The sequence below is a fragment of the Myiozetetes cayanensis genome, unplaced genomic scaffold (assembly GCF_022539395.1).
Source record: "Myiozetetes cayanensis isolate MyiCay16 unplaced genomic scaffold, myiCay2020 scf24, whole genome shotgun sequence".
Classification (NCBI taxonomy): domain Eukaryota; kingdom Metazoa; phylum Chordata; class Aves; order Passeriformes; family Tyrannidae; genus Myiozetetes; species Myiozetetes cayanensis.
Window position 1 is genome coordinate 7,585,315 of NW_026087456.1, and position 72,089 is coordinate 7,657,403.

The window sequence follows — 72,089 nt, forward strand, 5'->3', positions numbered from 1 at the left end:
TTTAAATTACAGTCGCAGTGCCAGTGCTGAAGCCAAAGCTCACAGGAGCTGCTTTCAGGTCAGGGGCACAAGAAGAGATCTGGTCTTGGGCCTGGAGATGGGTTGAGGCTCGGTGGTGGTCAAAACCACCTGCAAGTAGCTAAAGTTAAGAATTGCAGCAGTTTGCATCGGTAAGGTGAAAAGGGAAGGTTTTCTGAAGGCAGTGAGCTGAAGTGCTGAATGGAAATGAGAAGGTTCCCCAGAAGGGAAGGTGTAAAGCAGGAACATGATGGTACATGTGGTGACAGTAAAAAATCTGGGTTGCAGTGAAGATGAGCAGAGCTGAAGCAGAATCTCTGTACTGATAAAGGTTGAAGAGATGCCAAGGAATAAAACCTGGATTTTGACAAAATATAATGAGCCTTATAAGGCAATGAGCCCTATATAATGTCAATTAATTTTATTTTCTTTGCTGCATTCTTTGAAGCCTTATGTAGAATGAAGGTACCTTCTACCATGGATCTCTCAAATCCCTGTTTCTTGGAAGGTGGTGAGTAAATCTGATTAGTTACATCAGTGTAACTTGAGTTTATACTACAGTGATATGCTATGGGAACCTCTGGGCTGAATTTGTACAAATTGACCCTACCTGGGTAAGAGGAAAGAAGCTAGAAATGACCTAATTCAGCTGTATCCTCTGCAGACCAAAAGCAATCAGGAACATACCTAAACAGAGTCATTAGCTCCTGAACATTCTCTGTCCGTCTCACGTGGTCATTGGGTTCAGGGCAATTGTTATCTCCAGCCATAACTTGGTAAGGAATGAACAAGATGAATTGCTGTTGTGCTTTAACAGTTTCAACTGTGCTCACAATTCTGTCTCTTGGCAGAAGGGAAATGTCTTGTTTTCAAGTGGTTTTTGAGATGCATCTATACTTGTTACCAAACGATCCTCACAGCATAAGGGCTTTTTTCCCCCCACTTCTACTGCTTCTTAGTTTTAAAATGCACGTAGCTCTCAGTGTACATACAGATTCCTTTGGTAAAGAACCTGAGTGATTTATCGAATCTCTACCGCCTGAGCTGCTTGTCTTTTCTAATTCCATGAGATGGAAGTCCTACTCTTAACAAAACAGCAGGACATTTTTCTGGACAGACTCAAACAGCAGTTTATTTTGCTTATTTTTTTTGTGCAAACAATGGACAATATTTTTGTCCTAAGGGTAGGTTTTTATGTTTTATTTCTTCTGCCTCTAGTTGCGAAATACTCCAGAGAACCATTTACATAAGACAAAAATTGATTCTCAGAAAATATATCAGAAACGCCAGTGTAAGGAGAATGCATAATCTAGTGTATGAAAAGGATAAAATACATTAGCTACTTTGTTTCAAGTACTGGCATTAAAACTATTGTATCTACAGTAACCATCTGTATCTGTCAATTTAGAAGGAGTCAGTGACCTCTGCATTAAAAGCCTTGTTTAGCAAGATCATCAATATTTACTGAAAAGTTCAACTAAAAAAATACAGAAAAAAATTATAAGCCTGCTATAATGATAATCCTGTTAGAATTCTGAGTGCTGTTAAACAGCTTTACTTGTTTAATTTAGTTGTTGATGTGGGACTGAGAGGGGGAGTAAAAATGCTCTAAAATATTAACCATAAAGGGTTTATCTATCATATATTTCCACCCCTCAGATTTTTCATACCTGAAATGGTAAAATTATTGAAATTTGGATGTTAAAATGATCAGATTATCTGCTTTAGGGAATTCAGAGATGACTATGAGTTGTGAGAAGCCTCTGGGCAGATCTCTCCCAGCTGAGATGGAATCTTTTACTTTGTCTTGAACTCTCACCATGAATACAGATGTTACTGTCTGAGATTAAACACAAGAAGAAACACTTCAATACTCCAAACTCTTTTGAGTACAAAGGTGTCAATCAATAAGTTGTTGATTCTCAATTAAAAAGTGAAAGAAAGCACTTAAAGAAATTAAGAGGTAGCTCAGGAACCCAGAGGTTTAAATGTAAATGTATATTATTACTAAATTCTGTGCCATAAATTGGCCCTGGAAAATGAGCTTTACAAAATGCATGAGATCCACCAGGAGAGTACACAGATGGTACAGAGATACATTCCCAGGAAGAAAACAAATTGTGTATCTTGCAATTACAGAATGTAAATAGTGTTTTTATCCTGTACTGCAAAATAATCTGCAGGTATAAAAGGTGTTTCGAAACTGTGTTTAACAGCAGAAAATGATAAACCCGTCATATCTCTGTCCCTCCAGAAATATTTACTTTAAATGAAAATGCCAGCAGTCTTAGCAGGTGACTGTAGGATGGTGGCACCTCAAATTGGTGTCCTCACTGCACAGCAGCACCCCTGCCTTGCTTCTCCCTGCTTTTTCCTGCTGGTTTTAATAAAATCTCACGTGTGGTGGAGCTCAAGGCTTCCCTAAAGAGCCCCTGGCAGTCAACACCTACGTTAAGTGAAGGTGGTTTGTGTGCCCAGAGCGGCTGTGCATGCCCTGGTCACAGGGTTCCTCAACACAGGGGTGTGTGAGGGGCTTCAGGACTTGCAGACCATTTTCAGAGTTCAGGAACAGCATTTTCAAACTCACTCTCTTAGTAAGAGTCAGATATAGGAGAATAATAGAAGGAAGGCACAGTAAAGGAAGTGATGTGCACAATCCTTTTTCTCATATACTTAGAGCTTAGACAGCAATTTTATGATCATTTTGAAGGTGTGAGGTCCTGGTTGTAGGACAAATGAAATCACTGTCTTTTCAGGAAATTCTCTCCTTCTGTGTGTGGTGTGGCCCCTTTTGAAGAAATGTAGCTTAAAAATACACTTTACTTTTTTAATGTTTGGACTTGTTGTTAAGGCATACGGTTGCACATCAAAAATTCTTTAATTAAACATTTCTGTGCTGATGCACAAGCACTATTATTGCCAGAAGAGTAGAGAAGTTTCAACTAGATCAAACATTGCAGAAATTAGGAAGACACCCAAAACCTGTTTCTTTTAAACATAACACTCTCCATCATTCCCACATAACCAGAAAATCAGGTCAGTGTTTCATTTACCCCACAGAGTTACTGTCTAAGGGTAGGAAGGAAATCTTGCAAGGCTGAACTTGGTACTCAGGAATCATGTTCCCAGCCTGCCTTCTGCTCCAAGCCAAGCTTTTACACCAGCCACTTCTGGGATACCCTTCAAAAGTAAGGTCAAGGTAATTAATTTGGAGCATTTTATGACAACCAAATTAATATTAAATGAGTTAATCATGATTAATGTAATAACTGAACAATTAAACATGATAGGATCATTATTTTAAGACTTGGTTCAGTTTAGAGTTACCTCATTGTATGAGAAGATGTGTTTCTGAGCTAAAAATACATTTCACCAGTAGAAGCAATGAGTTCTATAAGAAGTGGTACTTAAACCTTCAGATATTTATAAGTAGCAAAAAGTTTCTGGAGCTCAATAAGTTTTCTGCTCTTTGTAGTAATCCCTTTTTAACAGATAAACTTGGAAATCCTAATCCCAGTCTCTTCTTGCCCAGGTTTCTTACAGCTGAAATGTATTTATTGATTTTGGTTGAGATGTTTCTCACCTAACTGGGGATAGAACAAACTTCGTGGTTGTCATTTAAAGTCAGAATACATTAGAGTTTTGATGTTTTAAAAGAATTTTTCCTTTCTAAAGAATTAAACTTCCAAAATCTGTGAGAAAAGTTATACACCTAGTTGTGATACTTTATGCCTTACATTTTTAAATTAGACTTAGCCAAATTTGTGATGTGTAAAAACATTTACTAGAAATCTGTCTGCAAGGTGTTGGAATGGGTGTCAAGACCAATGCACAAATCTGAAAACATATGTTTTCCTGTTTCTACCACAAGCTATTTCTCATACGAAATTCCATTTTTTGGGTCCCATAAAGCATAATAGAATTTTATAAGAAATTTAGAATGGGTAATAAAAAAGTGTTCCTACAGAGAGTGCAGATAATTTCCAGCATTTTGTTTTACTACTGAGTCAGCAAAATATCATTCCTAGGGTACATTGTAGGTAAGTTATTAGTTTTTACTTCACAGCTTTTTCTTGGCCTCATGTAATGGATTTCTCTTAAATGTAACATAACAAAGTCATTCTAAGTTGTCCTGTAGCCATTATTGCTGCAACTTTTGACAACTGCATTTTTCCAGCAGCTCCAAGGAGTATTTTGAAATCCAGTTCTGATGTCTTTTTCCAAAGAGCACCTTTGTTCTGTCGGGCAGGTAAAAGGTTAGTACAGCTGCTCGAAGAGCAGATGGCAGCAGCAAAGCTTTTCACTGCTGCCACGATGCTGCTACAAAATTGCTGTATCAGAAACTACTGATTGATCTGTAAAGCTCCACCTGAATATTTTTAGAATTCTGCATCAGAGATAATTTTTATTTCCCATGTGCATATGAGAGATAGTCTAAAAAAGGCATGATCCTGCAGCATACACCTTCCAAAAGGTCTAAAGTGAAATTCCAAATGATCCTATTTTCAAACACTGCCAATTCTCATTTTGCAGTAACACCTACCACAAAACTGCCACTAGTTCTGAGACTGATTTTCACGGTGTTTTAAATAAAACTGAAACACTGTCCTTTAATTTCGCCTCTCTCAAGTAGCAGGAGTAAAAAGCAATATGATTTGACAAGTAAAAATATTACATTCAGACACACATCATTCTTTCTCAAGTTGCTGGTTTGTTATTTTATGTTGTATTATCATAGAATATCTCAAATTCTAAGGGACCCATAAGGATCAAGTTCAACTTTGTGCTCCTCACAGGACCATCTAAATTCAAACAGTATGAATATATACATAATATATATAGTATGAATATATTATATTCTATTATTTTTAATGTAAGTTGCAGCCATGCGTACTAAAAGCTGAGTCTGGGGTGTTTGTCAGATATGGTGTTAACAACCTTGCAATTTATTATAAGCAATATTTTGCAGATGTTTTCCACAAAAATGTAAATGCAAAGTTACAAATTTCAATAAAGTTGATTCTTAGCAGTTATATCTATTATTTAATATTTTTCTAAAGCACCAAGTGCCCTGACCTATTCTGATTTTTAAGGAATGTATTTTCTTCAACAGAAGTCACCTATGTGTTCTCTTCATACCACAGAAATAAGGATTTCAGTGGGGACATGCTATAAACCCCTGAAAAAAACCCAGACCCACAGTGATTTTCTTTTCCTAAAAAGTCAACCAAGATTTCCTTATCGGTCAGGTTTGTAACAGACCATGAAAATAAGAATTTCCAGCTGAGTTTCGCAGCATTTAGTGCAACAGTCAGTGTTTCAGCTCTGTGAGTGAGAGTTTCAATTCTGCTAAAATATTTCTGCTTTCCACCATTCCTTCTGAATAAAACAGGTGACTCCAATTTTGTTTCTCTAGTTACTTATTGAAGTTTTTGATTAATAGCCATTTTACACACAGAACGTTAAGAAGATGTGCATTCTTTCTCCAAAAATTGCATCACCAAACGCCTTTACAAACCCCTGGTAGAATTTGTATACCTCCAGTTGCTGAACTATTTCTTAAGTTAAAATGGAAACCAGTGTTAAGTTGTCAAATAAAAATGAAAACCCTACTGAAAAGCCAAAGAGCTAAAAGGAGCCTATTTTTAGTTTAAAGGAAGTACATATGTATCATGCTCTACACCACACTTTAATCATTACCCCTCATCAGGATGACAGGTGATGCCAGGATAATAAATAAAGTCTATGGTAAGAAATTAAACTGCTATGACAGAACTTAAAGGCCATAAAGCCTTCCAATGCCCCTCCTCTCTGTCCTCTACATACACTCTTCCTCTTCCTCCACAATAAACTGTTCATTCAAACTCAGGGATACACTGTAGGGAAGAATCAGTGAAGATCAACATCAGAAACCAAACCAAACCAAAATAAGATCAGCCGTCAATGTAAAATTCTCTAGCCACAAATTGAGCCTAAGGAAAAGAAGAAATCAACTGTACTATCAAGAGCATACAGAGAAATGCCTTTTGTCAGCAGTTGCTTCTGTTTTACCAAAATAATGAAGTAATAAGATGCCCACTCTGGGTCACAGATCTAGATTCTAAATCAGGAAATACAATAATACCTTAAACCACACACTGCAGATTTCTTTCTTGGCTGTAAAGGAAAACACTCTTGCTACTACATTGGTACTACAGCCACAAAATAACTACCCACATCCGTTCTGTTTCCAGGAATATTCCAGCACCAGCAAGTCCAAACAAACGTGTCTCAAATTATGCTTCCATGACTGTGTTGTTTAGGACTTAACTCCACCACAAATATAAGTAAGTGCACTTTGAACAATCATGTGGCATTTAATTAACAAACAACAATCATTGTTTACATGCAAATTAAATACTTATTGGAGAAATAATTTCATGTGAAGTGTAGTTGTGTTATCTTTATCGATCTGACTGACAAAATTTTATCTGCATTAGTCCTCCCCATCTAAATTAACATCAGTTGATTTAGTTGGATTTGATAAAACCACAATACCTAGACTGCTGGAAAAGCTGAATGCAAAGCCCACCTTCTTCTTTAAACTTCAGGTACTGAAAAATACTTCTTCAGTTTCTCAGATTGTCTTCAGGTAGCACAGATCTGAGAGTCCCAATGGGTTAGACAAGACTGAAAGTGTATTTGGCATCTTTGACCTGAGGTGTGGGCTTTTCCACCTATGCTGCAGAGCTGCCTTTAGTTGCCTAAACTGCATTTACAACCCTTTGTGATGTGTTTAAACATTACTTTTATCTCCAGTTTAGGGATGGAGAAATGAAATTACAATAAATTGAAATTATGTGCCCTGTATATACTCCCCTTCTACAGTTCTCATAGGCATAAAAATCAGTGGTATTTATCAGCTCACCTAGAGCTCCATGACTTTTTCTGGTTTTGTTGCTGTGGCACTTTATATTTAAAGTGTTTTCTTTGACTTGAGTGCAGAGGTTGTACCTTTCCTGGCAACAGTATTCTACAGTCAGATGTACAGCTATAATGGTATTTTCAGTAGTTAGCCTATTTTTTCCTATTTCTTAATATCACTCTGCTATTAAACTTTTATAGCTTAAACTCTTCAGTTAGTATCTTCAGCATTTCATGCCTCAGAAAAATGGCACTTGTGACTGTATACCCAATACTGTCATCTATCAGAACACAGCATAATTATTCAGTATTGTTCCCTTTTTTGTTGTTCTTTCTCTGTACATTTACTTATTCTACAAATACAGAGCAAAATATTATTGCTGTCGTCTCTCATGACGTCTTGAATCCAGGCACACAGTCCAAAATTGTATCATGTTTGCTCTTTTCGTGCCATGCTCATTCCAATGTAAAGTGCTGCCCACTGCGTGGAAGAACATTAGCAGTTAATAACTTGTCCAGTCATTTTTAGCAGGTTAGAACTATGGGAGATACAGATGTTATTTATGTGAATTTGTGGACTGCTGAGAAAAAAGGAATTATTGCCTTTAATACATAAGACCTGCAGCTGGAATGGAATTAAAGGAAGGAATCAAAGCTGGACCTAATGCCACTGCCCTTTGTGTTGTTACTTGGTTTAATTTTAGACTGGATGCCTGGAGTCAGGAACCGAACACGGCTGCAGGTGATTCAGTGGCTTTTTGTAAACTGATTGGGTTACTGAGCATCTCTTTTTTCTTTATTTCAATAAATGAGGTTAAGAGCAATTCCATTTTCTAGCCAAGAAGACTTTGTCAAATAGCAGCAGAGATTTCAAGGCAACTAATTAAGAGGCAGTGCCTTTCCACGAAGGTGTTCTTGGCCACAGATGTGTCATTTTGTGCACTGGTGACTGCGTTTATTTGCTATGACTTTGCAGCCTCTTATTAGAAAGACATTTTACTTTTCAAATGCCATCCACTCTAAATTAGTGGAGAGCAGGTCACCGAAATTTGGAGTGTTTCCCAGACAAAACACAATGCACAAAGCTCTAAGTTGTTCAAGAAATGATACCAGAAATTAGAATATGTTCTTGATGAAGCTGTAAACTTCAACTGGTAGACTTCTCACAGTAAGGCTGCAAGCAATCCCCCTGCTTAGTGGGGTGAATGCCACTTCCATCTGCTGTATTGTACAGAAATGAAATAAACTTCAAAGAGAAAGCTCTTATCCTGTTTGTTTTTGTTGAAATGAAAATACCAATTCAGCAAGTCATATTTTGGAAACAAGTCTCCAGTAATCATAATATTTTTTTGGATGCCAGATGGCCTGCTCTCCTGGTCTGCACGTCAGAATAACTAAATGCTTGTCTTTCTTAATGTAGCATTTTAGGGTAGCAAATGAATATGTAAAATCATTAAAATTAGAAGCTCTGAGATGGAACCTCAGTCCTGCTGAAATCAGGGACATTTCTGCCACTGACTTCAGCAGCGTTATGCTTTTGCCACTGCTGTATCCCAGAGCTAAAACTATGCCTGTTTTATTTTGACAATGGCCTTTCAAGGCAAGTAGGTTGTTATATGTTTCCTCACATTATTGCTTTCCCCGTATTTGCAGGTTGGTACCCATACAACATACAACTGATAACCTGCTAGGATGTTTCCCTAACAACTTCTCGAAACTGAGTTATCATGACCCGCTCACCTGGCAAAATGTGGTGTTTTGGATGAGGTTACAAATGTACACAGATTTCACCCAAACTTTAAGGTCCCTAAAGAATGGTGCAATGAAAATAAATGTGCAAGTTTCACAGTCAGCAGAGTGAGACAGAGATGCCTCTGAAAACTTCTTGGAGTGATTGCTGAGTGCCTGCCTTGGGAACCTGAATTTAAAGGTGCAGCCTTCCTTTCTATAGGATATCAAAACCATATCCATGGACTATAAGGATACTAGATGTGTTTACTATCGAAAACTCACAAAAATCCCTGAGTTTAAGAATGAAACAGTATCTCCATTAGTTAAATAGGATCTTTCTTCAGGATTGTACCTTTGGAAAAATGGCCCATCTTTGCTCTGCTGAAAATTGACAGTAACCACCACATGGGTAAGAATTCAAGATGGTAAATTGCTGATGGGTCTAACTAGAGCCAAGCCCAGCTTTCTGCAATGTTGTTTCATTGACTGAAGTGGATACAGCTTTCCCCCACAGTGTATGTGGCGCAAAGGATGTTGTACAAGCATTGCTAGATCGGAATGGTCTTTCCAATTATCCCTGTGGGTAAGTCAATGGGACACATCTGCACAGGACATGCACCAAAACACCAAGGCCTCCCCCAGATGAGTGGTTCTAGTACAGCATGAATCCTTACACAGGGCATACCTCTGAAAAACACCTGCTTTTGACACTCGACAGCATTTTAATGCTGACTCCAAAAGGCCCAGAATGGGGACTGATGAATTATCCAATGAACCCCTGTCATTTTAGCCTGTTCTTTCAGCTAATAATAAAGCACTAGACAACTATTGTGCACCTTTTATTGTCGTGCTACACTGCTGCCATCTGGGCTGTCATGCATTGGAGCGTTGAAGAGGAGCTGAAGAGTGACTGTTGGATATTTATAAAGGATTCTGTGGTTAACTTTGCTCAAAATTGGGCATGTAATGAATGCATTACTGCAAAGCAGGGAAATAAAACCTATTAGAGGCTAGAAATGAATCATCCCAATGGCAAATCATTTTCTAAGCTGCAGTATTTTCTCTGTTATTGCTTTGCTTTAAACTTTGGTGAAAAGCAATTACTTTATACTTTCTCTTTATTTTTATTGTTGGTGATTCTTATGCTAATTTTCCCCCTTTATGTTTGATTTGATTTTGAAGAGCTTTTTGGAATTTAAGATTAAATTGAATTGGTGATACTGCCCTGCCATCCTACCTTTCTTATCCCCACTGCCCACTCTGGGTTCTGAAGAATTCTTAACTGGAGCAAACTCCAAACTATCACATCCTAAACTGTTTCTTGTTCTAAATAAATGAGACAAATCAGCATCCTCAAAACACCTGAATAATAAAAGTTTGGGGTTTTTTTAGTAGTTCTTTCTTTCCTTAATGTTAAGCTTATTTTTGATTTAACAGTTTAAAAGAAGCTAAAGTTCCCTGCATTCGAAAATTGTTCCTATATGAATTTTTCCCCTTAAAGAATGACACATGTCAGTGAAATGTGGAACCTTTGTTGTCCTATGCCAGTGGCTTAAGTGGGTATAAAATATGCAAATTATTTTCTTGCAGTGAAATTAGTAATTTATAATTTTCAGATTAATCAAGAATCCTTTCAGTTAAAACATAAAAATCTACAAACAAATAACTTAAAATTCTACCCACAAACCTAGAGGTGATTTTTCACTCTTTTTTTTTTTTTTTCGTGGACAAAACCATTTTAAAAAAAAAAGGTATTTATTTATTTATTATCAGAAGTCACTAAGAAGGCACAGGACTAATGAAGATTTACTTTGCTCAGTACTTCTACCATGAGATACAGTGTGAGGATTCATATGGATTAGCACTTTTAGATGAAAGTCTTATTAGTTAAATGTTGAGATTTTGTGTATTTTTTAATGAATTTTAATTAGATTTCAAGACTAAACCCTTATGATTTTGATCAGCACATCCTTTTAAAGTCTACTGCTAGAACGCATTTGGATGAATAAAATCCTATGACCAATAACATGCTATTGCTTACAGCTTTAAAAACAATATGCCTGAAAGTACCCATTTTAATTTTAAATCTTACAGCTAATAAGATTGTTCTAGGTATCCCATGACTGAAATATTTCATCTCCTGAAAGTCCAAGTTAAAAAAGGCCATTATGAACTCTCCTCTTAGATTTGGGTTCCTTGCTTTGACCCGGCTGAAGAGCAGAAATTACAGGCAGAGTCGTCCAAGGTCCCCTCTGTTGTCAAAATGGAAAAAAAGTCTAAGTGCAGATCTAGCAAATTACCTGCATTGTGCTCTTTGTATTAGTTATAGTTGGGTGAGATTAAATCTCAGCTTGCTTTAAAGCAAATTAATTCAGCAGTTGCTTTCCTGGCAGAAATCTGCATAATATACCTACAGTGGCTGCAAGGAAGCTCCCAATTTCCTTCCCTCAGGAAGATCAAATGGTGCAGAACCAAAAATGGAAATGATACTTTTCCTAATGTTGAGTTCAACATAGGGGCAATAAACCATAAAATGTTACAAGGCAGTAACGAAATACTTTCCTGTAAGCTTGAAAACCAAAAATGTGCTAATAGAGTGCTTAAAAAAGGCTCCTTGTTCTTCTACCCTTCCCTGAACTCTGGCCTGGGACATCATGTACTGTTGATGGCTGTAATGTCAGTGAACACTGAGCTTGCATTCGATTTATTTTGGAAAATTTAGGGCAAAAGGCAAAATCAGGCCTCTTGCATAGGCCTCAGGCAATTTGTGCACTTTATTTCAGGGCAGGCACTGCAGGTTGGCTGAAAAGTTACAGGAACAACGATTGTCTCATAGTCACAAAGGTGGCAGTGCAACATCTTTTCATGTTTTCTGATGGAGCTTCGGTGAATTACAAATATTAAAGAAAAAATTAAAATTATTTATCTAAAAAAGTCTGGGGACGTAGGTAAGGCTTTCATTTTTTTATGTCTTTGATAACTCAGAGAATACAGCTGTAGCTAGGAAATCACCATGGTGAAAAAGAGAAACATGCCCTTAAAATTTCAAGAACTACGGTCCATTAAAAATCAGAGAGTAGTTTTTCATTCATATTAACAGAAATTTCTTTAAATCCTCACTGCTTGCTTAAAGATCAAATAAAAGACATTGTGACTGCCAATGAGCCACGAGATGAATGATTTAAGATAGATTTCCATTCTGACCACTGATTTCATAAAAAGGTAAGTTAACACCTAGCAATCCTAGTAACAGCTTATTTTCAAAAAACCTCAGCAGCACTAATGATTATGTTCTAATAAAAGGCTACCTTTTTCCATAATCCATCTAATGAAACGTAGTTTTCCATAAAACAGGTTTTTTTTAAATATATAAATTCATCTCTGAGTAATGTTGGAAACTTGTTTAAATACTGAGAGAACTGCACCACAGCAAAAGTATTCTTCAATATCCTTAATTTAGCTTTGTTTTTGTGATTTGCAAGAATAAGATTAGTTTTTTCTGTCAATTTTTCTGAATGTTAAACCACCGCTTTCAGGCTGTTTCTCAAGAGTTTGACTAGGAGTAGTGCTGTAATACCTATCTGCAGTTTCACCACAGGTTAAATGCGTGCACTGAACACTTGTAATCAGAATCTTGATTAATGTTTGTCACTGTGCTGTTCACAGGCCTTTTTTTGAGTTTTACCTACCTCTTAATATTTTTATTAGATTTAATTAATTTTATCAGCTTTATTTTAACTTGGTGTGATTAAAATCAGAAGCATTTCAACTGCAGCCAACTTTCTGAGATTATCCCATCGTCACATATGGTTTAGACCCTCCTCGTGCCATAAAACCAGAGACTTCAATTTGAGTTGTTCCAAGCAGCTGAATTAATAGAATGCTGCGACTGAAGGGGTTTATTTTGTGTGTAACATTTTAGTTGCATTCCAGGTCTAAAGGGCCATTATTAACATTTCATTCTGAAGAAGCAATTACTTCACCAGAGATGGGGGAACAGATAGGAGAACAAGGTCCTTTCTAATTTGATTGCACATGATGTACTCTGTGATTACATTTTGTTCAGCAAGGCATTCAACCAGGCATTCATAAGAATTCCTACTTGTTTTTAGAGCCTAACTAGGAGTCTTTCTTGCCTTCTAAATTTTAGACTGCACAAAATGAGAAGCACCCCGTGTCATTTCCAGTGGTGTGGAATTACATTTAGACTCAGAATTTGTATTTTATTGCCAGCTGTGCCCTTATTAGGATATCCAGGATTAAGGGTGAACCTCTTATTACAGGTATCTCCAGAACAGAATCCTTTCTCTTCTCTCTACTCCCCCTCTGTCTCTCTCCTTCTCCTTATCCCATAAGTCAAGATATCCCACTCAGTTAAGAGTCAGAGGTGAACAAGCTTTGTTTTGCTGCATCCAGTGAACACTCACTGTGCTGTACTTCACTTTAGCTATTAAAATAAACAAAACCATTTCCTGGAAAAAGCTTTCTCAAAGGACTCAGTACTTTTTTTTGGGTTATTTGAGCAGATTTTCAGAACACTAGAAGAATACTTAGAATCTTGGGGAAATAATTGTTAACTACTGGCCAGTAAAATAGATTCTTAAAAGGGACGTAATACATACCTATGCATTTAAATATATGACATTTAATCTTGAACATTTGAGCATGGTGCACGGAATAACTATTATCCAGCTTGTCTGGCCTTATAATTGAGTCACAGTTTTAGAAAAGAGTGAAATCATTTAGATTTGTGATTCTGAGTTGGTGTTATGTTTCTGAAGATGATTTATCACTGAGAATTAAGTGGTGCTACAGTCCTTCAAGGACAAATCTATTGAACCCACGCAGACCTGTTGAAACCTTTAAAGTCACACAAAAGCAGGCATTGTAGCAGGTAATGAGTTAATGAGTAAAATATTAATAGCCCTAAAGTTCCTTTCTGTCAACAACATATAGGCTATCCCTTTGAAAGCTTCCAGTTGCAAATATTAGTTCTGACAGGAAGGGTAATGGAGACCGGGCATCATGTGCTGTCTCTTCTTTGGGCTGGAAGCCTTTGAACGCCAGAGGCTGCACAAAGAGAGCGGGGAGAGATTACAGGAGAGATTTTCAAAGGCAGAAAGAGTTCTGAAGGACCCAGCTCCTATTCAAAATCAATGAGAGCTGGACACCTAATTAGCATGGCTACTTTGAAAATCTCCCACTCCTTCTCTTTTATGCAAGTTCCTTGCTATAGAAACAGTACTGAAATAGAAATCTAATTGGGAAATGCTGGGACTGGGAAACAGAGGTGAGGAACTGGATTAACTGCATATTTCAAGACAAAATTTTTTTCTCGGACGTGTTTATTGCACTTGCTGTTGAAACCAAAATCAAAATCTTCTCCAGTATTCAAACTCTCACCTTTTCCTCCTTGAATTTCGATATTTGGACCCTGAAGATGTCTTGTCTTTAGAAAAGAGTGTGTTGTTTTCAGCAATATTGTTTTGCTTTATGTTATGTTGACATTATTGTTGCCTGCATAAAATAATATAAAGGCACATACCTGTTTTTAGAGGGATATATGTGCTCAGCCTGTCTGTGCTGTGCCTTTGAGAGGCAAAGGTCGTGTCTGCTTTCCTGTTACAAGGCAGCAGTTACAAGAAAGTGGATGATCACTGCCTTCCTGCCACCCTCCCTGTCCTCTCAGGTTTGAACCAAGACCAAGGAATGACTGGCAAGCCAGAACATTGCATCTTCATTAGCCTCCAAAATGTAAAGTCAAGTGCCAGATAAAACCATTACGCCTTGGAAGTCAGGAATATGAGAATGGAGAGCCCAAAGATGCTTTGGTGGGGCCTGTTGTGTATCTGCATTATTGTATCATCTACATCCATAAACCAATTTTCTTCAGTTTTAGATATGACTGCCCTTGGAGGCAGTAAGAGCAGAGATCAGGATTTATATCTCCTTGGCAATAGGTGTTTTTATGGCAGAAACAATTTTGATCTTTCAGCCAAAAGAAGCTTTACTTCTTTGCTTTAAATATAATTCTGGGTTTTGTCACTGTGCCAGCTGACTCAGAGTCTCTGGCTTCGTGCCTCGTTGTGACAAGTTTTCAACTTGCTAATAAAAAAAAATCTGATATTGAGCCATTTTGGCAAATGTCTATTATCATCAAGGAAGAAAATTAGGGTCCCACTTGACATATGCCTCTAGTTTTAATCAAACTATTAAGACTCTGATATTGATAAATCAGTCAGAAATTGCTCAAACAGTGAGTACTGCTACACTACCACTGTAATAATTAGTTCAGTGACAAGAATTACTGTGATGCAACAGGACAATTTTCCCTTTGTCTTTGCAAAGAGAAAACGAAGCAGGTAATACCAAAATTTTTGTAAAATAACTGTATGCTTTAAAATACATTTGGTGAAAGCAATCCTTTCTCTCATCATTCCAAAATGAAACAATATTTCATTAAGATGTCTTGCACAGGGAGAGTCATCCTGGAACTTATTCCCTCCATCCAGCTAATGATCTCCCTTGGTTTAAGTTAACATTTTAAATATTTCTAGTTAATTGGTTTCTGTAACCCTTCTTACTCTTACTTCCATTCAGACATGCAGACAGATAAACAACAGAGAGAAAACGGACATTAGGACAGAATTAATCCTCTAAGACCCAATTGTTCCTGTGCTGGTTGATGATTCACATACATTTCACAAAACTTCCTCTTACCTGCTGCCTCATAGAAAAAAAGTAAAAAGATAAAACTATCAGGACCCCGATCCAGCATGGTTTTACCGATGTTTTTCACTTAGAATGTATTTTCACTCCGTGAGTCATAGCACTGATGATAATCTTGCATCTTTCAATGCACACAACTCACTGTACACTGTGGAACTGGCAAGTATGTCAAAGTTCTCTTACCTTTGAGATATAATAAAAGTGTTTTAAAGAACAATTGAAGGGAAGACAGTACTGGTTGCCAATAAACAGTTTTTCTTTTTAACAGCAGGATTTAATATGTGGAGTTAGGAGGGAAACAGATGTCAGAATTTGCACCACAAGCATGGCTTTGATTCATGTAAGTCTCACACTTCAGAAGGTCCCTACTCCTGAGTGAAATTCTACCACCAGTGCATTGTCAACACAGAGCCTTCAGGGCAGCTTCAATGCCTTGTTTGTCTTCCAAAGGACAGCAGAGTTTGAATCAGGGAATTCAGTTAGGAATTACTTGTCATGGTGATATGCAGCTTGATTTCAATTATCATCCTTTTATTACAGCCTTCTGCAGCCAGATTCCTTTTATTATAGTTTTGTACACTTATATTTTGCTTTGTAAGCTGGGGAGTAGTTGAGGATATTTCCCACTTCACATTAGTGGGGAAAAAGAATTCTAGCATGTGCACTCTCAGCAATACATTAGATTTTTAATGGGTCTAATTTAAGAATATTTCACACCAGGAAGAAGAAGAAAGAAAAAAAAAAGAACTAATCTGTAAAAATTCTGTTCATTAAAAATTCTCTGCAAGGACTGAATAATTAAAACAGCAAATACATGACAAGTACATCCAAAAGAACAGAAGATCAGATCTGGATCCATTCTTACCTAAATAAACACTGATGGTTTATTTAGCCAAGGCACTTTAGCAGCTGCCATTAGGGATAAACACAAATCAGACTAACCCAGGAAAGTTCTCTGTTTCACACAGTGCTTGCCATGAGATGTTTGGTGTTAGAGGGAGGGAAGAGGTAGTATCTGTCACAACTTTCTACTGAGATGGTTTGAGGATTTGCACCATGCTATTGTATGACCCGATCTTTCAGAATGTGCCAGCTGAAAAATCTGAATCTCCTTGAATTTACTAATTTCGGAGATCAATCCTTAACTCTAAAACTGCTCAGATCATCAAAAGCTAAGTTTTGTCAGTAGAGGTAAATAAAGAGAATTAGAATGCTTTCCTCTTTTACACTTGCATGTGGATTTTGATGTTCCAAGGAAAGAAAACATTGTTCTCTAATATGTCATCCACACAGACAACCATCTGTGACATGAATGCTAATAAATAGCTTTTCTTGTAACTCTTCCAGTTTCACCTGTCTCCCTACTCTTACTAAAAACATTATTTACAGGAGTTGAACCAGGAGTGTTTTCATTGTCCATTTCAATGAAGTCACTGATAGCTTATAGGAATGCTCTGAGTGCTTTCTTGTATGCTGGTAAGAAGACAACTGTGCATTTATCAAGAGGAGAATGCTTTTTCAGTAATAAACTCTATTTCAGTAAATACTTTAATTTTTTTTTCCCGAGTAAAACTCATTCTTTCATTAAATACTTTATTCATTTAAGAGCATGAGAATAAGGTATTTTCAAATATCCTGCAAAATAGCTACACCTACTTGCATCCCAGTCTTTTGGATCTCAGTGCTACAACTCAGGAACAGTTAAAAGCGTGATTACTTAGGAATGCTCACATGTCAATTGTGAAGGCTACATCAAACTGACATGATTTTTCCTTGCAGTTTGCTTGCAGAAGGAACCTCTGTTATAGGTCATGTTTTTCATTCCTGTCTTCTAAATGATAGATGTTACAGCTTTTTACATTACCTTATATTTAACTTAGAAATATTAATTTAAATTAAAAATAGGAATGAACATTTCCAAATTCATCACATTATGTGCCTTTATCTAAAGCCAAAGTGGATTCAATTGCTCAAAATATTCTGAATCTGTACAAGCCCACATCCTATCTGTCTCCAGAAGCACTGCCAAGCAAACATTAAACTCCATCTTTATAAGTGGTTTAGTGAGAAAAAAAAAAAAAACACAGATCAATGCACATTCTTTTAAGACTGTAAGGAAGAGACATAACGCACTTTCAAGGCATTAATTTACCTTTGTGATGGGAGGCAGTGGTCTGGCTCCAACACAGCAGGTAGGTGTGGTGCTTAAGGAAATAGGAGAGAAATACAGTGAGAAGAAAGATTCTCTGCAAATGGCAACCCTTGTAGAGAAGACAACGCTCCATTTGTGAAGTAATAAACAAATCAATGGATATAATGCATGGGGAAATGTGCAGAGCAGTTTGAAGGAACAAGGGAATTGCAGAGCAAACACACGACCCCTTTCATGAGGACCATATCAGAGATAAACTGTTTAGAGTGTGCTCTGCACTCCCTCCAAAAAAAGAAAGATAAATTCAGGCACCCTGCACTTTTCAGATCTTGATACCAAACCTACCGAAATGCATCAGTCCCTGACTTTAATGTGCTTTGATTCAGATCCTTAAGGGAAAAAACGTATCCATGAGAATATTCACTGCCATTCAAGCCCTTTCAACACTTCCCTTGACAGACAGTGTAACCCAAGCAATTATCCTGCCACATTGTATGTAAATAATTATCAGTTTATGCTGTCCCTCCTCTGACCTCTTGTAATCAGGCTGATGAGGCGTCAGCAAGCAGACCTCACCAGTCACTTGCCAACCCTATCTGCAGATTGGTGAAGAAGAGTTTTGTTTACTACTCCTTGAGTTCCCAGAGAACTACAGAGCACACTCACAGCATCATTTAGAGTGAAACCTGTAGTTCCCAAACCCTGGTGTGAAGCAATATTACTAATTTTAAGAGTTGAACAGAGGGTATCTTTCTGAATATTTCTCCTTCAAGTGTTTTTGTCATTCTCAATTATTAACACAGAAGTACCTCTAAGGCAATAATATATTTAAATACTTTTAGATGTTACGTGCTGTAGTTCTTTTTCTGTTTGGTTCTGGTAATGTTGGAAAGGACAGGAATGTGGCTGGAGAACCTTGATCTCTCCAAACACTACAGAGTTGAAACACCACCTGAGCCTTCTGATACATTGGTTTCAGGTAAGATTGTCTCCTCTGCCTGTTTACTTGACAGAATATTGTATTCAGCTTTACCTTTTATACTTCACACTGTAATATCAGAGAATAATCTTTTATTTGTGCTTGTGTTGTAAAAGTATATAGAGATCATATTATTTGATATCATTTTCTCCTCATCTTTCATTGAAATCTCAGCTGCCAGCTTCCCAGCACTGAGTACATTACCTTTGAAGCTCAGTGTATCTGCCAACAACCTCCTTATTTCAAAGCTTAAATTTCCAGCCATAACTCTAATCTGCATTTTTTTTTCCTATGGTGCTACTTCACCTGCAGATTATGAAAGTTGAGTTCTGAGAGAGGATTAAAGCATTAATAGTACTTACTTATATCTGCATCGATATAATTTTTGGGCAGCTTTACTGAGAATACCAGCAAAGTTCCTTTTATTGGTAAGGAAAGCTCAAAGAGTGAACTTTGAAGGGCTGTAGAGTTATTTAGCACTCCTATCCCTAATCTGTGTGATGCAGAAAGGTTTCCTCTTTCATCTTTCTAACAGAAAAATGGCTTAAAAATATTATTTGCCATTTGGGGATTTTAGGACCGGTAACAAGTACAGATCTGAGAAAATGTCAAGGTAAATCACAACACACAAAGAAGTGGCAACTTCCCACAGGTAAGAATTTAAGATCACAATTCTCCTGTGAATCCTAGAACTCATTATTCTCCTAGAAAATACTACTGGTTGGTTTCCCTTGTATTCACTTTTCCTTACAACAAATTCCCAGCAAACCACTCACTGATAGGTCAGATTTGATACACCGAGTCTGCCAGCACTCCTCACATGACAGACCTCATACCATTCAATGGTATAAGAAAATAGTTTTAAAATTCTCTATATTTCTCTTTAAAGATTTGCAGGAAAAAATGGTTATTCATTTGATATTGCTTAACAAAGTAACACAGAAATTTATGAGAAGCATTCACTTGTTAACTTTTAGAATAAAAGGAAAACCTGCAGTTTAACCCCCCCTGATCTTTTCTGGCTTTGCTGTTTTTCTTGAACCTTAGAGAACTCTCAAAACAACACAGGGTATTGCTGATAGGCCATAGGAACTTCTATAGAAAATGAACTACAAAGTTCAGTTAAAATCACTTTATTAGTTTGGTAAGTCTCAATATTCTCTTGATTTTATTTAATATTACTACACTGTATCCTTTTTTTTTTTTTTTGCCTCCTTAGTCTGTTTGCAAGTTTGACTGACTAAAAACTGGTATTAAAGAAACTAATAAATTTCCAGAAATTGCTCTCAGGGTTCAAAAAGGAAGCATAGACAGGATTTTTATCTCCAGCACAAGCTGTATCTGTCTTCCTATCCAAGATGCTATCCAGAATGAAGGGGTGTGATCAGAAAGCAAAAGTACAGCAACTCCATACTAAAGGAAAATTATAATGTAAAATGAGGAAAATACAACAGATGGAGACAGCTGCAGTTACAGACCCATTATATTGCCTCCTCAATTCTAAAAGAATATTTATTGCTTACCTGCTGGCTGGAGAAGTAAGTATTTCCTTCAAGGGCTGAAAGGAAGGGGGAAAAAAGGCAAAATTAAAATTTTAAATGGATTTTCCCCCAGTGCTCAGAAACCAAAATGAAGCATAAACTTAAATTTATTTTTTTCCTCCATTCCTTCTATTTCTACTTTTGCAATGAGAAACTAAAATGGAAGTACATTACTCTCCTCATTAGATTATCACATACCCATCATTTTAAGGGAAATAGTTTTTTCAGTCATTGAATGAGTAAAGGGATGAATGAATCAACTAAACTTTTTTCAAAGCAATGTTAACCAATGTTTTGTTGACTTGCACCTTGTTTTCAGTATAAAATTCAGTCTGAAGAAACTTAGTCTATAAGGATAAACTACTAATGAAACACAAATCCATTATTTGAATCTTCTCAACTGCTCATCCTGCCTTTCAGATATAAAACATGAAAGAACATAAAACCAATTCCAGCATAACATTAAAGAACAGAATTCTTCAAACATTTTTGTATCTATAAAATGTTTTTGTGTAAAGTGGCATAATAACATCTAGAGAAAAATAAAACCAGTTGCTCATGTTAATCAGATTGGAGTGACAGAAAACCCAACAAGATTGGTTTTTTCCCTTCTAAATTCACCAACAGGTCTCCTGTAGCATAGAAGAAATTATAGAGGGGAACAGCAAATATTTCAAATGATTAGTCTGTTATTACAGTTGAAAGGGCAATAATCTGTGCTAGATCATTTTTAAGACACCAGTGAAGCTGCATTGGGAATATTTCAAAATCCAATATTGGTACACTGTCAGAGATTTTAATTTTATAACAAGCATTTTTTACATTTGCATCATTAGCATCATTTGCAATTGCTAACGCTGCCTGTTCACAAATTAATACAAAATTGACTATTTGCTTCCAGCCAACTTCCCAGATAATATGATGAACATGAATTATTATGGGGTGTAAAAGACAGTTAAAAATATTATTTTTAATTTCTATTCATCTGCAAAACTGGATTAACAACTCTAGAATGTATTCCATTGTATCAGGTTCAGAAATCATGGAAACACTGATATCCCTGTAAAATTATTCTAAGTTATTGAATGATAATTTAAAAATGCCTCCAAACTGTTAGTAGCCTCTTATGTAATGTTGAGAATACCTTGATATGCAACTGAGTTGTGATGTTTGGAAGCATATCAGAATAAGCAAGGTAAAATTAAAAAGAAATTTTCAGGCTGAATATTACTTAGGCTTTTTTCCCACTATTTGAAAAATAATGAAAATCAATTGATTGTGTATGTCCTTAAGTTCATGACACAGCACATTAACTGGAGAATAGACTCCAGTAAGGAATCAAACAAAAGTTATCTGCATGAAAATTCAGAGCTAAAAAGTTAGCCCAGCAGAAAGAAGAAATAGAGGTTACATTAAGTGGTAAATATTATTTTGCAACTAACTGATTTCATATTCTGATTTCAAGAAATGAAATGATCCCATTCCCAATCCAGCTGCTTTCTCTGGAATAAGTATCGATTTTTTAGAAAACTGTAACTGTTGAAGAGCTCTGAATGTGGCAAGAGATTTATCTTCGTGAGGAACATTGAAAATAAATTCAGGTGAGCGTGTGCATGCTCACATAAGGAAATATTTTAATGTTCTTTTCTTAAAGCCAAGCTGTAATATTTCAGCATTTAACACACTGTATTATTTTTAAGACATAAAATCTATGCCTGATTGTCTTCTTAGTTATAGAGGAAAGGGTGGATTTGCTAATATATGTCAGCCAACTGGTCCATCTTGGCAAAGTCTGCTCTCAGGGGAACAGAACTGTAACGTGCAGAGCATTGGACACCACAGGAAATAGTGCAAACCAAAGCTCCATTACTCACCAATAGCTCCAGTAAACTTTTTATAGTTTAGGTACCACATAGCATGAATTCTTGTCTGTCAAGCCCTTATTGAGGAGAATGGGAAGTAAGAATAGGCTGCTCACTTATTCAAGTGATGGATTCTCCTGTGTTGGCTACAATACTTGCTACCAAATCCACAGCTTTGCTTCCATCTGTCTTGAAGAGCTATAAATGTCCCTGCTAAGTCCTGTGATCCACTATCAAGGTCTACAGAGGGCATAAAGAAAGAAGGATGATGATTTCCTTGATGGAAGCTCATCATCTACCTCCAAGCAACCTGTGAAATGTTAGTAGTGAAGGAATTTCTTCTTGCTCCCTGACCCTTAATAGGCAATTACCTCTTACTTTTAAAAATTAGAGCATGTTCCTTATTTCAGTTTATCTAACTTCAAGTGTTAATTATTAGTCATGAAATCACCCTTTTGAAAATTGCACATAAGAATTTCATACTATAAACTACTGCATCTTTGATTTTAACAGATGGATTCTGAGCTATTGAGCATCCTGCTTATTTTTAAATGTTATAGCTTTAATTATTAAAATATCAGTCTTATATTTAAGGATAAGATGTGTGTATCTATGTCTACACCAGTGTCAATGGCACAGGATCAGAGCAGGTTAGCATTCAGCTAACAGAGGCATTTTGTCTCGGATCCCACCGTAGCCAAGCGTGATGCACACAAATTACAAATATGCTGCTGCTCTGAATGGCCTCTGATAGTGCTCCCAACTCACAGAGCATTACCTGAGCGCTATCAGACTGCTCTGCAGCTCTTTCAAGTCCTGCCTACATACAGATATTTTCTTTTCAACTGCAGCTGCCACGCTGAGCAGAGCATGGAGCCTCACAGTGTGATCTGAGCTGATGGGGCTCTTTGCTTGCCACTGCGCCTGGATTTTCATATGGACGGGGATGGCAGGAACCTCCCATCTGAAGTCAGCAAATCCATACTAATTTACAGCAGACCAGGAACTGGCTCTTAACATACTCAGCTGCTTCTTACATGGTTTATTTGCTGAAGGCTCAATAACTCTACTATCTGCTGAAAAGGAAAATGCACATCTAAGCATAACAGAGCAACTTGAACATTGTTATTACAGCTGAGGTGCCGCATTCAGCGAGATCAATGCTCATATTAAGATGTTTGTTAATGAAACACCCTGGCATATGGCTAATTTATGCTCCCCAAGCAGCTCCTGTAGGCTGGTTACTGTGACTGTCATAAAATATATAGGTGTGCAATTCATCTGGCTAGATTAAAATCATGAGCTCATAGCACATCAAAGACAGCTTTATACCTACTCTGTGGGCCTGCACAGCAAAGATAGAAAATGCAATTTCACTAACTCTCTTATTTAATTAAAGAAAGGAAAAAGAAAAACAAGTGGAGCTGTTAGAAGAGTATCAATCCCACTTAACTTACAGAACTTTGATGATAAGTCAAACTCAGTACTAAGCACATCAGAACTTGATAAGGCACTGAAAGAATCAAATTGGCTGACTGGCATTCCAGTGGGCAGATTAATCCATGTGAATTCTCCTGCTGAGTGTATACTGCCCAACCCTCTAAAATATTATTTTTTTGTAGTGCAAGAAACCTAAGTGATTTTTATAATTAAAAGTACTTTAATAATCTATTTCTCAACCAGAAGGACCTACAGTCAAAATGTGAATTTTAATCTTATTTTGGTAACAGGCTTCTTCTTAAAAAAGATTCTCCCTACACTGAAGCAGCACTAAATTTGTTTCTGTTAAGAGGTGGGGAGACTGATTGCAAAAATGACTAGGCTATTTTTTGCTACAGGTCTTACAGTTTTTCTCTGAAATCTAATTCAGCAAACAGGTACCTGCCAGTAAGGAACACAGAGCAACCACAACCCACAGAACGCTAGAGAAGATGAATATTTAAAATATGGTTAGATGAGGTGGCCTCTGTGGACTGAGGCAGAGTTGGGGCATGGATATGAGCAAATGACATTAACAGGCTGGTGGCTGTTTTCAGGTGGCACTCAGCCACCACCTTTGCTCTTTCTCTCACTGGAGACAAAGGGTTCACTGCAGAGGATAAAAATAAATGAAAATTTGCATGTTCTGATACAAGAATCTCCAAATCCTGAGCAGTGCTTGTATATTTTGCATTATAATGACTTGGAGTTCAGAAACCAGGGGAGCCTTAAGCAAAGGCAATTCACTCCATCAGTGACACCGATAAAATCTGTTGATGTCAGGAAGGGTTCTAAACAACCTTGTTGAAACCCTGAAGGGCATTAACCCTTGTTAATGGCAGAAGTTTGAGCTCTGTGATCATGGAACAGCACAATATATTCTATCCAGTCAATCCATCTGAACGCTGGTGTTTCTCAAAGTACAGTCCCCTTCTGCCAAAAAAAAGGAAGAGAGAAAAAAGTGGGTAGACTTTCAAGATTGCAGCTTCAAATGAAAGAGTGTGGATTAGAATGTGGTCATTTTGGGATAAACTGCCCAGAATTATAGATTTTGGGAACAACCTGCCTGCTCAGTGACATTGGTATTCCTGTCAGCTCCTGTGCCAACAGCAGCAGGAAAGCTGAAAAGAATGCCAATGAAGCAGCAGGGGCTGCTTCATTACATGTTTTGGTGGATTTGAATCAGAATTCTACATGTTCTCAATTAATAAGAATATTTGAAATTGCAACTTTACGCAGATCTAGACCAAAAAAAAAAAAAAATCAGAAATTTTCCGTAAAACAGCAATCCTGTTCCTTCTTTTGGCTTTATCATTCACATCAAAACCACAGCTAGAACAAATTTTCATTTCCTCCTGTCATAGTGCTGGGCAGAGTCACAAGTTTCCAAGTCATGTTCTCATCCTCGTGCTATACAAAACAGGGATTTATCAGCATGAACAAGTGACAATGAGAAGCAAAAGAAAATAAACCAATAGACTATACCTACTCCTGAAATGTGAGCTCTCTGCATAAATGCTTCTGTTGAAAAACATACCCCTGAAAGGGAAAAGAATCTAAAATGTAGGATATACAAATGTGTTATTTATGCAACGGTGCTTTTATTCATTGCATCAATAATTTTGCTCGCAGAGACACAGGCAGATGATTACTTTTAAAATGATACCTGATGCCCTATTTGCAGTAGGTTGAGTTTTATCATAAAAATAGCAATTTTCTCATGTTGCCTCAAGTTTAAATAGCCAATGCCATCTTGGAGAAAATATTTAGAGATGGGGAAACTCTAAATTTTGCAAGCTGCACAAATCTGACTCTGGAAATTTGTTAAGAGGGCGGTACTGATTCAAGTGCTTCAAGTCGGTGTGATCAAGAAAACACTTAAAAATCACCATTTACTACAAAATACACTAATTTCTTTGTTAACTATTAGGTTTTTTATAGAATTATCATGCCACATAAAAATAAATCTTTATGTGAGTGTCCTTATTTTACTGAGAGTCACCATGCCCTGAGTCATCTAAAAGATGTGTAGATGTGGCACTCGGGGTCATGGTTTAGTGGTGGGACTGGCGGTGCTGGGGTAATGGTTGGACTTGATAATCTTAAAGGTCTTTTCCAAACTGAAGGAGTCTCTGGTTCTCTGATCTGCTACGTGGCTGAAATATTAACTTATTCCACACTGGAAATGCCCTCTTAAAGATGTTTACTTTTAAACAGATTGCCCTTCCCCTTCTTCTGAAACTCTTTACCCAACTGTTCACTACATCCTTATATGACAGCACTCTCACTGGGAATATGTAACTAATAAAGAATATATATTTATACACAGTATTTCAGAGGATTTGGCAGGAAATAAAAATACATAAACCCAATAATTCCAAATAGAAAAGTTATTCATTAACTACTTGTAGAAAAACAAAAATACATTGTTGGAATAAATTTATCACATGTGAATTTTAGGTAAGTTTTACACCTTCTTTTTGGGTCTTTTGTCTTTATACAAAGGAAAAGAAATTCAATATACAATTTCAGTTTTATTACCTTTGTACTATTCCCATCAAATAAATCTGCCTATGTGAAGATCTTTCTCTGCTTTTTAAAAAGATCACTCTTGAAATGAAACTTTCTTTTCATTTCAGTGCAACATATCCTGTTTTAATAAAGAATTTTGCTCCCTATTGAGAGCGTTTCAATGAAATAATACAATTGCTTTTGTTTGCCATTTAATTTACCAGTGGATCGATAGAGTCGGACATAACTACTTTTGGTATTAAAAGTCACAAATTCTAGGGGAAATGGAGGTTAAATCGTAAACAAAATATTTCATTGGCATTGATCTGAAAAGCAGACTGACAGTATCACTAAAAAATCATCCGCTTGCAATTATAAATCCCCCCAAACTGACAAGAGATGGATTTGATTGTTTTGCTTTGAAAGGGTCATTCCTTTAAAGCTGCAAGAGTTTATCAATTTATAAAAGATTAAATGAACCATATTTTCCTTTAGTTCCTGTCACAGCTCCTTTTTTGTGATTACCTGGCCTAGATCAGGTTATGAGAATGACTGATTATTTAACTCTCTATTTTAGGCAACCTCAAATTTACAGAATTTATGACCCATGCTGGATCATTTGTGATACAAAGATTACAGGTAACCTGAACTTACTTAATGTGCTGTGATACAGTGCCAAGAAGTACAGCTACTCCTAATGCCACAAGTGTGGCATGAAAAAATTCCCCAATTACATCCACCAGGATCCATCCAGGCAGTATCCCAAGTTACAGTCACGGCTGATGTCTTTAAATGAAAAAGAATTTTTATATACACTGTATCTAACAAAAACACTGCTTTTTTTATCTGATTTCCCCTCTCTTTTCTCTTGCTCCAAGAGAAACAGAAGTAGGCCAGTTCTCTAGATAACGTTGATTGCTCTATTTCAGTCACTGTGTACACTTTAAATTGGCAGAGAGAAGGGAACATGAACAATTTCCTAAGCAAGCAGCACACCTGATAAACTCTCCGCACGGAGACCCTGGGAGGAGGGAATCCTTCTTTGAAAAAGCACCTTTCAAATGGTCATTATTTGGATTCCAACGTTATCAAAACATTACAACTGTGGTTATAGTTTGACTGCTGATATCCTTATCAATAGAACAGCTCACAGCCAGCCCCAGCAGATCAATCCCTCTGCTGTGCTGATGTCTAGGCTGTCCAGGAATGACAGAATTCTCTGCCTCATGCCAAGTACCCAGAAGGCACAAATCCCTCTCTAGAACCAATTTTCTTTCAGCAGCTTTGACAGCCAGGATAAAGGCAGGAACCTGTGGCAAGCCAGGAGAGAGCAAGAAGGGTGGGATAATGGCTAAATCCCTGTTCCTTGGGCAGCTGTGGTACAGCCTTCACACTGCTGCTCATTTCAGGGAGAAAGTCCTTGCAGTGGAGTCGTTTCCTTGGAGCCTACAAGGCTGGGGAGATGTGTGGTGGACTGCTTGCTGATGGTGTGTCAGTAAGTATGAGTAAAAACCAAGACTGAATACCGGTAAGTCAGAGAAAGCAAATGAAATTAAATACAAATACTGCTTTTTAAATTACTTTGATCTGTTCCTGCACATGCAAAGGCAGCAGGTCTCCTACTCTTGTAGCTTAACTACACCATAAAAAACCCAAGTAGATAAAACTTATAATAAAAATGTAACACTTTTTGTAACAATTATAACACTGTAAGGGTACTTTGTGCCTTAGCCTTGTAAATGATATGAGGAAACTGTTGTCTGGATATGTGAAAGGTGTGAGCAAGGACCTATAAATTTTACACATCCCATTTACATAACAACGCAATTTAATCTTGCTATAGCAGTTCAGAGCAACCTTAGGGACTTTTTTTCTGTGGTCCCCCTCTACAAGAAGAACCAACAAAAATCATAAGAAATGTCTGCAAGAATGTTTGCTTCTCTCAGGCTGTTTACCACTGACATTCTAGCATTGAAACTTATATTCAGGCAAAACTCCACCTCTTAAAAATTCCACTTCAACCGTTCAAACTGTCCTTAACTTACATTGAGATAAAAGATGTTATGCTACAAAAAGTAGTTCCAGTTACACTTATGCTTTATTTTTATGCACTAGACTGTTTACAAGAATTCGGTCTAATAAGAGTCAGCTCAGTTAAAAGAAGAACTTTACCAGCAGTTTAATCTGCCTGTTATTTGAAGCTTTTTTCCCCACTTTTTTGATTTGGATCCCTTATAGTCACTCTAAGCATATTTGTGTCAATATTTCAAAGTTTCCTGTATTCTCAAAGCTACTGATGCAGCTGATGTTTTATAGCATTATGTTAGCAACTCATCAATTTTTTATAATTATATTTCCAGTAGTCTACTCCCATCACTCCACATATAATTATCTGCCTGAGGCCACCACTCAGAACCTTCCTATTTTAATGCACAGGTCAGCAAGACTTTGCTCCTTCTTGGCTGATTTTTTTTCCCCCCAATTGTCTTTCAATTTTTTTTTTTCTTTGTCACCCACAAACAGGAACTTATTAATAGTAATTTCGAATAATAAGTAAAAATTTACACTATTGGAATATTTGCTAAATAGTATTTCAGCTTCACATTTACCAACAAGGCTCAGTGCAGGTAAAAGTTAGAAGCTTGTAAGGACTCAGAAAAATGACAGGGATACTTTTTCATTGCAGATTAGTCCATACAGGTCTTGTGAAAAGGGTCAAGCTTCAGAGGAAAAGCAGAAGTCATGCAAACAGATCACTGGAAGAATGTATATAAGTACTTCAAGCAATGAAAGAGAATGATGTTCTCACTTGGTAGTGGCAAATGTCAAAGAAAAAAAAATCAGCATCACTGTGGAAGTTATTTCTCTTGGATAAAAGAGCAGCTCAGTGCTTATTCAGAGGAGCAGGAAAGCAGAACTGCCTTTTCCACCTTTAAATACTTAAGATCCCAATTTTATTTCTTCTGCACAGGTTTCTATAGACCAGCACAAAAATATTGTTACTCTTCACACTCCATACAGAAGCAACTTTTGACTTCTGATCTCCACTCTGTAACTGAGTAATTTTTGTTCTTAAAAAAGTGTGTCAACATGCATCCTACTTTCCTACACACACTACATTGGTTGTATAACACCATATGCTAAAATCCAAGAAAAATAAGGCAAAAAAATCTCACATCAATAAAAAAATAACAAACCCTGGTTTTCTTGTCATCCTAGGTACGTTTACATTGCTCATTAGAAGTTAATGGTAGTAATGCCAGAAATTCCAGAGCCCAAGGCTAATCTAGTTGCATAAATGTATGATGATTGCTATTCTGAAACTATTACTGAATTCTGGCATAGGAGTGGCAGATATTATCCAAACTTTTTATGATTGTATTTATGGTCAATATAAACAGCATTTGATAACATGGCTCTTGAACTTCCTAAAAGAGACTATCATTTTTGCTCAGATGTAAATGCATTTATAGCCAAAGGAATCAGCGAGCATGTGTAAAGAGCACGTGGCAGAACTCTTGACTCTGAAAATCCATCTCTCTTTCTGCCACCAGCATTAAGAGAATGTTGCCACTGTTTTCTAATTCTATGCCATTGAGAGACCTCCCAGTCTCCCAGAAGTTGTGATGACCCCAGGAACTCAAATTGTTTGCTTTCATGCATTCATTTTGATGCTGGATTGATTTATTTTCATGTAAAACTACAGTAGTAATACGCTGGAGTTGCATAAATCTGGAAGCCATGTATATTTTCATTTATTTATAATCACATTTTAATGACAACTATGAAAGGTATGTATAGGAGATTGGTAATTGTGTCATTTTGCAGTGCCATCTTTCTGAAGATGTATTTTCCTGTTAAATTCATTTATATCAAGCCCTCAGAGCTTACTGTGACCTCACTTTCAGCCAGTCAGCAAAAGCAATAAACAAAGAAGCTTTGCACAGCACATTTCCCTTTTCACTTAGCTGCTTACAAAGCCATCATTCAAAGATTGTTTTGGAAACATTTGTCTGACTCACTAAAATTGAAAGGAGGATTACTCAGGGACAGGAGGGAGGAGGAACAGCACAACATGCAGGGAAGAGATGGAGTGGCTTCTGAGACACATCAGTGCCCAGCCTATAGTGTTGTCTGCAGAGCAACAGATAACTGGCATTATTTAAAGAATTAAACCCCAAAATTTAAAGTGACTGATGGTATGATTGGGGTTTTGATTAATATAAGCAGGTTTGCTGACAGTAATACAAACTAATCCTCTCTCTGAAAGCATTTCACAAAGTAAGTAGCATCTTTATCAGTGCTTTATAAACAGGTTAACTCTGGCATGAGATAATCAAATCCTTATGTTATTCAGCAGGCCAGTGATGAAATTCAAAACAAAAGTTTAACTCTGTACAACCTGTATCAGTGAGGAGTTCATGGACTTCCTCCTTTAAAGAGATTACTGTGACAAAATTGAGAGATTTAATTAATTTATCTATGGTTGGTTTGGTTTTGTTTGTTTTGGTTGGTTGGGGTTTTTTTGTTTGTTTTTTCTTGGGATGCAAATTCAAGTACAGATTTAGAAGGGAATCAGGAGTTTTCTCTCTGAAAACAAGCCAAGATTTAGGAACAAGAGACAGCTGAAAGGGGAGTGTGTGTCTGGGAAAGAATTAGAGCTCCCTGTTCTCTCTGGCCATCAGCTAAACAGGCAGGTTGCCAGAACAGGAGCACTGAGTTTGTATTTGGGGGAATGGGATCCAGGTATTCTCTCTTTGAAGCAGAGGCTGTTGAGAATCTGTGCTTTGCAAAGCTGCTGCAAGAACAGCTCCATCCTTCTCCCCCGTGACTGAATTACACCTGCAGGCCAGATTTGAGTTCATACCACACAGAAGCAGAACCCACTCTTATACACAGAATACCACTAAAATACTTATGTTGAATACTTTTTAAAAAACTCACAAACTCTTGACCTGTATCTAATGTGACAGCAAATCCTCTTCAGTTCTTGATAATCCTTTAAACCAGTTGTTCTTGTAGAAAAGACTCTGACAATAATATTGAAGAAATGACCTTTTCTTCACCCATTTTCCAAACCCATTTGTCACTGAGAGCTCTGCAAATCAGGCTGTATCAATCACATTACACTACAATACATCATACCACGTATTAAGGCATGAATGATGTAACCTAGGATTAGATGTCATAACCACACAAATTACTAAGATATTTGAGAAGTCGAAAGACCACATCCTTATCTGACATGAAGTGGTTTGTTTGGGGAGTCCTGCCTAAGGACAGTTTCCTGTGGCAGTCTCTGTATTTGTCATTGAAAGCTATAAAAATATAGCATAAAACAGTGTATATTATAAGTAAAAAGATGTAAATAAATAAATAGGAACTACCTAAGTTTTTCCTCCATTTAAGCTTTAAAACCAAGTTTATCTTCCACTGGAAAAACGTCCATTAAAATGGGCTGTAATATTATAAATGCATGTATACAAAACCTAAGTCATATTCTTCAATGTCTCCCACGAGATTTCTACCTAAATAAAACTAAATTTAGGTGTGATGGTTTTATTTCTTTGCACAATAAAAGCTCTCATGATAATCATAAGAGATTTGCCTTATCACAAACCCTACAGAACTTCAGCCCAACGGATGGGATAAATGAACACACTCCCAAACTTCTGGGTTCTCATTCAAAATGATTCTCTGCCTTTTTGCAGTGTGTTCAAAAGACAAATGGCTTCAGGTCAGTCAGAAGAGTCCAAGACATTTACAAATACTGTGAAGGAAAAATACACCATTTCTGAAATGAAAATAAATTAGTCTTAGGAACTCAAATCCCCATTCACTCAGTCAGACCAGGTTTCCTTACCGGCTTGGTCTCAGTTTTCCCATACCAGAGTCTTCACATCCTGATCCTTAAAATAATTTCATCATAGGGCAATAAAAAAATAACAGCTAGAGTTGGGTGTCTCAGGGGAGAGACCTCCAACAAAGGAAACCCTGGGCTTTTATACCCTCCCAGTCTTGAAAATTTTACTAGGAGACCTTAAGGTTTAGAGAGGAATTCTCAGGGGAAAAAAAAACAAGGCCCACATTACATTTACCAAGGAGGAAAGGAAAAAACCCATCTTTTGCAAAAGATGCAGTTCAATAACAATCAAATGTCAGATATACAAAGATTGACTGGTAACTGAAAAACAAGTGCTGTGAAGAGAAACTTGCTGTGCAGAGGAGGAAATGGAAAGCCCAACTATGACACCTTGACCATGGTTCAGAATAAGTACTCATGAATATATTCACCTACCTTGTGTTAGAGCTCATCTAACAGTGTATCTGTGTGTATGAGGAACAGACACATACATAAATGTATTTTTATTGTGTGCCATAACAGTCACAAAAAACGTAACACCTCAAATTAATCTTCTAAAATTTCACCTTCTGAAACGTATTAAGTTGGTCACATTCACCTACTAATTCCAGTGTTTAAATAAGGACTTAGAGTAAGGATGTTCTTGTAGGATATTGTAAATAATGAGAGCTTAAAAATAGCTCTTGGTTCATTATTCTGTGTCTTCCAGTGATGTTCCAAGGATAAGTCAAATTATGAAAGTAATTGCAGATTGTAAAAAAAAAGAAATAATTAGCTTTGTAACCGAAAACATTTCTGTAGCTTGTGCAGGTTGTTAGAGCCAATTTTTGCTTCATTAATCCAAGTAGGTATTCAGCATACATTAATTCCGGACCCGGAATTTAGAAGTGGCAACTAATCAATAAAAATAAATGAATATTGATATGGCAGGACTTTTGCAATATTGTATTTATGGTGCCCCTGAAGCAAGTCAGGTCCTACATTAAAGGATCAATAAACTAATGCAGAGGCTAACGCCCTGCATCCAGAAAGTCGTGGTGTCAGGGGAGAAGAGGAAGGAAGCTAAATATTTATTCCTGTATTTCTGATGAGATGGCAGAACTTCTGGAAGATTGAAACTGGGACATCGATTACCTTTCCAGTGGAGTCCAAGGCTACTCTGCCATGTTCAGTCAACATCCATATATCAGAAAAGGGCTTCCTCTTCCCTCGTGTTTCAGTGCTCCTGTAAGTGTTCTCTGAAAGAGAAAGATAAGACATTCCATTTTTGATCAGCAACAACATAGCTCTTAGAATTTTATATGTTGCTGAACTCACTGCTTTCAAAATGGAAGGACAATTATAATAAAATCAGATTCTTTTCACTAAAGTAAAAAAAAAAAACAAACCACAAACAAACAACTGTTAGATTTTGTTTAATAAACATAATGTGTGGATACACATGCACACATGAAATCTTTGTATTAATGTAAAATTTTATTTTACAGTCAGAACTTAATAGTCAAAGTGTTTGCATTGAGGGATTTAGACTGTTTTTATTTAAGAACATGTGAAAAATAGTTAATGAGGTTTTTTGCCTTTGAAACATATGACTTGATAATGTAACCTAAAAATAAGTAGGATTTGACAAAACCCACTTAATTAAAAAAAAAAATCAAACCTACTTCACTTTCAAATAACTTTCTTCACATTTTTCATTAGCTTAAATCTGGCTTGGAAACTGTCAGGTTTGATATTTTACTACTGTAATTTATGTATTTTACTGCTGTATGTGAAAAGAGAATGGAAACAGTACAGAAAAAAAGTTAACTATTTTTTTATAAGATGGATATCCTTCTCAAGCTGTTTTTCAAAGTGCTTGTTTCAATATTTTCATCCTCGACAAAAAACATTCTCCCCAGAGTTTAAACCAGGCTCTTTGAATCAAAATATTTTCAAACTTTTTTTACCAAAAACGTCTCAGCCTTGCCTATCCTGCCGACCATTTGTCTTCACCTGAACTTTTACTTTCTATTCTGTTGTTTTGTCTTGAAAACTTGATTCCAAGGTTGACCTGTTCAGTAAAGGTGACTTATTAAGGTGACAGTCTTTTAGCATCATGAGCTGCCTGCCAGTCCACACTGTGAAGCTGGGTGAGGGATTTTAAAACTATGTCACTACTATTAAAGCAAAAAGTTTATATCAGTGAGCTGGAGCACAGCTAAACAACTGCTGTGAGAACCTTTCCAATGGACAAGAGTCCTCTCTCAGCCTGGATTTTCAGGCTGATGTTTGTAGAGAGTAATCCCCAAGGGATAAGATAAGCAGAAGAGAAGGTGAATGCCTGCCTTTGACCCTGAAGTATTAAATCTGTGAAAGGAACAAATTTAATACAAGGAACACACAGATCTGAAGATTTCACTGCACACGTCATGTTTGCACTCAACAGCTTGGATTTTCTGCACCTTTGTGCTACTGTTTAACTAGGGTAGAGCATGTATGACCTCTTATTATTATTATGCAGTGTCAATTATCATTTACAAAACTTTGTTTTTTCCTGTATACTCTCTGATTGTCAAGACAAGGCATGTACAGACAGACCAGCCATAGGAAAAGGATGGGTGCCAGCTGTCAAAACAAAAATTCCTACTTTTTGAGAGCAGTACTTTAGACAGCCCATGGGAGAAGAGCTGTACCTTACCTACAACTGGAAGGATGGGAGTAGAGCTCTGCAATGCAACAGGAAAAATCCTTTTCCAGGCTCTTTAGCCTCTGAGGTTACAGCAGAAGCACAGAAATTCCACAGAAATTGGTTTTATGTTGCCAGGGTGCTACAGAGCCGTTGCTGTGGCCATAAATCCATACTCCAAGGTTTAGCACGGTATAGAAAGTGGTAAAGCAAGATATTGCTATGGAACTAAAAATGACAATAATAAAAGTATATATTGTATATGAACTTAGCAGGTAGCATGGTTAGAAAATCTTAATCATCACTAGCTATGGATTGATTTGCCAGTGCTACAGAGTTTAAAGAGAATTTTTTTTAGGTTGCTATGATTTGAGATCAATTCTCATTGTGGGATTTGTTGGGTTTTTTTAAAGAATGAGGATTGACACCACTGATCTCACCCTCCTGATTTTGAAGCATTGTAATCTGTCTTTAAAAAGGCCAGTTCTGTTTAAATGAAGGTTTTAAATTCATGTCTGGAAATAAAGTAATCAAAGGAATACAAATACATTCTTCGCTCAAACTTCCAATATTTTGACAAGATACAGGAGCTGATTCTGTTTCTAAATGGTGGTACTGAAATTAAGATTGATGAGTAAGTATTAGAAGAAAATAACTTCAAGTTACATGCAATAGCATTTAATTGCATCATTTAAATTCTTAAGCATTTCAATTTTATATTCATTCAGGGTTTTGCATAATTAATTTGCAGATTTCCAGAATGCATTAGGATGAAACTTTTAAATGGATGGATGGTTATTAATGGATGATATAAATATATTATTCATTATTTTTGGTTGTCATTGTAAATTGGACTGAGTACTTCTGAATGAATATTAAATTCAACATCATCCCCTGAATTCAAAAGCAAAATGCATCCTCGGTAATAATTTGTAGAAATACAGAATACTTCAGGTGTCATTTCATAATAAGTGTTCTGTAACAAAATGTTAAATTGTTAATGTCACACTTTGCTTTTCTCTGGAAAATGGCAGGATCACCCAGGCAAAACTGAATTTCAAGTAGTCAACCTTTTCAAAGATGTCAACACCGGGCAGATCTGTTCTAGTTCAGAAGAAGATTCTCAAAGCTCTGATTACCTAAGCTATACTAATATTTGCAGGGCAACTGAATGCTACATTGGGGAATAATTTCATTTATACCAAGAAGTACCAGAGAACATCTATAAGAAGATGGCCACAGAGAAATTCCATTAACTAAAGAAGAAAGAGGAAAAAGGTAGGGAAAAAGATAGTCTCAGTTAAGGAAAGCTCTTTTGAGAGTTGTTTCCAGCAGGTAAAACAGATATTTATAAAAAATTCTCATTAGTTAGAACTCCTGCACTCCATAAATTTATCTCTTTTTAATGCTTCAATTCTTACCATATGTTATTCAGTACTATTCTCCACAAAATAAATGAAGAAATATCCTTAATAGAAGACTGGAACAATTTAAAAAAACATTTAAAACCTAAGTTGTCTTTAAATGTAAGAAGAACTGGAAAATGTAAGGTATTTAGGGATGAAGTGGTGGGTACCAGCAAACAGTGAGACAGTAAGTAGACTGTTATCTAGGGAATACTTCCAAAAGGGTTGACGACGCCATCTGCAAGGGAGAACTACAGGTACACGACTAGGAATACACTGGCAGAAGAGCCTAAAAAACCTCAGAGATTTCTGCAAAGCTGCTTTTCAATGCAGTTCGTTGCTTATAACTTGCTAGTGGGTCTGGCTCAGATGAAGCTGATTTTCTTCCCAGCAGCCCGCACGGTGCTGTGTTTTGGATTCGTGACTTGAACAGTGCTAACACACCGGTGCTTTGGCTGATGCTGAACACTGCTCACCCTGCAGCAGTTCCTCTCTCTTTGTCCCTCCTCAGTGAGCAGGCTGGGATGGCACAGGAAGCTGGGAGGGGACACAGTGGGTGCAGATGGCCTGAACTGACTCCTTACCTTATGACAGGCTCAGAAAGGAGAGCTTAGGGAACAGAGGAGGAAGTGGGGATGTTCACAGTTAGGGTGTTTTGGCACCTCAAGTAATTCTTTTGAGCACTGAGGCCCTGCTTTCAGGGCACGAGCCAAGCATCCACCAGCTGATGGGGAGTATTGAATAAATCCCTTATTTTGCTCTGCTTATGCATGAAGCTTTGCTTCACTTACTAAATTGTCTCTACCTCGACCCACGAGTTCTCACTTTTGCTCATCCAGTTCTCTCTCTAGCTGGCTGAGGAGTGGGTGAGAGTGACTGGGTGGGGGCTTGGTTGCTGGCCAGGGTCAACCCACCACATTATTTCAACTGAAGATTTAAAAAAAAAAAAAAAAAATTTGTATATAATAAATGCCACGGAACAGAAGATGCATCTCTATGGCTGTTGGCAGGAACAAATCAGAGCTGTTGTCCCAAGCATCACACTGCATAGTGATAAGCATTTTGTTTGCTATCTTAATCAAGCAGATCTCTGTTGCTATCTTGACCCTGAATGATTATTGAACAAACACTCCACTATTAGCACTACTCTCTCATTAAATTCTAAGATGAGCTTGAAACACCACGATACACACGTGTAATCAAGAAAGAGAATCTTTAGAATCATTAACAGTCATGGAAGGACTAAATGGTCATCTCAGAAACAGCGGGAGATTTCTCTCATTGCCCTTGTTCTGCATGGAATGGTAGAGCTTGGTGTGGACCTTGCTATTATCCTAAAAAATAATCTCTGATTTCATTTTAAGGCATTTTACATTTGGTTTTTTCACATTCAGCTAAGCAGGTTGTATTTGCAAGAGGTGTCATAATAAAAATTAGGATAAAGGAAAAACAAAGCAGCATTAAGTCCAAAGTGATTCCCAGAGAGTAAAAGGCCTTCAAAAAACCCTTTTTGTTTTTCTAGATTTTATCTTCTACTTAAATAATCCAACATAACACGAATCCATATAATTTAGTTCAGGTGGAACAAAACCTTGTAGTAACGCTCAGCAAGCTGTTGGTAGGCTGGATGAAGATCCAGGCCCTGCAATTACACAGTATTTCTATGTTTGTTTAAAGGAATATATAAAGAAAGTGGAGAAAATACACAATATTTTAAAATACGTGATATTTTCAGGCTTGTAATTAAATGACAGGAGGATAATCATCCAAGTGGAAATTATCCCTTCCAGTACAGCAATACAGAAAAGGAAGAAGAGCACAGAAATGGAGTGGCAGTGCAAGAAATACACTGACATGACTTACTTTTCAAAAGTGCTAATGAGAAAGTAAGAGGCTGATGCTGAACCAGGCTTCACAATCAGAAGCAATTTTCAAACCTTTTCTATCACACAGTCTGTAATGAATGGAGAATTATCCTTGTACTGCTAGTTTTGTGCCCTCATTTTTCTCTCTTACACTATGACCAAATATTTCTATGAGCTTTCACTTCCTAACCGATTAATCCATCAGGCAGTTTTGCATCTACATAATCAAACTAAGTAGTCCTTCAGAAATTTTCTGTGTGAAGGATGGTCTTGGTGTTCTGGGGGCAGTGAAAGGCCCCCCCAGCTCATGAGTGGTTTGTAATGCTTTAGCACAACTAAAACCAACATGGTAATTATTACATTTCTAGTTTTACTTCTTTACCTCCTTTTGGCACCATCTCTTATACTTTCCATGTCTATACCCCAGTCTTTTAACTACATTTATGAGAAGAATTGAAAAACAATGGGTCTCCCAAGCTTTAAAACTCCTTCTCTATAGGAATAACCAGAATAACCACTGGGCAGTAAAAAAAGGCAGGAGCAGAACTGAAATGTCATGAATCTTACTGGAGTTCTTGTTAGGTTACACAGACTGAACATGTGATAGAGCACAGTATTTTCATTGAACAAACCATTTCAAATGTATTCAGTACAAAAACATTATATGACTGACTATTAAGTGAATCCCAGAGTGAATTAGGTGATGAATATTTTACCTTTTTTAACCCTTACAACTGTGAGCCCATTATGCTGACCAGTTTAATATAAATTCCTTTCTTCTTTTAGTAGGTCTGCTTTTTGAAGGCAAATATAAAATATAAATATCAATTTTCCTGTACTTTCAGGCTTCGTTGATGACCTGGGTACTGGTCTAACAGTGCCAAACTCATTCTTGAAGCACTTGCTGCTGGTTTCCATCAATCATGCAGTAATAATTTCTAATTCCAGCTCCTGAGGATTGATGACATTGCATTGATACAAAGCTACAACACCCCAAATCCTAGCCTGTCTTGTCCAAACATGGTTTCCTGATCCTTTAACTCAACTTATGAGTACATACTGAGTTGCCAAGTTTGGAATTCTGGCCTACATGAATGAGGAGGAGGTGGTCTTAGCCATCCTCCCTCTCCTGGTCCCTGGTGGGATGAAAACTGCCTATGTCAGACCAATGAACTGCATTAATCAGGCTGATAAAATAACTTAAAACAGATATATTGAACTCACATCTGTGAATTACTATAGCTGAATACAATTAGATTTTGCACATCACACATTCTTCAGCTATCTAAAAGTTACCTCCTCTTGGACTCAGCCTGCGATATTTGGCTGAAAAAAAGTTCCTGCAGGTGGATTGGCCCTTAATTTGGAAGATATTTATCGAAGATAGTTATTGCTGCTCCTGTAAATGTGCAGTCCATTACAGCAGGTAATGAAAAAAACCATCTGTCTATGGTAGTAACCTCCAGTGAAAGCAATCTCATATAAAAGTTCATACTCTCCCACTGGATGCTTTAATGAAAAAAGTAAAGCAGCTGGATCGTAATCCCTAAATATTTCTTGATTCTCCAAAACAAAGAAAATCACAGAAGTCAAATGTACTCTAGAGAAGCAGATCGCTCCTCTCAGTAAGACATTCTGCTAAAGGACAACTGTGCAGTTTCCAGAGGAGATGGCACAAGTTTAACTTCCACTTCAGTGTTTACGAACTGTCAGTCAGGAGTCACATCTTAAAAATTGGTTTTTCAGTGTGTAGCTGCTGATGCCAAGTCAGGTGCTGGCAAGGAACTGATTTAAGAAAGTCAAAATGACTCTAAATATATATGCAACAAAATCTGTATTTTAAGAGTACATAAATTTTTAAAAAATCTATTTTTAAGTGAACAGTATAAAATATCACTTATATAAGGTATATTTTATGAAAGAAATAATTTTTATAGTTGATACAGACAAACCATTCAGCGCTACCAGTAAAGTGATGAATTTAGTGGTGACTTGAAACTGTGAAACCTCTCAAGTACAATGATAATGATTGGCTCATAGAGCTCTCTAAAAAGCCAAAATATGTTAAGAAGGTACAATGATAAACATAGGGACTTACATCATGGAAAAAAAAAAGGAAAACAAAAATATTGACTGACATTATCAGTTCCAGTGTAGTCACTCTATTTTTTCTTAAAATCACACTTAGGTTTTGTACATTGGATTTTGCTCTGAACAGTTTTAAGCCAGTTGAATACCTACAGAACTGGACCTTTTGGATTAAAATAAGAATGAAAGCCAAATGACACAGCTTTAGTCACGATCATGCTGCCACTACTCTATTTTTAAGTTTTTCTTCTGTCATGGCTATGTCATTTCCTCTTTTTTTTTTTTCTTCCCTTTAAGTGCCATTACATCCATCATCCCTGCCTGATCTTCTAGGAACCTTGGAATTATGGAACTGGAGCCAGAGAGCTGCTAAGGAGCTGAAGCCAATCTAGCTACAGTGAAGAGACAAGTGTCTGGCTGCAGATGGACAGAACTGGCTGAGTTCCACCATCTCCACGCACAGAAGGCTGAAGGGTGAACGGGGAGCTGATTTTAGCTGCGATATTTCTCTGGAAAATAAAGTGTGACTGAAAACTGGATACTGAGAAGGGCAAAATCATGTACATGAAGTTTTGAGAATGCTGATAGCAGTTTCAGCTGTAAGTCACTGTAACAAATGGAGTTCCAGAAAAGAAGAGTTACCAGGAGAGCCAAAACCCAAAGGATTTCCATGTCTGCAGTGCCAAATATCTCAGTAGCTCTCCAGATAAAACAATCCTGTAATGCTAATTCTGCCCAGTGATATTCCATATTCTCAGCTTAGTTGCAAAGTGACAAGAAGAGTTTGGGCCAAGAACTGCAGTGCACAGACAAAACCAAGTGAATGCAGAGAGGGTAAATTCCAACAGTGATCTAATTTACATTTTGCTCTGTCTCTGTGTTTTGAATGATCTATATAGAACCAAAGTATGCACTCCAAATTAAAATAAAACCCAAACAAGCTGAAAACAGTGCTGAGCAGACAAGGGACAAGTCAGTGGGTCACAACTAAGAAGAAATGTGAGGGAAAAAGAAAAAGAGAAACCTCTACTGAGCAGCAATGACCAGTGAGAATTCTGAATCTGAGTCTGTAATGGTTTATATGTCTAGCAACAGGGTTCAGCACACTTCCACTGCAGTACTATTGGTAATCTGCATAGGTAACAGTGTAACAATAAAATAGTTACAGGTTAAGCCTTCACAGAAAACTTATCTCACTAATACTTCCCAAAAAGCCTTTCCTGACTACAACTAAGAACATCCCACATGGAATTCATGGACAGGATTTTGAAAGAATGTTACAAAGCAATATGATTTTTGACATAACTGTTAAGCAGGGGTAGACTGAATTCACAGGGCATTAATTTTGACAAGTTTTTCTAGTTCTAAGTATAGGACTGTTCTAAAGGTTATTCAGAACTTGAGAAAGTCTTTGGGATTCAAACATAGCAGCTCTATACTAATGATCAAATGATGAATTCTATAAATTCCCCTCATTCTTTTTGTTTTAAAAATTAGATAAAAAGTGAGCTATTGCTATAGCTATAATCAACTTATGATACTTGAAATACACATTTATTTAACTTGTGTTCACATTCGATAAGATGCTCACAGTATTCTGTATTACAAATATCATGACATTTTCCCCTATAATTAGACGAAAATCATACTCTTGTTCAGGTAACTTCTTCTCTGAGAACTGTTCAAAACTAGCAAGAATCTTTCAAGACATGCTGAAGTTATTTAGAATGTTAGGTTAGCAACATGGAAGCCAAAAAACCAAAACCCCCTACACAAATAGACCACAGTAAACTTCTTTAGCGTGAAGAATCACCACAGAGTTTTTAAAACAGGCTTGTTGCTTTAAAGTAGCAGCCTTACCATCTGTTCTATAGTAATTAGGAATGCAAAGAGAACACATTTCAGAGTTACATCAGCACATAGTAAGATTAAACTGCTTAAATGACTAGGTAAAAGCTTCCCATGCTTGTACAATGAGATTTCCAGCTGTGCCTCCCCTGTTCGAGACATAAATAAGGAAAAATGATACCCTAGATAACATGAAAGTTTTAGAGTTACTAAATACTTCCCTGTATTTGCTGTTAGATACAATGATCTGTCAGCTTAGGTCTGCACTTTGCTCTTTTGAACCTGGACCAAAAACTCAGTGCAAGACTGAAGAGACAGTATAAAGAAGAACAGCTTAAATTTATTTAGAATTAGAGCAGCATCTTAAGGTAGAAGATCTAATCAATATATCATAAGTACATTAGTTACTGGAAAGGAGTATGAACTACATCTACTGAGATATTACTTTTATTAATATCTGGGAAATCCAACAGGTGCTGAGGAATGCTTAGGTCAGAATATGACATCAGGCTGGTGATAATCACAAATGAAACTATTCCTTTAAAAAGTAAAACCGAATGTGCCTGAATCCACAAAAATCACAAACACATATTATAATGGAAGAAATAGAGAGATTTAAGAAGTAATCAAAAGTACAACCAGGTATTTCAATACATGAAAAGCAGTGAGACTGAAATAAAAAGGATGCATTTGCCACACTGTGAGAGGAAAAGGGGACAAGAATTCCTTGTCTTTTATTACAGAGGAAATTCTGCAACAAAGCAATGCTGCCATTAGGCTTCCACACACTGCTGTTGGTTCAGATTGAAAATGGGAACAACTATGGTTTAAGTAAGAAGGTTTGTAAGTCATGTAAAAGAAAACTTACAGAATCCTCCAGACTTTTGACTATGCAGCAGTTATTCAACATGCAGGAAATGGATAATAGACGGCATATTTAAAAACGTGTTGTTTAAATTACTTAGAAAAGCAAACACTGTATAAACTAGTAATCAGTGTTGGAGAGGCCATGTCACATTTGAAGTGAGTTGACAGTTTCCAATGTTTCCTGTTTCTCCAGATTTTTAAAATAACGTTTTATATTTCATAAACATTACTCGCTTTATTGCAAAATCCTCAGAATAAACAAACACATAATATAAATCAATAATTTCTTTTTAGAAATGTCATACCAACGTTGCTGCAATAGTTCTCCATTTTGTTTCAACAATTACCCATTATAAAAAAACGCAGTCACAAGTTTCTCTACTGGACTTGGCAGAGCCTCTCTAAGCTTTGTTGTCAGTCTGTGCAAATAAGCCCCACACTTACTTGGAGAGAGAATCTAATCATATAGGCATAATGAACGACTGGTTTGTTTAGCTTGCTGTAGTTGTGATTTAGCTTAAACATCTTTTGAGATGGAAATGGAGTTTGGGTGAGCAGGGCCAGTGGGGCTGCTCAGACCTCCTAACTCAGCTCTTCACCAGCAATCTGCTTTTAAACCATCTTTCTGTGCTGATCCACCTTCTACCAAGAGTTGAGGAACACTGGGAGAGGTTCTCCTTAAATAATGTGCAAACAGTGGACGTTTGGCTTAAACAGGACTTCCTGGGGGTGTTTTGTTCACTCGGGTACTGAGGGAGGCACTTCATTAGGAAGGGTTGGTACACTTGGACAGTCCTTGTGGCGGGGGGACCGTCTGGGGTCCCTCACGGCTGCCCACAAAGCTCTGAGGGGGCTTCTAGGACCAAATTAAAAAGAAACCGCAAACAAACAAACAAACAAACAAACCCAAACAGAAAACCCCAACAAAACAAAACAACAACAACAAAAAAGCCAAACAAGAAAAGAAAAACAAACAAACGAATATGAGCACTGAAAATGAACTTGCCAAACGCAGCTGAGCGTTTCACCGGTATCTCTTCATCTGGGTGCTGGCCCTGAGGCGGGTCTGAGGGCAGGAACGTTGCCCACTGCCTCCCCACAGCTTCTTGCCCTTTTGAAGTCTTCTTTCTCCCCCTCTTTAGAGACTTCTTTCCTCCTCACCTCCTTTCACTCTTTTACAGCCTTCTTTCCCACCCTTTTGGAGCTTTCTTTGCCCCTAATGGCTACCCACCCTTTTAGAAGCTTTTTTTTACCCCCGCTCCCTCACCATTTCTCACCTTTTAAGCTTTTTTTTTAACCCCTGCTCCCTCACAATTTACTTCTCTTTTGAAATCTTCTTTGCCCCTCACCGTGCTTCCCTCTCCCCTTTTAAAGGCGTCTTTGCCCCCACCCCTCACAGTTTCCCGCCCTTTTTGGAGGCTTAATTATCCCGCTCCCTCAGAGCTGCCTCTTGCTGCCAGGGAAGGGTGGGACTTCTACTTCTTAGGGCTGCCCGCTGGTTTCCTAGCAGGTTAACGGATCTATCCCGGCTGATAACGCTGTGTGGTTGGCAAGGGTTTTCTCCCTCCTCTGCCACAGAGAAGAAGAAGTTCGTTTTTCAGGAGGAGAGCCCTCTGAGGGGCTCCTCACGGCCGGTCTGTGCCGCCTCCTCTCTAGACTGCTTCGCTTTCGGCTGTGGCATTGGCTGAGGTGCGAAGTCACTCCTGCTCTTCTGCTTGTGGCTTTGTATCTGAATTTATACCTGAATTTACATCTGAATTTATGTCAGCCCCTGAGATTGGTGAAAAGGTGCCACTGAGCACTTACAGACAAGTGAGGGTTAACCCTATTCATTGTACTCACGTGTGAGGCATAATTATGTCCCTTATCTTATATATCCCCCCACAGTACTTAATAAACTTACCAGCAGGGTGCTAATAAAAGAAATAGCTATTACTAAAGCATGTTTTTCTTCTAGAAGAAAACAAGTTCATGATTTTGGTTTTATCGGAACTCAACACCCCCTTAAGGGAGTGGGGTGGGTCTAAAGTAGCTATTAAAATTATTGCTTGGAAATGAAATTTGATTAAAAAAGCAGCAGCCTCATTGCTTTACAAAAGCATTTCAGTAAAATAGTGCTGTTTCAGGTCATTATATGAGCTTTGTGTGCTGCTTTATTGCGGATAGCTACTTAAAATATTACAGATATGAAATGGAAAGCCGTCTAACCTTTTATTATTTGATACTTGAACAACAAATACGAGCCTCTATAAGGCAAAAGATTTGCTTGCTCCATTGGTAAATGCTTATTATTTCTGTAGTACACTAGTATAATGTTATTTTTATAACTTTTTGTTTGTTTGTTGTTTGTTTTGTTGTAGTTGTTATTGTTTGTTTGTTTGTTTAACTCCACTCTGTGCTACCTGGAAACTTGAGGAACATTCATGGTTTTCTCCCTGTCTTCAAGGCCATTCAGTGACCAGGTCCTTGGTGGTGTGTGATGTTCAGTGTTTTTAGGCAGCAATTAGAAAATTCTGGTGTTTAATGCCTAGTTTTAAGATTCACTTGTGCAGAAATACGTGAAGGAGCAAGGTAAATGCATACAGTAATTGTGGTTTCTTTGTCCACTTGTCATCTGTATTCTCAGAAAGACCATCTTTGCTAACCATTAACATAGAAAGATGGAGAATTCTGAGGCGTGGCTTAATGCATTTTAAAGTGTCTTCCACAATTAATAAATGAAAGAACGAATATATTAATTAATTAACTGTTGAAACAGTTGTTTTGGAATGAAACTGCCTAAATCTTCATCCTGAGTTCCTGGCATTCACACAGCTCTCGCTTTCTCTTACTCGTCCTCCTGTGTGTGTTTGATGCAGTCATGTTCACACCTGCATCCTGAATTACAGTTAGGAACCAGGGTTGCAGGTTTTTCTCCTCAGTTTTAATCAAGTATGCAAGACTGTCTTCCTGAAGTGCTGCAAAATGAAAGCTCTGTGAAATGTGTGTAAGAATATGATAAAATTGAAATTTCTTCTGGTGGCTAGAATTAGGCAGAGGAAAGCATGGTGTGCTTGTTTTGTTTGGGGTTTTTGCCTGTTTGTTTTGAAGTGGGCCACAAAGTGTGAACTGACGGTCGTTCACAAAACTAATAATTAATAAAGTAGTATTAATAGTATTAATGACTTCTAACACCATATGTGCATGTGTGAATGGGTCTTATGGTATCAACTAGAAAAACCTCAATGCTAATACTTGCATTACGTTGGTTTTATAGGATTATGTTTCCTTATGGACATAGGGGAGCTGCCAATATTTGGCAATATTTCTATTTTGTTATGATTAGAACAAGGTTTTAGCACGAAACTCAGTAAATGTTGCCAAGATATCTGGCTCATATGATAGATTAGTATCTTTCGGCTTTTCCATATGCCTTTGTCTGTTGCAGCTTTTTTAACAAATGGGTTTAATTAGTGATAATAAAAGTGAAGCGAATTAAAATGTTCAGTTATTTGCTAGAAATATTCATTTGGCTTAAGTGGAGGTATGAATCTGTGTGAAAAGTAGTCATACATACCCTTTCATTTCAGAGTGTTGTCAAACAGCTCAGTTGGCTTTTAAGGAGAATCCTGCTGTGTGCATGTTCAACCCACCTTTTCCAACCTTTGCTGGCCTGCAGTTTTCAGCAAAGCACCCAGAATAGTAAGTTTGTCTCATAAAATTCAGAATAGCTGAGGTTTGACCCTTGTGCTTTGGTAAAAGTGCGTCCTGTGTTTGTTTCCTTGCTTTATTCATGTTGTGATTTTGTGTGTATAACAGCAGTAAATTCCCAGTGCTACTGTAAAACTTCTCCAGTGCATACCAATTTCCACTGAGAAGGAGAGTACTGTGTTTTTTTTTTAATTGCTCAGTTCTATAGATAATAAAAGGTAATAAATAAAAATGTTGCTGTTGTTGGGTATTGTTACTGCTATTACTGTTACAATGTTACTTGTGTGTCAAGGAGCATTTCTGTGACCAATAGGTAAATGTAACTTATACATAGGTGTAAATCTAGAGATATGGGTAGACAATCAAGATATTTTAATTTTTGCGTACTTGCAGCTTGTAAACACTTAAATAATTCCTATAAGCTTGCTTATGAGCTACTTGGAGCTTGCTGGAAATGTCAGAGCACAAGCATGGATAAGGGCAGGAATCACAGCAAGGCCACCATATTAAAGACTTGTTTGCAGCTCATTCAGCAGTTACTTAATTGTTTATTCTCCGTATAAATGAGCCAGATTTTGGTGTCCAAACGAGGCATTTAATTACAGAGTATGAGTATGAAACCCTCAGGGAGAAGGGTAGATTTCCTTGTAGTGGTTGTGTGATTGAATGCAGCCAACATGTTGTGCTTGGTAAGATCTGCCTCGTGATCGTGCACCTCGGAAAGAAAATATGCCTTTGTAAGACTTGTTAGTCTTTCTAAATCTATATCTTATTAATGAATACTGGATATTTTATTTACCCATTTATGAGTCACTCTAAATCTTTTTAAAATTATTCAGGTGCATTTAAGCAAACCTCTTTAGTAGATTTGATAGAGAAAAGTCAGTAATGGAAATGAACTCATTTTCTAAGTTTAATGTGTTTCGGCAGAACTACATTACATCATCCTGATTTGTGATGACTGGTTTTTAAGTCTGAAGTAGACCAGGAGGAGGATATAATCTTTCATGTTTACAATACTGTTCTGTATTGATATTCATTAAAGTTCCAAATTGAAAAGAATGCATATTTTGTCTGTTTAGCAATTTTTCAGACACAAGAGTGGTAATGTTTGTGCACACAACAGACTTGATGCTGCATCCTGGAGTTTGTTTTGGCAACATCAAATAAGTGTGAATTTCTATTTGCTTTTGTTCTCTTAAGTTAAAGGAGAGAAGACAGAAGAAGCTGAACATTAGGGTAGTGTTTATTTCATACTTATCAACCAGCAGATAAGCTTTTTCACATTGATATTTGAAAGAAACTTTCTTTGGTGGATATGATCTATATTGAGCAAACACAAAAGAAAATAATCTGTTTGCCAAGATAATAAATTACATGACAGAAACTGAATCAGCTCATTGTATTTTTCTTCTCCTAGCTGATGGATGCCTGACAGGACCTATATTCTCTTGCCCACGACTGAAAAGCAGAAAAAAAAATAATATAATTTCTTTTCTTTCACAGCAAATATTTATTAAGATTATTCTTGTTATTTTATTACCTTATCTGAGCTGTGCTGTTTTTATTACCTTTTCCCCACTGCAGCCATCTTTCTGCAGACCAGCTTTGCTGCTTTGGCTGAGCAAGGTAGGGAGGAAAAGGAAGAAGAGACTTAAATTTTCTTCATGCAACTACAATGGGGAATGTCTTTGCTGTCCAGCTTAGGTCAGGGTGTTAGACAGAGAAAACGAGTACAGATCCTGTAGCTGTGTGCACACAGAAGTGTTCATGCCTGAGTAAACTGTCCCCACAAATTCCAAGTAAAAGCTGGTCTGTGTAGATGCCAGAGATGGGTAAAGTTAAGCCAACAGAGACCATGTCTGGGGAAAAATGAGAGAGGAAAGAAAGGAACTGTGAGGTAAAAGCTAGATCATGTACATCACTTAAACTTTCTCCCTCACAGTTTGAGAAGGTGAAGATACAAGACCACTTTGTTTATTTTTGGTAGGTATTAAAACCATGGGCTTTGACTGACCACCTGCAAGGAATAAGCAGCAGTAATACTGAGTTGTGTCCTTGCCTTGAGGTTGCTTCCACTCCTCCACACAGAAGTTATGTCCTGTCTACTCTCAGTGAATGTTTTTGTTCTAGTGTTTCATGAGTGGAAGAACAAAAGGAATAAGGTTTTTAAGGTCAAATAATAGAAAAATTGCATTCATGGTTCACTAATAACATGCCTATAATCTTGGGATATGTAAACTTAACTATGCTGAGTTTTCAGTTCTTAAAAAATTTTATGACTCAAACCTTTTTTCCTTCAGAGACTTTTGCTTTGCTCCTTTTTGAAGAACTAAAATAACATTCACAGACTTTCCTCAAACTCAAAGTGTGCTCTCCTCATAGATGGCAAGTATTCAATGTCTAAATTCATATAAATATGATAGTCTGTACTATCTTTTATATTTACCCAAGAATATGAAAGAGTTGCATAAAATAAAAACAATAAAAAATATTAATTGGTTCATCTCTTCTTGTCGATGTTGTGGGGCTAGTCAGTCTCACTGTAATTATCTCATGCATAAAAATCTTGCTTTCAGATAATTACACACTTTTTCAACCCTGGTATAATGCCTAAGACTATCACAATTAAATTATAGGACTAGATTAAATGTGAAATGCAAACTTTTAAAGGAATTGGCTGGCTCTATACAGGGGCATTATTTTATTAATCTGAAAGCATAATAAACCTTTAGCTTCCACAGTACAAATGCATCTGCATAATTGCTTACTGCTCTTGGGTATTTTTCTTCCACAAAGCTAATAATTCTAGAATGCCTAAATAATAAAGATTTTTCATGCTTTAAAAGAAGGTTGGGATAAAATTTGGCATGGTCTTAGTCCTATTTTGAACTCAGGGTCTAAAATGTATAGTTTCTTTTAGGAATAATAGGCAAATTAGAAATACACTTCAAGGACTGTATTGTTCTTGCATTGTTTGCTTCAATCTGACTGGCACTAATTTTCCCATTAAAAAAATGCCACTTTTTTTTTATTATTTATTTTTGTGCTATTTGTCCTCTTTTAATACTGCCACTCATTATTGAACCTAGGATATATGTGTACAATGGGCTCAGATGTGCTAGAGTTTAATAAGACAAACTATGTATGATTTCTCTTCTAATTAATTTGGCTGCTTTTTATTTTTATTTAATGAGAATATGTAGCAGCTAATTATAAGTGTAATATGTAGAAGTTTTTTTCTTTTGGAATTTCCTATTAAGAATGAACAATGCATTGAATAATGGAGGTACAACAAACAGTTCTAGCTTGGACCCAGTAATTTTTGCTTCACTTGTTATTGCTTGCATGTAGTTCCATGTTATTTAGTAGAGATAGTTATTACAGTGCTCAGTGTATTATATGCTTTGAATGACAGGAGCTATAGTATATAATTTAGTAGTTAACTTAGAAGCAGGTTTTTTATTGTATATTTACCACAGGGGACAGCAAATCTACTGGAGGAATAAGGAAAACAGAGGTTGATGTAACAACAGATTATATGGTTCTACCCATTTACAGCAGCCAAAGAATGTAATTGGCTCAGATTTGGAATTAAGGAGAAGTAAGTCTTTGTTTGATAACTAAATGCACCACAATGAGGGCTGTAACACAGGAAAGAGATAGGCAACCTGCAGTAGATGAAGCTGAAGTGTCATGAAGCCACTAGGTTAAGAATAGTTTCAGTGAATTTATCATTTTTGATAGAACAATGTGAAATAAAGAGGTACTTTCTTAATAAAAATCCTGTGTATACATTGCAGAGAAGAGCCATTATTAATCTGTGCAATGAAACAAGTCAAATTCTGTTGAACAAGTTTGTGTTCCTGCTGAAATTGAACATTCATCTGCAACTGTTTCTGGTTATTCCTCACATCTGAGATGGTAAAGTGCCAGTAAAAACTGAGTGATCTGCAATGAAAAAGACTCATTACAATATGGTACTTTCTTCATTTCCCTGGTTTTGCAGGGGTGTTTTTGCCATTATTTTCCCCCAGGTGTTGTTCATCCCAGTCACAGATGTCTCAAGTGATTGAGCTTGTTTGGTGATGAGTCAGCCAAACCTTTCATGGCAAGGTTGCAGAAAGGAGGTACATTTACTGAGGGGTCTGTAACTGTCTGGTGGCTTGTACACACACTATCAAATATAATACACATTTCAGTTGTATATTATGAACCTCAGGTGATAACTGTAGTTTGTAGGGAGCAATGGGCCTCAATACAACATCAGTGCTTACACATGGGTATGAATTTTTCCAAGATTATCCTTTTCTCTTGATTTTTTTTTTCAAACCAGGTGAGAAAAAACGTGCTGTACCTATGTGTGTGTCTAAAACCACTAATAAGGTAGAAGTTTTGAATGTTTTTTCTTTGTATTTAAGTGATGGAAACAGTTTTTGATCAGTCACAATGACACTTTGCAGTATTCTTAAGTTCTTAGTTTATTTTTGTTCGGATTTCCTAGTTTTCAACCTATCTAGCTTAATGTCAACTGTCAATAAATTTATAACATTATAACATTGTATATTTTTATATACATTATAGCATTGTATATATTTATAACATAATAACATTTATAACATTAATCATAAGAGAAAACCAGACCTATAAGTAAAGAGGGGACCATGGCACATGCTAACATATCACAAAAAAAGTTCAAGGGAGACTATAAAAAATGCAATAAGAATGGACTGCAAAAATGTTCTGAGGCTCTCATGACAACTATACTGAGAGTAAATTTTTGTTCTGATTTGAAAACTGTCTCAGTTGTATCTAACTGACCCCATTCCTGAATAAAACAGCTTTTCCCCAATATAAATATCATATTGCTTTTTAGGTGTTCTTCACGTTGCTGCCTCTGAAAGAAGCTGACAGTCCCCAGATGTCACAGAGCAGGTAAATGAGCTCCTGTGTGATCTTCCAGTCCCTTTTGAAACAGAGCTCTTGTAGGAGGAATGTGACGTTTAAACAATACTGTTACATTTTGGTGGCCTTTGGCTTTCAGGATCTACTTCAGCAACTTAAAGCAGTTTAATGCTGCCCACCTAGACCTTACCCTAAATCAAAGATGTGTGCCTAAATATTGGTAGTAGTAATAGAGGTATTTCTTGCTACTGTAAAATACTGAGACTGGGTGTAGTACCCTTTGAGTGCAGTCTGTGCAAGATTAATTTAAAATATTCTTTGTATCACAAAATAAATTTGTGCAAACAGTTTAACGCTTGCTGGTATTTTAATGAGTTACTGGTTCTGGTGATGAATTTTCAGTCAAGGTGAACACCTGAATGTTAGAAGACATGATGAAATCCTATCAGGACAGTGGTGGGTTTCTCCAAGTAAGTATTTTATAGTTAAAAGTATAAAGTCTGTAGTAAAAGTAGCATGTCCTGCAGCTATCTCCACTACAATTAGATGTCATTAATAATGCAGTACTGGAAAAGTTTGCATAAGAAATCCAGAGCATTAATATTTTATTGTTGCTAATATGCTTTGATTTCAGTTCACATTTTTTGGCTTGAGCAAGGGAAAAGTGATTTTGAACAGTGTTTTTCCATGTGAGTTGAGAAATATTAATCATTTTCTCAGGAAACTCCCATGGGAAGTTGCACATTTTGCAAAGCTTGTTTTCAGCACTCTTTCTCATTCATGTTTTTTCTGATCAACATTATTTGAGCCTTTTCCTTTAAAATTCAACATGTGGAATCTTGACCTGCCAAAGCCCAAGGCACAAATTCCCTGGTTATTTTTGGAATGAAATTCTGACCTTATTAATAAGCAAAACTTTGACAAATGCCAAAGAGGTGAATGAGATCAGAACACAAAAGCTCCTTCCCCATAACTATTTTCTAACAGCTGATCATTGGAGTCCTTTTCACTACATGGAGACCACTCAGAGGAAGAAAATGCTCTTGTTTTAACTTTATCAAGAGTCATCACACGGACTTTGGTGATGACTCACAGTGACTGTTGCAATTTGACACAGCAAAGGAAATTATGATCTATCAAATCAAAATCAAAGGGGATGGGAGGATTTTTTTTTTTTTTTTTTTGCATTTCATGAGTTGAGGTAAGGCAAAAATATTTATGTACTCTGCTGCTGGATGTATGTAAGCAGGAACCTGTTTATGAAGAGCTCCATGAGAAACCAGAGTCTTTGTGCAACTGCAGAAACTGGGCTCCCACAAAACCTTCCTTGAAAACAGACAGCTTGTTTGAAGTCATTAGTCATGAGCTAGTGGCAGAAATCATCTGATAATTTTGTTCTATGTGATTAATTTAATCCTCACAGGTAGGTATTTAAAGTGTTTCATTTCTTGCTCTGAATTTTGCATTGATTTAGATGACTTTGAAGTAGTATTAACTCTATAATTACTTATTCTGATCACCAATAAAGGAATTACTGATGTCTTATTGTCATTTTAATGAACTTATGATTTCATTGCTGTTCAACTGGAAAAATGGTAAGGCATTGTTTATGGAAGTCTACTGCATCCATGAAAATATTGCTTTGAAAGATAAAAATCCTACTGGTCTGAGTAGCCATTGAAACAAGGATGTCTTCTCATTCAGTGGTAACTACAACATGTAGTTATTAAGTCTCAAAATAATCCTTTATCACCTTTTTTAATTTTTAAGCTGATACTGTAGAAATAAGTAAGATTCAGTGACCATGACATTGTAGAGCTATTCTTGGAAATATATGATTTAGCTAATACAGTAATCATATGTCAGTTTTTTTCCTTAAACAGTATATAGTCTAGTTGACCTTCTTATGATTTACTTGTGTTTCCTTTATTTAAAAAATATTGATATATTTACATTATTAAAAATGCTTTTTTAGTACAAATACGCCATGTTTGTTGTCTTAAAATGGCATTGCAGAGGGTAATTACTCTAAAGATTTATTTACTCAAAAATATTCTAAATTACCTAATTCATTAATTCCCACCTTATTAATGGCCTTGCCAGTCTTTAAGGCCAGCATGACTAATCAGATGTCAACAAAATGCAATTACTACCAACTGAAAAGTAATTTTCATCCTTATGTTTTTAATGAGCCTGATACAAAGCAAATTCTCCTGTAATTGCAGCATTTCTCAGCTATTCACCATAAAGTTATGGGATGGGCTTTCCATCACTATGAATTCCTTGGAAAAAAAGAAGAAAAAAAAAAAGGCATTCAGAGTACAGAACTTGTTTCTTTTTTTTTTTAGAGACTCAATTTTATAAGTAAATTAACTCCCTACAAGCTACTTCTTGGTTTTATTAACAATTACTGATTAGTTTTCTGAGATACACAATTGAAATATTAGTTTGGATTTATCTATTCCTGGTTACTTTTTTGTGGAGTCCTCTATTACTGCATTAATGACAGCTTCATGCTTTTATTCCTGAACTTGTTTTGAAACTATAAAAACATTTTTGTCTGTTAAAGAAACTCCAAAGTTAGGCATCTTTGTGAAATTAAATTGAAAAGGAAAATCTGTTTCTCTTTGGGAAGCTGTCTTTGATTATTTTATTCTTTTGGGGATTGAAGGAAATGTTGAAAATTTAACCGAGGATGTTCTTGAACACAGTTTATTATAATTAAAAATTACCGAATCAACACCATCAGATTAGTGACTTAGTACTTGAAATATGATGCATGTTTGGCAGTAATTCTCTGTGAACTTTTTTTAACGGTTGCTGGGGAGAATATTCTCTGCTAATTGCACTCGCAACTTGTGACTTCTCTTGTGTGTGGATGAAAGCCATGGCTTGTTATCCGCTGTGTGAAGAGGTTGGTTCTAGTGCTTGCATTTCCAAAACACATTTTGTTCCTCTCTGCAGTGTGAACACCTGTATCCACTCCTGTGGGATAAACTAGGGTTAGGATAATTACAGCATCTTCACTAAAGCATTGCCAGGGAAATTTTCTGGGAGACGTGCAGGGTTTTTTTTACTTGTTTTCTCTTAGATAATCAGCAGTTGATTTTCTCAGAGTCTGTTAAACCAGAGGTGTGTCTGGGGCAGCTGTAGGATAATTTGTGCTGTCAGACCATGTTACCTGTGGTGCTGACATCAGAAGGGTGTGACAGGCCATACGACCTCTGGAAGTGCCTTCCAACCTCAGCCATCCTGTGCCGTGTCCAACAGAGCTGGATATGATCTCTGACACTTGGTGAGCTCCTCTCTGACATCCAGAAGATTGTCAGCAGTTTTTTTGTCCATCTGTGAACAAACCCCATTACTACCATAAATCTGTAGTCATAGAAAAAGAAGAGGAAGAAGCTCACATGTAAAACCCTACTTATGCAAATGGTACATCTGGTGCTTTTTGAGGTAGTGCCAGTGACTCTTTCAAAGCAGACTTAGACACCCACAGTGAATTGATGGAAGATCAATCAAAACCATGTCCTGTTGTATTTTAACTTCCATAACACTGTTGGAGAACACTCCCCCTGTATAAAAATATTGAAATATTATTTGAAGGCACGTAATTCCTGAGTAACTGCACCTTTGAACTTGTACCAGGATGTCTTAATGGTTAAATATTGCTCTTATGGACCATTCAGAACAACTTAACTAAGTTGTATTGTTTTTGTGGGTGTTTTTTTCCCCTCACAAGTCTTTCTAGAAAATGGAATATTGCGGCTTTCAGATCACACCTTAGAGCCTGTACAGATTATTTGCTAAGAACAGGACATGAAAAGTATGAAAATTGAATAGATTAACTCCAAGATATATGATTAAAAGAGATGTCTATCAACTTGGGTGCTGGTTTGTATGCATCATTGTTGTGTGCCAGGAATTCAGGTCAATAGAGGTGGGAAGAGATAAATAATTTGCTTGTGGAGGCCCCAACATCCAGCTCTTGATAAAATATGGTAAGGTAAGGAAGATGCTTGTGATTTTTTTTAAATCCTACTTATTTACAGTCACCTGCTCCTCTTCATACTCAGATATGTCACCTTTTTGAGTACATTAAACACATGGCCCAAGGTTTACTGAGTCTTTCGCAACAATAACTACTACTGTTTGTTGTTTGAATGTAGTTCATAACGTTTTCCAAACATACTGTTCAATCTATAATTTTCTAGGTGATATGACTGCTATTTTTGTGTAAATGCTATTGTAAATGTGAGCAAAGTTGATGCTACTTCCCTGTTGCTACTGTTTTTAACTGCTGCAGCTGTGCCAGAGGGACTTCTGATGTAGTTGTCACTGAAATGGGTTGTGTTATCCTGCCCTTTTTCTGGTTTGGATGACCAGATTAGCTTAAACCTTTTATTCAGATTTTTCAAGCTAAACTGTGTTGCTTCAGCTGAAGAACTGTCATATGAAGTAACATTCTGCACCTCACTTTTTGTTACCAGCAAAAAACTGCTGGAGAGGTAACATAGGGAATTGTAACTGTTTGTAAAATGTAAATCTGTCCTCAGCTGCAGCCTAAGAACCAAATCTAAAGAGTTAGAAATACTATATTAGAGCAGTACATTATCAGATGGACTCAGTTTACAGATCTTCCCTACATTTGCACAGACTTCTGTCCAAATTAATTTTTACCTTTGTGCTGCTTACATCAAAATCTGTTCCACTAAGTGCTACAGTAATTTTTGAGGTGATTAACAGAAACCACAATAAGACTAATTGCAGTATGGCTACATAAAAAAATTATGTTTTCCACTCACCTTTTGAAGCTAATAATAATAATAATAATAAAAAAAAAAAGCATTGAATGTATCTTCAGACTTCAAAGCCATCTAGCATGTAAAATTATCACCTCCCAGTATCCTGATAGGAACTCAGTCAGTCGGTTGACTGCAGTCACCTGAACAAAATCCGACTGGACAATTTTCACTTTGCAAGTAGCCTGAAATCCTGCCACTTTGTCATAAGAACTGTAGAATCAGATGCAACCAGTTTTGTTGGGCTTTTTGTTGGGTTTTTTTGTTTGTTTTTTTGTTTTTTTTTTAGGGGTTTGGGGGGTGGTAGGGGGAATGTGTTAGATCTTTAAAAAAATTCTCAGTTTTCAGAGAGACTGGTAAGCCAGGCTTACCAAAGAATCCTGGAGATGTTAACTATCCTAGCTTTGTGGAAAAGCATCCAAGGGAAGACACTTTTGCTTTGAAGAACAGAAAATGCTGACAGCAGTTGCCTGGATCACAAAGAGTTTGTATTGTAGAGCTAATTCTCCTTTTGGAGTCTCAGTCTGAATGGATAATCATAAATGTCTCATTCTTCGGGAAACAAGGAAGTTATTGAAGGCAATGAGTTTGATTCAAGTTGTCATGTTGAGCCCCTCAGTCATACCTTTAACCTGTTATGTATCTCCTAAGGCACAGTTCAAAACTGTGTTACACACTCGTGGATTTAGGATCGCTTAGAGAAACTGAAGATCTGATTCTGTATTTTTTCCAAGCATTAACTGTGCAGTTAGTAATCAGGTAATGAAAAAGTACAGCACTAATCAAAAATGTACTGTGGAGTACACATCTTTTTTCAATGTTGTTTTCTTATGATTTAAAATTGCCTCTGATTTTTCTAGGTAATCTGAGTTATTGTTTTTAATTCTCTTGGTTGGAGGAGTTACCTTGCTTCTCCTGATGTTTTTCCTGTTTAGTTTTAAGCTGATAATGAGTGATATTCACTGCTTAATGCCTTGGTTTGTTCATAGCTGCCTATAGAGAGGCATAATATTTTTCAGAGCCAGATGGTTGTGCATCTTGCTTCTGTAGTAGACACAAAATTGGCTCCTCGTGGAAATACTTCTGCAGTTTCTTTGATATATTTCCATACCACTAGTTCTAATAATATTGAGTGTTTGGGGTTTTTCTCAGGGAGAAGAAAGGGATTGTTTGCTTTTTTTCCATAAATCCACTTTTTTTACTTGGTTTCCTGTAGAAATTGGAATTGAGATCACACCAGCAGTCAGTTTCTGTCCCTTTATGTGCCTGAATTGAGTTAAAATTACTGACTAATTGAAACCCAACTGGAAGCAGAAAATTCTGAAAGTTGTGACACAGGAGAGGCTAAGGCAGAATTCCTCTCATCTGAGGGTAGGCAGACAGTGGCAGGATACCCAGAGAACCTTAATCCTAGGAAAACAGAACCAGACCATACATGCCCTGAGCATTTTCATCTAGGTGGAATTACTTACTGTTGGGATCAGAATAAATGCCTTTCAGAGGTCCCTTCCCAGCGGATTTGTTGTGTGAGGCTGTGATGAATAAACCTGTATGCTAAATTCCTCCTGCCTGCTGACAAGGAAACCACTGGTGCTGACTGAAAGGAAATAGGCCGGGATATTTCTGCATTCAGTCTGGTAAGATATCTCTGCATGTGACCTGTGAGCAAATCCTACAGTAAACCTGGCATTGGGGCTCAGAATCAGATAACAAACACATACGAAGTATGTTATTTCAATATAAACTCCCACTGCAGTGGGATCCAAAATGCTGCACTGGTTTTGGTGCACTAAGTTTGTGCATGCAGAGTTTATGTTCATTGATGTAGCATCTATCCAACCCTTCCTTATTTTATTCTGGACCATGAATCATCTGTCCTCCCACAGCTGTCATAGAAGTGCCATAAAGTTGGCATAAACTCCATGTCATCTGTTCTGGCAGTTTTCAGGGAAATTTAATCCTCTTTTCACATCTGATTTTGATTGTGTTTGTACTGCTGTGTGATCCAATACTACATGGATTATGCAACCACATCCTGATTGTACTTCCTTGAATGGGTTTACTGTGAGCTCTTCATTTTTGTGATGTCAAGTCCAAAGAATGTTACAAGACAAGTCTATGAAAATGACCCAGATTCAATAATATACTGTTATTAATCTTTGAATATTGCCCATAAAAATGGAGTGTGTATTTGGGCAAATGTTCCCTCTTTTCCCTTACAGATAAACTTCCATCTTTTCATTTACATAAACTAGTAAGCACTGTCTGCTTTCCCTGAAAGGAGAAATTGGTATTTTCAGAGGTGGCACTTAGATGAAAGCAGAAGGGATTGATTAGGAATGCTGAGTTCAGTAGATGATTGCTTGGGAGGAAAGGAAGGTAGCTTGTTAATGTATTCCAGAGTTACGGGAAGTCTTCTCACTGATCTGAAGAGACTCAGTTTCAGTTCATTGCAGGGGAATAAATGATGGTATCTCATCGTTACTTTAAATGACAGTTGCCTGGAACTTTAAAACTCCAGAAAAATCTAGTCAATGAATGAGATGGGTATATCTTGTTGTTTTTATCTAGTGGATTGAGCTATTTTCATTTTTGCATTGACAGTTCTATTTCCATGAATCATTAAGAAATGAAAACTGTCCTTAGGACTTCACACGTTAAAATATTCCACTACTAATTTTCTAAACTATTAAATAGGTTGATTAGTCTATGTCTATTACTTGAGCAAATATTTTTGTTAGGGGCAGTGCTGGTGTGTTGTTTTGCTAACATAGATCGACAAATCTATTGATTTGGGATTCGAATCTATTTGGGAGTAGGAAAGAAAAAGAGTAGGTTTTTAGTATGTTGTGTGTTTCTCAGTCTGATAATCTAAATTAATGATGATCAATTATTTAATCTAAAGGCTGAACATGCATCAAAACACTTAAGGATTCACAGTAAATTTTCAGGAGCAGTTTCATTAATTCTTTGATATACTACTTGAGTGATGCCAGGACTGTGATAGGAATAATTTTGGGATAATGAAGTTTTGGCTGGAGTCAAGTCAGAAGAGACCACAGGTTCTCACTGAGGACTCAGCTTCTCTACCAGGGTCACAGAGAATGAAAAGATGAACATGTTACCAGGTGGCTGCTCTTGGCCTGGCAATCAGCTTACTTTAAAAATGGCAGGGGGGATAAAACAGTGCTCTGGTTCCTAATACTAACATTTGTGCTTTGCTCTGATAAATTTATTATTGAGAGGCATTCTTGAAAGGTAAAAGCCCACATTGCTTTGGGAATAGATCTGTGCACCTCTCCTCCTTGCAACTTGTTTTGTTACCCTCTGTTGCAGGTTTGATTATGCCATGTAGTTTTGGCATTATTGGTATTCAGATGGAAACTCCACACAGTATCATTCAAACTGAAGCACGTTAGTGTCAAAGTGTTAAATACTATTCACAGGAGCTCTCTGACAAGTCTGACAGTACTTACCTCATCAGTGGTTGCTCTTACCTGCTTGATTACAAAAAAACAACTCTAATGGAAGCCTTGCAAGTAATGTAAACAGTATAAACAAGTGAGTGGATTATGCTATAGATCAGTTACCAAATTCCAAAGTGGAATTAAGCAGATTATAGATCTTTGTCTGAGGTTAGTGTTAATATGTACAGGTTGCAGTGAGGAACTGTAAAGATCCTTGGAAACTGCAAATACATGAACTGCAAAGTAGTACATGACATGGGGTTCAAAAATGAAATGGGAACATGTGAGGTTTACAGTCCTTTAGCAGGCACTACATTTGTGTGTTGTCCATTTCAAAAGTATGAACTTCTTGCCTTTCTTTTCCCTCAACAGAGAGCACAGTCACCTTTCTTTCAGATACTTAATTAAAAAAAACAGAAATCAAGTAGCTAGTTCCCCTTTTTTATGCTTTTGATAGCTTTTTTGTTTAAGTGCACACAGTGGCTTAATGCTTTGCTTACTTCTTCTCTTCACTTTTAGACTCTATTTTCTTGCCTACAGTGGCTGTGAGCCATCAATCTCTAATGGTCACAGAACAGATGTAATCCAGAGTCACATTCTGGATCACTAGGATGCCTCAATTCCCAAGAGTGACAGTAATTCAGTTGTTCCTGGCCCTTCAGTTTTTCTTGTCACAGGACTGAGGCCCGTCAGTTTTGAGTGCATGTCACAAATCCCTTGCTTTGGTGCCTCATTTTCAGTGTGTGGGAGAGGAGGGATTTGTATCCTGACAATGCCATGAACTAAGCTGCTTCAGCTGAGCATCAAGTCATAATATGCTGAAATCTCAGTTCTTGCATGAGCAGGAACATCAGTAAAATGACAAGAGCTGCCTTGGAATGAGACTCAGTAGTGTGCAACAAATCATCTCTTTGCAGATCACCAAAAGTCACCCTCTAATCCCATTTTGGGAATCATTCACTTAGCATTACTCTCTTCTGTTGTACAGAAACCTGTTTCCTCTCCAAGGATAGAATTTCTCATGTGGCCTCTTTGGAAGCTGTGTATAGTCATAGGTGCCCAATCTTTTGGGAGAGGCATGGTGAAAGAAGGGGAAGAAATAAATTCAACTGTGTTTGCAGGCTGTTTCAGTGACAAAATGCAGTGCAGTCTGGCAGAGGTGTTCCTGGCTAAGTGTGTAAAACAGCAGCCAGGCTAGCAAGCTCAGGTGATTGCAACCTGGTGCTTCTCAGCCTTGAGAAGTGCTGTCTTCTTAGTTAGAAAAGTAAGCAGATTTAACAGTGATGCTTGGAAAAATGACAGGCAAGAGAGACTTCAATATTTCCTGCTTTAATATTCATAATCAGAAAGATTTGGTTCTCAATCTTAATACAAGAAATTGTCCTTTGATCAGATTCATTGGCTCTGTCCACTTGTATTTTCCTTTTCCTCAGTCTTCCTCAAACATGCTTTTGCAGCTTATGTCTAGTCTATATATATATATATATATATATGATTAACTCTGGGAAAAAGGTCTCCTTTTACTGTGTCCAGATAACATGGAAAAGCTGAGACCTTGTTAGTAGCATTTAGTTGCTGCTACATGGACAATCCTGATAAATACCAGCAAGGTCAGAACAGTGTCTTTATGAATGTGTGCTGTAAAGCTGCTGCTGTAATTAGTACTAATTAGCCTCTCTGTTGACAGCATTGTTAAGAAGCCAAGAATTAATTTTTTTTCAGTGGTGTCTCTCAATGTGATAAAACCACATTCATACACTTGCACTCCTAAATTTAGTTCTTCAGGCCTGTCAACCAGGAATCTTTCACTAACGCACAAAGCGCTAAAAGATTTTCTAGAAGTAAAGTATCAAGCAAATGAATCAATAATTTATATTAGATGATTATCCTGCAGTGAACTCTGTGTGATCAGACACCTTGCCTGTCAGGAAGAGTATATTCACTTTATGAAAAATCCACTTGGGTTTTCCCTTCAGTACTAGGAGCTTGCTCATGGGAAAAGAAGAATGGCAGAATACACTTGTACCCAGTATAGAAACATGTTTTGGATCATAATCATCTAAAAAATACGAAAAAAAGATGTGGAAAACTTTTTTTAGATACAATTTCAGTTCATTAATATAAAGTGTGTAATTTAACTGTCATGGCACTAAAACTGCAGCTGTTGGCTCTCTAAAATCTTATGTTAACAATATGAACTGTTGCCTTTTTTGCTAATATTTGCATTCTTGAATCCAAAAGATTTTCAGTAGCTGAAGGAGTTGAATGCAGTTTAAACTGCTCATATCGTTTCACTTGACTCCAAAATTGCAGAGTAGGAAATGTTTGGACAAACGGAACTTGTTTTTGTTTAGTGTTTGTGTTTTTGCTTGCATAAACTATCCTCTTTTTCAGACTGTAGACTTCTGGGTTTTCCACTATGTATGCAATTTTAAAATATTTCTATTCAGTGACAAGTAATTATCTCTAGAATTTATTTCCTGCATGTATCCACTTGCTTTTGTATAAAAATTTACTTAGTATTTCCATTCACATATTTGTTCTTTGTACTGTGTGGAAGCTTACAGCTATAAAATAGTGCAGTGTTTGAGGAAACTGGGAAAAACCCCAAAAAGAAAGAGTAAATAGTGTTAATTTGAAGGTACTTCAAGCCTGTCAGTGAAGCAGTAGAAGGAGAGTATAAATCCATGTTCATCTTGGACAAATGTCCAGTGATTTACTGACTCCTCTACAACCATTTGACCGGAGAACTTCAAGTTCTCCTTGTGCTGATATTATGCTGATGCCTCATATCAATAAATAGAATCTTTTGCTTTGGGAAAAAAAAAAAAATGGAGACACTTTTATTTTTCACTGACAAAGCCAAAAGTCAGTGCTGTACCACTTCTGTAAAGGTTTAGATTTATTAGCATCTATTCCTGGAAGTCCTAATCTCTCTTCTAGTTAGAGTGTGAGTCCCAGGCGTTGCTAATCCCAGTTTCAATCATAGCTACAATTTCTGACCTTCAGCACTGCAGTCGGTGTGGGTTTGGTTATTCAAGCAACTTTAATTACAGAGCTGTTGTGTAGTTCTATATTTTAGGGAGTGATACCCATGTGTACAGTTGCGGTCACACTGATACAGTTATTAAGTATTAACTGTATTAACTCTAAACTGTTGTCATAAGAAGACACTATGCAGTTTTTTTTTTCTCAGTAGTTTACAATTATGGACTTAAATTGACGATTTTATTGTTTTCCTCCAAAATTAGTTTGCTCTGTGTTCTCTTACTTCTCCCAGTTTAAGCTGATTTTGTTTCCTTAGGTTTTTTTAATTAAAATTTACCAATTTTTATTTCATGCTTTTATTTCTTCTTTAAATGGAAGAGGAAGCCTAGCTGCATGGAAGCTGCATTTATGAAAAATGCTGCAATATTTAAGTATCAGAATTTCTGGTAGAAACTGAAATCTTATTTTTCATAGTCATCTCATTAGTTGTTTTTTTCACCTGAGGAAAAAATATGAGGGATAATTTTATTGCTTTTTCATTTAATTGCTGAACATGAAATATCCTGGACTATTATTTAAAGTATTTTTACAGGTATTTTTGTTTCTTAAAAGATAGTAACATGTATTACATGCTTAAATACTTCAGGTGCCATAATTAATCATAAAGTGACTTACATGGATAATTTTTTTACCTAATTAACAGTGTCTTTTTAATATCTACCTTTGTAGCTATAATAGATGTCTCTCCTGACAGGACAAAAATTGGGGGAAAATTTTGTTTGCCTCTTAACCTGTCAGTTGATCAACACTAAAAGAGCTGTTCTGGAGTCTAACCCATGTTTTTTTAGAACACAAAATAATCCATTGTAAAAGACAATTACTTACAAAACCCTGAAGATGGGAAGAGCAGGAGAAATTAATTTTTGTTGTCCAGCTATTCAGGGAGGTAAATTTTCTTACATGCTGGGCCTTCTGAGCCTTGAAATCCCCACAGCTGTAGATTTTTGTGGTTTTTTCGAAGACTGGAAAAATTACATGCAGAGATCTACGTTTCTTTGGAGATTAAAAGCTAAAAATGTAGTGCCCTTTCACCTCCACACAAGGAATTATATTTTCCTGTAACAGAATTTATGAGGTCTTGCTCTTTAATAAGGATTTTTAAGTGCAAAAAGAGGGAGTAAATAATATAGCAGAGATGACTTTTGAACTGTGGTCTGCCAGTGAAACAAGCCTGGTGCATCCTCTGATAAACTAAAAATCTGAAGATAAATTCCCACCTTTTCTATAAGAGAGAGAGCTGAGTCTTCTCAGTGGTTTCCTCCTACCGTTTTTACATTGTGGACACATTTTGATTCTGAATTCCACCTCAAATTTTAGCTAAGTTTTTTACTGTTTTATGAAAAATGGACATGGAATTTCTGTAGGTTTCCCTTTGAGAAGGAAATTCTTCAGATGATATTAGACCTTGCCCATGTGTTTAAGAAAAGGCTAATTTGTGTTACAATGTACTTTATATCTTCATTTTACTTCATCATTCAGGATTTGCATTTTGGGGGAATCTTGTGAGAAATGCAGCGTGCCATGTGGCGAGGATTCACATAGAAGGTTTTCAGATCGCATCTGTAAAACTGGACAGGTAAAAGCTGATACAACGCATGTGTCAGATGGTTCTGGAAGTAGGGTCCTGATAGCTACATACTGAAAAAAATAAATGACATCCAGCTCCAGCCTGCATTGTGACAGTGATGTGCAGTGTGCTGGCAGCAATTGTGGCTCCCCTTGGCAAGACTCATAGAATTGCATCAAGTGACCTGCTGAGACAAGCTCAGCCCAGACTCAGATCGCTGCTCCTGGTTTATTCTTTAAGCTGAGAAAGCCTCTTTTTGCTGTTCTCAGAAAGACTAAAAGAGCTGCTGTCATTGCCAGCACGAGCAAGGGCACGTCATTGATCAATTTGTGGCTTTTTCAGCCATGAATGGGGCTCTCTGAAAGTGATTGACACCTGCAAACTAAGTCGTTGGGTCCTGAGCTTGTAACATCACTGGTAATTAAATTACACAGACAGGTAAGAGCTTGCTCGGAGAAATATCAAGATAGACGGGAAGGGAGCAATGAGATTTTTGTCACATCACATTTTTCCTCTCCCTAATTCGTCTGGAGTTTTTATCACAAACCTTGTCTTGACACAGAGCACTTGAAGTAATTGCCAGAAATTGGCTGCTTCATAGCTTGATTTTAATATAGTTGGGATTACTGAATTTTTGGACAGTTTTCAAGACGACGAGCCACTTTGCAGAGGTACCTTTTAGGAAGTGTGTGCCAAAATAATTAGTACATTATTTTTACTGCCACTCCAACATTGTCTTGGTCTTGCAGATTTGAGAAACTAAATTTGAACTTAATAAGCTTATATATCCTTTCCAGGATGAGATGTGAAGGAAAGGGGCTGAAATAACAGGTCAGATGTTCAACACTACTGTGAAATCCTCTGTCAGACATGGTCACATGGACTCGAGACTTTTCCACAGCTCCTGTGGCCAGACAGAAACCTTTGATCCATTTAATAGTTATGCTGGATCTAGTTAGGTGATCAGTTCTGGAGGAGGTAAAGGAATAGGGAATGAAGGATTGGTGTCTGGCCTGGAAACAAGGGGTAGTGGCTGGCGAAAGTATTTTAGCTTTTATCTCTTTTTAATCATCATCCATCTTTAATTGGTGCTCCATTAAATTAACTTATCCTTCAGTCTGTTCTGCCTGTGATAATGACTGGCAGATAATTCACCCTGACTTTATCTTGATCCATGAGCCATTCCATCTTATTGTCTCCCTCTGTTTTTTTGTGGACATAGAGTGAGGCAGGAGCAGGCTGTGGGATGCTCCTGGCAGCTGGACAAGGTCAGCCCACCAGAATTGAGGGTGGGATGCAGTAAGGTGTTTTTTTGTTTTGTTTTTTTTTTTTTTTTGGTATTAGCCCTTAAATTCTGTATAATCCTGCTTGGTAGGCTCAGCGTCACAGTCATAACTTCCTTTTTTATTCCTTCTCCTAAAGGAGTAGCCTTGAAGGGAGAGAAAAATCCCACCTTCCCTGAGCAGATACATGTAATTGGAAACACAGCTGGTATTTACTGTTCTCTGCAGCAAGGAAACTTTGTCTCCCAACAGATTTACAGCCCCATGACAATCAGTATATTTATCTAAAATTATGATTACCATTTCTTCAGTCACTCTGAAGCAGGAACTGGTTATTATGAGACACAAGAGATATGGATGGGGAAGTTGGCATCAAAGCAATCTTTAGATATTTATAGGGTTTCAGCACAGTGAGAAACATTGTTTTTAAGATGAATGGTTTTGTGTAATCAGCTAATTGTCAGTTGTTGTTCTGAGCAGCAATCAGATGTATTCTGAAGTTGCATTTATTTTTGGCCCAGTGCACCTTTTGCAGATTGCTTATGGCGTGCTGAGGGCTGTACAGGAAATAAGGCACTGGAAACTGCAGGAACTGGACAGAAGATGGGAGGTTCTTTTTGGAATGCTGGCACCTGTACTGTGAGGATGCCTTTCCTCAGCTTAGAGAAGTTGACCAGAGTTGTGAAACTCAATGGAAAGAGGCAATTACTGGATGATTGGCTGTTTTGCTGATATGGCAGTGCCAAAGAGATCGGTCCTTTTATACAGTTCCCAATAATGCTGGAGATTTTCTGAGCAGTTACTTGATTCAAACACGAGGGTAAGTGGAGGTTGCTTCTGAATGGTATTTGCTTCAGAAAACTACGTAGAGGTCTAATATAATGGTAAAAAAATAATCTCTACATACCAGATAATGTAAATTATTGTGCAGCACGATCGTTCAATTTTCCACAAAAGGATGAAAGTCTAGTTCCTATCTAAAAATGTGCTGTTATTTCTATGAAAACAGATTCTGCTTTTGAGCATTTGCTCTCATTCAAAGCAGATTTTAATAAGTAGCTCAAAAAATGGAGCTTATATTTTTAAAGTGCTCTGCAGAAAAAAAAAAAGAAAAAAATTAAAAGAATCACATTAGCAGTGCACATTTCATTATAAAAATGCACCATAGGCAGTTTATGCTCCTAAAATGTAAAATAGGAAAGGGCTTATATGGTGAAGTTCTTCACAGCTCTAGATGGAGTAAAAGGATTAATATTTATGCAAAGGCTTAATCCCATGAAAAGTTATATCTTGATTGATATCCCCTTTACCACGCCGGTTGGAAGAACATCCACAGTAGATATTAATATCTGTTACACGGTGTTTTAAATCATATATTTGAAGGTAAATTGTTAGCAAAATTTCTACTGTGTCTCTGCACAAGACTGTGCTGCAACTTAACATATGGTGGCACTTAAACAATTACTTTAGTAGTGTGTTCTCACGAGTAACATCAACAAAATACTTCAATTATTACTGAAAAAATATTTAGTATTAAAAAACTAGGGCTGTGGCAGGGGGGCTTGTCTTCAGAGTTCCTTCCAACCCAAATCATTCTGTGATTATGGACTGTGGATATGGAAATGGAGCTAGACCAGTTGTATCAAGAGTTCTTTGATACATTCCTATAAATTAAGATTCCCACTGTACAGGCTCATCTGTTTTTCAGAAAGCCAGACAGCAATTTTGTGCAGTGTATTATATTGCAGTAGCACCTGATGGAGGTAAATAATCAAAGGGACTTAGAGCCAAAATAGGGGAAATGAAATGGAAGATTATGATTCCTATGTGAAGATGCAGGATTTCAAATTTAAAAACAATATTCCCCCAGATAAACAAACATACGAAAGTAAAAGTCAATTTATCTTCTATCATTTTCCTTCCTTTTGAATTGCAATTCAGCCTTTGCCTTCAACAGGAAAAATGTATTTAATTTGGTGTATATCAGAGCACGTATTCTAACAAGTACTGTTTCAGAGCCAACTCTGAGATAGTTTAGAGCTTACGAGTATTTACAGAAGGATAGTTTTCCCAAGCTTGGTGCATCCTTTGGATGTGCACTTAGCACTTGTGGGGTAGTGGCTGCTAATTTTCAGGAACAAGATGAGTCAGAACTGTTTTGGGTTGCCTGTCTTTAATGTTCAGCACTGAGGTCTTGAATTCCCACTGCAATTCTGTGGACATCTACCCCTCTTTGAAATCTCAGCTGACAGACATATCCCTGGGGAAGTGGCAGGAAAAGATATTGATATCCTGAACTGAAGATAAGGAAATGTGTCAGAACTGGCTGTAGGTCTGTGAGTCACCAGTGAATGGGATGTCTTTGTGAGCATGGGAGTGAATTAGCTGCTTGAAAACCTGGAAAGGGACCTGAAGAGCATACAAATGGCATCCTGAAGAGGTACCACAGAGACCACCACGCTGTTCCTGAGCCAGACAGGGTATGGAAAGCAGGCAGAATACTGTGCCAATGTAGTTGGGGTGCTTCTCCTAGAAAACTGGGTGGCCTGGATGCTCCTGTATGCCATACCTGGCATGGTTTTGCTAAGTATAAATTCTTTCAGATTAAGACGGATGTTTGTTTAATCAGGTATTCATGCTTGCTTTGTCTCTCTCCATTTGGCTCTGTGCATTACTACTCCAGCTGTGCTTTTTAAATAGTCCCCATATTTTTCTGGTAGTTATAGCTTCCATCTCTTTACAGAATTGTTCAGTGTTCCTGTATCCCAACTAAACCAGGGAATTTTGAGCATTACACAGTGCTGTCACCTGATGGTAAGAAGTGATGGTATTGGAGGCTTGGAACTTGAAGTGGTTTTCTCTTAGTTTTACAAGTCTGTGTTAATGGCATGTCTGACTTTGTACTATAACAAAAAATACATTAAATTCCGTTTCAGTAAAATGAAACATAAAAAAATTGTTGGTTTCCCAACAGTCAGGTAGTAAGCTTTACTGTTTTAAACAGAGTGTTGTTCAGATCCCTCATCTGCATAATTTAACTTGCTATAATTATGGCTTTGGCCACTAATGCCATATAAGAAACTTTTAATAACAAGAAAAGAAACCCCTGTAAATTCACAGGGAAATGAATTTGTACATAGTGATCAAAATGCTGGAAATGGTAATGTTTGTTTAAGGAAATTAAATCAGTATACTATATTTTTATTAGAAGTCAGGAAGTCAAACTTCTTGGCTGTGTTAGGAGAAAAACACTGCATCTTTGAAAACTTTGTTTTACTCTTGCTTCTTGTTCTCATGATTGACCCAAACACCTCAGCTGCTTTGTAGCTTTACCTCCGCTGAACTTCTGGAATAACTTACCCAGTGTTCAGAACTTCAGATGAGGAAAAAAATAAATTGTCCCCAACAACCCTATACTAAATCTGTGAGAATCTAAGCAGATGGCTTTATTTAATGGGGTTAATTGATTAATGAGAAATGTAAGGCAGATCTTTCACAGGTAGAAGATAAAGATGTGATGAACTTATGCTAATGCAACTGAGTTTGATAGTAGTGATTACATGAGACTTCAGTAGAGTGGCCAAACAAAAACGTTTTGAGGTTTTTGAGGCAATTTATATTGATTAGCAGTGAATTAAAACGTACTTTGAAAAAAAAAAAAAAAAAGAAATGATCCAGTCTTCTTCCAAATGCAGAGTTCTGTTAAATTCCTTTGAAGGGGACAGTCATTAAATCCCTGGATTTGAGAAGCTGCACAAGGTAGATAATTAGAAAAACTTTTCCCTTATCCAGTAACTTGATATTAGGGCTGATTTTTTTATTTTTTTTTCCTGATACTTGAAGTTCTTATTTCTGTGTTACTTCATGAAGCTGCTATTGGAATTGCTTGGTGAGGGAAGCAGGAAGAATTTTTCAGTCCTACTCTCACAGAAGCACCTGTTAGTTGTGTTGCTAGCCTTTTTTTTTTTTTTTTTTTAATTCACAATGCAAACCACCCATTTATAAAGGTGGCAGAACTGCAGGCTTGCTGGAGCACACACTTTTCCTGCAGTTCACATATAGCCTCAGTCCTCAGAAAGCACCACAGGTTATTAAGCAATGCTGTGTGGACTGATGAAGGGTAAAAAGCCTTTAATAAAGGGTGGATATGTATATATAGCTGCAAATTAATTCTCACATAACAACATTATAATAAATTTTTTTTCCCTAAGGTATATTCTTACATGTGTATATCCCACTCTTAACGTATTTTTAAAAGACAAGGTTTATACTTTTCAGTTTATTTGTTAAATTAAGATATTTATAGTACCTTTTCCTAGTAAATGTAGGATGTCACACCTACCTTCTGGGGGTAGAAGCTGGAGAGCTTCAGAGCCTAGCAGCCTTAGATTTCAGCAAAGATAAATGGGATATGTCTTCATCAAAGGTCCAAACAATTCAAAGGAGAAGAGTCTGTCACAGCAATTGGAATTTGAAGTTATTATCAGAGAAAAGCTCCTTTAGAATACAGTTAGCAGAGCATGAAGAAAATGATTTTCATGGTGGCAATTAATCAAATGTAGGACAAACTGCATCAGGATAGGAATATCTAATCCAGAGGAACTCTTCTAGCAGTTTCCAGTTTTCCAATTAAGGAGCAAAAAAGTCAATTTTGATTATTTCAAACTACTTGAAAATCCATGGAAAGGTGTCCTGGAGGTCTCTTATGCACTTGCACAGAATGGATCCTCATCCAGGTGCTTGTGAGAGTGGGGCAGAAATGCCTGCAGCAGAGTACAGGCTTCACCTTGGCTCCTACCCATCCTCATTTACAACTTACTGTGTTACAATTTCTTATTAGTTTTTTTTTCCTCCAAGCTTTAAATTTTATCATATTTCAGAACATCTTTGGAATTAAAAACAAGCTGAGTGCTTAAACCCCAAATTTGGCTTATCTCCCCCAGGCAGTGGTTATTAGTAGGGGAGGGAATTTAATTTATGATTTATTATCTATTTTCAGAAAAGCTTTGCACTGAAGAGAAGCCCATCCTTTGTTTCCCTTGCAGGGCTGGGATAATTTAAGCTGTTTGCTTGAATGGAAAGAGATCTCAACAGGTTTTGGGTGTTCTGTTAGAGAGTCTGTCACATTTATTAGTGGAGTTTAGTGCCTGAATTACAGTAGTGATTGTTTGCAACTGTTCACTGCTCTTTATCATATGAAAAATTCTGAGCAATCTCATTGAATGTAGTCTTTCAGCTTATAGATCCTTTATACAAAGTGTGAGTGGGGATTAAAATCTTACCTGGTCACATGTGAGCAAAGAATTCTTTAGGTTACCCAACTGGGCACGCTGATTAAAAGGTGTATCTTAAATTGCCTCCTCCTTGAAAAATTACTGTATGGGAGAAATGCATTCTTTAAATCCTGTGATGAAAATATATTCCTCTAAGTTTTGAATAATTGAAGTTAATAATGTGTAATTCATAGGGTGGCTTTCTGCCCCATTTGTGCTGCTCCAGTGTGGAAAATGTAGCGGGAAACACTTCTCACAGTATTTAATTCCTGATGTTCTCTGCCATTTTAATTTCAATTACATAATTGGAGATTTCAGATTTTCATGTAAGGAAAGGGAATGAAGTGGATGAGGCTTAAAAGAGGAGGTAGGAGAGGGTCTATGATGGCATTGTCAGACAGGATTTGTGGCACTGGTGATGAGAAGCAGTTTTTCACTCTTGTTACAGTCAGTTCTAGAATTTTTGCTTTCTAAACCACTCAGTGACAGCTGTGGTCATCCCAGAAAGTAGGTTCTTCCTTGTTTTTAATGTGGTAGGAGGGGGAGAAGGTCAAGAACGATGGATAAAAGCAGGAATAAGATTTTTGTGGAGATGAGAATGATAAGTGTGGAGTGGCTTCCATGTGAGGAACAGCTGCTTGGAATCTCTTCAGTTTGGAAATGCAAGAACTGGGTGAAGGGTAAAGAGGGCAAAAGGGCTCAAGAAATCCTGGTAGCAGTGATGTGGTGACAGGAGGGCCCCAGATGAAGCAGCAGGTCATGGGTTTGAAACAAAAAGAAGGGATACTTCTCCACACACTGTGGAGTTCATCTGGGTAACTTCTTGCACTGGAATTTTGAGGTAAATCCCCATGAAGTCTGAGTTATGGAGCTTTGAAATGCAGCTTGGCTTTCTTTGGGGGGGGGAGAAGTAGCAGTGTCACAGTTTGCAGGATCAGGCTCTTGTTACAAACAGAGTGGATACAAAATCCAGTCATGGGGCAGCACGAGGGAATCCAAAGTATAAACCAAGCATAGGAAGCAGCAGCAGTTACATTATGTTGTTGGCAATACTAAGGACACCATCCTGCAAGAAAATTGTTTCAATAGTCTTTGACAAAAATCTTTGTAGAGATGAGTCTTTTTTTACCCAGTTTAATTATCCTCTGGTGACCTTGCAGTGTTGTGTGCTAATTGTATTACAGTCAGCTTGTGTATTCTCCTCAATAATCCCTTTTCTTACTCAGTCTGTGCAAAGAGAGAGGGAATTCTGGCAGAGCCACAGCTGTCAGTGGTGGCTCCAGTGAAATCCAGCCTGGCACAACATGCTGAGCCAGACAGAGTGGCTGACATCTATTAATAGTAGGAGTGAACTATAGATCCCTAGGACAAAAGAAGGATGGGAGTAAAATTTCCTGTGACAAGATAAAGATGTCATAACAAGATTATGCTTATAGGCAATTTAAACTTCTGTAAAAATGATCTCAAAGTTCATGAGACATGACATGATGGAGAGAGTGCTAGTGATTGCAGTAAATAATCATTTTATGAGCAATTGTGTTATA

The 72,089-nt window shown here is 37.1% G+C and overlaps 1 long non-coding RNA gene across 1 annotated transcript; it reads left to right on the forward strand.

Moving 5' to 3' along the window:
* Positions 1-18,494: 18,494 nt before the first annotated feature.
* On the forward strand, positions 18,495-35,614 carry LOC126642738 (uncharacterized). The gene is made up of 3 exons (XR_007629519.1): positions 18,495-18,512; positions 19,090-19,164; positions 35,599-35,614. It is a non-coding gene; the product is annotated as an uncharacterized LOC126642738 (long non-coding RNA).
* The last annotated feature ends 36,475 nt before the right edge of the window (positions 35,615-72,089 follow it).